The sequence below is a fragment of the Oryctolagus cuniculus genome, chromosome 13, assembly GCF_051225735.1.
Source record: "Oryctolagus cuniculus isolate XC-2025 breed Fujian yellow rabbit chromosome 13, ASM5122573v1, whole genome shotgun sequence".
Lineage (NCBI taxonomy): Eukaryota > Metazoa > Chordata > Mammalia > Lagomorpha > Leporidae > Oryctolagus > Oryctolagus cuniculus.
In genome coordinates this window covers 98,294,115-98,345,832 of record NC_142879.1, presented here as the reverse complement: position 1 = coordinate 98,345,832, position 51,718 = coordinate 98,294,115, and the positions used below count along the sequence as shown (strand labels likewise).

General features: G+C 43.1%; 1 protein-coding gene and 1 long non-coding RNA gene across 6 annotated transcripts; both read left to right on the top strand.

Annotated features, from left to right (window-relative positions):
* The first annotated feature begins 24,626 nt into the window (after positions 1–24,626).
* On the top strand, positions 24,627–49,924 carry LOC100356168 (GTP-binding protein 4). Of its 5 annotated transcripts, none has more exons than XM_070055999.2 (17): positions 24,627–24,705; positions 26,819–26,989; positions 30,678–30,781; positions 30,862–30,998; positions 32,586–32,686; positions 34,061–34,153; positions 34,911–35,102; positions 35,181–35,246; positions 37,146–37,235; positions 38,050–38,160; positions 40,837–40,914; positions 41,300–41,351; positions 41,726–41,826; positions 44,339–44,536; positions 45,995–46,060; positions 48,049–48,192; positions 49,232–49,924. In XM_070055999.2, the coding sequence occupies exons 1-17, from the start codon at positions 24,658–24,660 to the stop codon at positions 49,382–49,384; spliced, it is 1,905 nt and encodes a 634-aa protein (XP_069912100.1). In that variant the 5' UTR covers positions 24,627–24,657; the 3' UTR covers positions 49,385–49,924. The 5 variants fall into 5 exon arrangements, with proteins under 5 accessions (XP_069912100.1, XP_069912101.1, XP_089167950.1 ...); XM_070056000.2 differs by having other exon boundaries at positions 24,627–24,946; XM_089311824.1 differs by lacking the exon at positions 32,586–32,686.
* Positions 32,075–32,312, top strand: LOC149122787 (uncharacterized). The gene is made up of 2 exons (XR_016219198.1): positions 32,075–32,173; positions 32,206–32,312. It is a non-coding gene; the product is annotated as an uncharacterized LOC149122787 (long non-coding RNA).
* Positions 49,925–51,718: the final 1,794 nt, after the last annotated feature.

The window sequence follows — 51,718 nt, the reverse complement described above, 5'->3', positions numbered from 1 at the left end:
ATAAAGGCTAGCTATTGTTGTGCAAATACTTGACTCTCATATCCTGTCATTAAAGGGTTTGGGAACATGTAAGACATGTTATAACAAATGGGGAGCTAGCCATGGTGGGGTGGGGCGGGGTGGGAGAGACATGAGAGTGGAGAGCAGGAAACTGAGGATCCAGCATCAAATATCATTCTGTGACTGAGTGACTGGGGATGTGGACCTGGCCCTTTTCTTTTTCTTTTTCTTTCTTTCTTTTTTTTTTTTTTGACAGGCAGAGTGGACAGTGAGAGAGAGAGAGACAGAGAGAAAGGTCTTCCTTTGCCATTGGTTCACCCTTCAATGGCCGCTGTGGCCAGCGCACCGCGCTGATCCGATGGCAGGAGCCAGGAGCCAGGTGCTTTTCCTGGTCTCCCATGGGGTGCAGGGCCCAAGCACTTGGGCCATCCTCCACTGCACTCCCGGGCCATAGCAGAGAGCTGGCCTGGAAGAGGGGCAACCGGGACAGAATCCGGCTCCCCGACCGGGACTAGAACCAGGGGTGCCGGCGCCACAGGCTGAGGATTAGCCTATTGAGTCGCGGTGCCGGCTGGACCTGGCCCTTTTCAATCCCTCAGCCAGTTTCCTCCTTTATTCAATAGTCTTGACCACAACTACTCTATCCAGCACGTAGAAATGTCTGTACATCAGATGAAACCATTTATATAAAATATTTGACATTTAAAATGTAATAGATACAAATTATTTGTATGATTTTACAGGTTCCTAGGAGCCAAAAAAAAATAGCTAATTCATTCATTGGAAATGATCTATGGTACAGTTGTCAGCTTACGTATTTGTTTAATTCTCTCAAGCAAACTGAGTTCTTTACATCCACGTGTGGCAGCCATTCGGCATGTATGCTCTGAGAGCAAGGATAACTTTGCCCTATTTTATTTACTGGTGTCTCCCATGTTTTCAGAGCAGTGCTTGGTGCACAGTTGGAAATTAATCGTTAGTTGTTGAATTAAGTTATAATGTATTAGGTATCCTAAAGGTATATTCCCACAAATTTCACATACCTTTCTTCTCTGATACTGGGGCACGGGCCGTGCCTAGATTTTTTACATACAAAGCTCCAGATTTCGAGGACATGAGAGAAATGGTATTTCTTATATATAATAATGCAATAACTACAAGGGATCTCCATTGAGTGGCGAATAATTTGGATGCACGCAGATCACGTTTTTCAGGAGATGGACGTACCAGAGTCAGGGCAGTGTGGTGAACAGAATAGATAATGGGCACGAACTCAGTAGCTGTGGCCTGCAGTAGGAGAATTCAGGTCTGTCATTTAACCTTTCTTCAAAATGAGACCCCTGAACTCAGATTGATGGATCAGTGGTGGGATATCCGAATCACACGGAATGGTTTCTTTTATTAAAGTTCTAGGAGCTGGCGCTGTGGTGCAGTGGGTTAAGCCACCACCTGCAATGCCAGCATCCCATATCAGAACTCTGGGTTGAGTCGTAGCTGCTCTGCTTTGGACCCAGAAACCCACTAATGCACCTGCGAAAAGCAGTGGAAGACGGACCAAGCACTTGAGACCCTATCACTCACGTGGGATACCCAGATGGTGTTCCATGTCCCCGGCTTCACACTGGCCCAGTCCTAGATGTTATGGCCATCTGGGGAGTGGATCACTGGTGGAAGATCTCTCTCTCTCTCTCTCTCCCCTCCCTTCTCTGTGTCACTCTTCAGTTTCACTTTTCACATGTCCTCTTTCAGCACCCTCAGTTTCAGCCAGACAGCACAGACTCACCTGAACACAATGTAAATCCCTAAGGCAGGATTAACTGATATTTCCATTCTGTTCCCATAGCATCTGATCTCTAGGTGTTGTTAGTTCAGCAACTTTCACACAAACTCAGTCCCAGTTCTCCAAAGCTTGTACTTCTACCTCTGTCCTACAGAGAATATTTTTTTAAATATTTATTTGAAAGTCAGAGTTAGAGAGAGGAGGAGAGGCAGAGAGAGAGAGAAAGAGAGAGGTCTTCCATCTGTTGGTTCACTCCACAGATGGCCACAATGGTAGGAGCTGGGCCGATCTGAAGCCAGGAGCCAGGAGTATCTTCCAGGTCTCCCATATGGGTGCAGAGGCCCAAGGACTTGGGCCATCTTCTACTGCCTTCCCAGCCAATAGCAGAAAGCTGGATTGGAAGTAGAGCAGCTGGGACTTGAACCAGTGCTCAAAAGGGATGCCAGCACTGCAGGTGGTGGCTTTACCTGCTACGCCACAGCGCCAGCCTTGAGAGTATGTTTTATTCATTTAAAAAAGTTCCAGGGGCTGGCGCTGTGGTGTAGAGGGTAAAGCCGCTGCCTGTAAAGCCAGCATCCCATTTAGGTGCTGGTTTGAGTCCTGGCTGCTCCACTTCTGATCCAGCTCTCTGCTATGGCCTGGGAAAGCAGTAGAAGATGGCCCAAGCCCTTGGGCCCCTGCACCCATGTGGGAGACCTAGAAGAAGCTCCTGGCTCCTGGCTTTGGATCAGCCCAGCTCTGGCCGTTGCGATCACTTGGAGAGTGAACCAGCGGATGGAGGACCTCTTTCCCCTTCTCTGCCCCTGTAACTCTGCCTTGCAAATAAATAAATAAATCTTTAAAAAAAAAAAAAGTTCCATTCCAGGTACAGACTATGGAAAAGGCCAGTTACTCAAGAGAGATTTGTTGAACTGAAATGTGGAAACTGTCTGTAGAGAAGTTCTAGCAGATTTTGAAATACCTAGTGGTTCTGTTATTTTAGGGTCCTTCAGCTGACCAGGAAATAATTCTGAGCTTGTTTTCTGACCCAGAAAAGCAGGCACCACCTGCTGCCTCTTCCCGTGATGACAGGAGGGACCTCAGTCCAGAGAGTTCCTGCTCAACATGGTCTGAGTATGTTTAATGGCCCTGTGTGTAGTCCTAATACTTACAACTGCTTGAAACAATTACAGTCATCCGCAAGCTACTATTTTATAAGACAAGCCTACTAAATATTGATATAATACATGATAATTTTTATTACTGACACTTTAAAAATTCCTACAATCTTACAGGAAACATGGCTTTACTCTAGCCTGTAAAATGTCAAACTTTAGGCAGCTAAAATCACATGGAACTCCATTTTAAAGGAAAGTCTCAATTTATTTCCTATTATTTTCATAAACAGTATAGAGTATGTGCACAAACCATAGTGTATGAAAAATAATGTTTAATACTTTTCTATTAAGATATTTAAGAGTTTGGTGCAATGGAATATGATACAACATGTTTGGTCTTTACATAAACAAAGATAATTCATTGATTCATTGGAAATTTCAAAGAAAGAACTTAGATTTCAACATATCCATAATTTTCAACAGTCATCTCTATATTTAGCAATCTGAGATAGTTAAACACTGCATATTCTAAAGAATTCCCAAGGGCATGACACCATACCAGGACTGTGAAACTCTGAGGGGAATCATGGTTCTAAACTGGGTGCTGTGCTCCACCCTCAGGGTGCAGTGCAAGCTGTACATATCAAACCTGTCCCAGCTTTTGCACGCTGTTGTGATGGGACTAATAACAATATTATTTTCCCTTGCTTATTGCTTTTGTCAAAACTAGCATTATACAGTTATCAGATTACAGGACATTATCTGATTCATAATGTGCTATTTTAATGTGGCTTTTGAATTATTTCCCATTAGTTGTAGGACTCAAACACAATTTTGTCTGAAAGGGGACAAATGAGAAACTCAGCTCTTTCATTTGCACCACAGTATACTTAGTGTTTTAAGGAATCCTGTAAAGGCAGACACAGACCCTAGTACAGCTTGATGAAGAAGTAAAATAGCTTGTTATTGAACTGACTGGTTTCTGACCACCCAAATAATTCTCTACTTAGAACCGACGCTCCTGGCCGGCGCCATGGCTCACTTGGCTAATCCTCTGCCTGCAGCGCTGGCACTCCGGGTTCTAGACCTGGTCGGGGCGCCGGATTCTGTCCTGGTTGCTCCTCTTCTGGGCCAGCTCTCTGCTGTGGCCCAGGAAGGCAATGGAGGATGGCCCAAGTGCTTGGGCCCTGCACCCACATGGGAGACCAGGAGGAAGCACCTGGCTTCTGGCTTTGGATCGGCGCAGCGCACCGGCTGCAGCACACCGGCCGCAGCACACCAGCCATGGCGGCCATTTGGGGGATGAACCAACAGAAAAAGGAAGATCTTTCTCTCTGTTTCTCTCTCTCTCACTGTCAAATTCTGCCTGACCACTGACCACCTGCAGAAAACAAAGTTCCAGGAGCTCAGGGTCAGGTCTACCATGCTGAGACCTGACACCTGATAAAGCCCAAGGCCCTCGTACCCCACTCCGACCCCAAACTCCTGCCCGCTGGTGGTCACAGACTGAGCTTCTAGCTTGCCAGGAGTTACGGGAAGACCTGTGCTCTGGTAGATTGGGCTCATTTCCTCCTGTGTCACGCTGCTGGCCTTAGGTGAGGCGGGTGGGCCTCCCTGAGACTTGATGGCTTCAGGAACTGTGGGACTCAGGATGACCAGCCTGGGGCCAATCTGAATGGCCTGGGGGCCGTCTTTATCACCCTCATCCAACCTTGAGGGAGACAACAAGGACTATTTTGGAAATCAGTGAGGGGCTGGTAATAGGTGCAATGCTAGGTAGCTCCTAATGGTGTCTATGCCTAGGCAAGTTCCTGTGGACATTCTCATGAGACAAATTTGTTTTGGCATGTTTCACCACCAACCTCTCCTCATGGGCCTGCTGTATATCCCTAAGATTGTACAGGGCCTAGGGACTATGAGACCGAGTTGTGGCCCACTTAGGGCATGCCTGAGAAGCTGAGGCCTGCCTCCATCACTCCTACAGCCTTACACAGACAGCAAGACATCATAGGATTGTTTTGGAACTCAGTGAGAGGTTAATGAAACCTAGCATTGAGCAGATCTGAACAGTACCAGTACCCAGGCCTTGCTTGCAGACAGAGCCTCTGTACCTGTTTTGTGCCCAGTGGAATTCTGTGATCCTGAATCATCAGCATCTGATAGGTTTATATCAGGCAGTGAGCCCACACCAGCAGGAAGACAGACCATGACAGAGTGAGCCTTGGTCCTACCTCCTCAAGGATGCACTGCTCTTGGTGGGCTGTGGGCTCAGGATGTACTCCAGTAACATGGCATTTGTGGACAAAGGATGAGGAGTCAGAGCCTAATGCAGACCTTTTGAAGGCATTTCCCTATTCTACACTGAATCACACATCAACTGCAGATTTGAGACAAATTTGAGTTGGCACTAATTTTATAGGACTGAATCAGCAAAAACACATCAAGAGTGGATGGGGTGGGGCAAACTAGATAGCATAAGGTGCTGTCTAGTGTTAGATAGCAAAAGTATCCACAGGCTCGGAGGATAAGCTGCTCAGAATTTAGGGCAGTTAACAAAGGAAGTCAGGTTACTAAAACTAATCCTCCAATGTGCAGATGGCGTCACACATCAGTAAGAGCCAAGAACTTCCAGGGAACCACGGCCTCACCTAAAGAGCAAAATAAGGTGCCAGAAGCCAACCACCTGGAAGTTGAACCTTCTAAATGCTCAGATGAACATTTCAAAATCTGTTGCCAAGAAACTCAGTGAAACTCAAGAGTACACGGATAAATGATTCAATATTCTGACAGAGATTTGGTAGAGATATGGAAATCGTTAGACAAAAATCAAGCAGAGATCCTTCAGCTGAAAAGTACACTAAGTGAAATTAAAAATGCCATAGAAGGCATCAATAGCAGAACAGATTAAACAGAAGAAAGAGTCAGGGAGCCTGAAGACAGGCTCTTTGAAAAAGTCCAGTTGGATGAGAAAAAAGAAAAAAATCAAGAGGAATGAAGAAAACTTATGGGAAATGTGGAATAGCATGAAAAGAGCAAATGTTTGAGTTACTAGGATTCACGCGGGACTTCAGAATGTTAGAGTAGAGAACATATTCAATGAGATAATGACATAAAACTTCCCAAACCTAGATTAAATATAAAGAGAATACTCTCAAAGCTGCAAGAAAGAAAGAAGCAAATAATACATAAAAGGGTTCTAATTTCTCTGACTACAGATTTCTGAGCAGAAGCCTTACAGGCCAGGAGGGAATGGGATGAAGCTTTTATGGTGTTAAAAGGAAAAAAATTGTCAGCCAAGAATACTGCATCTGGGGGCTGATGTTGTGGCTGACGCTGCTTACAATGTCCCCATCCCATAATGGAGTGCTGGTTGGAGGCTCAGCTGCTCCATTTCCAATCCAGCTTCCTGCTAATGTGCGTAGGAAGGCAGTGGAAGATGGGTCTCTGTTACCCATATGGGAGACCAGGATGGAGTTCCTGGTTCCTGGCTTTGGCCTGGCCCAGCCCGGGCCATTGCATCCATTTAGGGAGAAATGAGGAGTCAGAGCCTAATGCAGGCCCTTCGAAGGCACATCAAGAGTGGATGGGGTGGGGCAAACTAGATAGCATAAGGTGCTGTCTAGTGTTAGAGATAGAAGATCTCTCTCTCTCTCTCTCTCTCTCTCTCGTTTCCTCTCTGTCACACTGCCCATTAAATAAGTAAATCTTTTTTTAAAATGAATGCTGTGTCTGGCAAAGCTGTCCTTCAGATATGAGAGACAGATAAAGACGTTCCCAGACAAACAAAAGCTGAGAGCATTTATCACCATCAGACCTGTCTTGCAAGAAATGCTAAAGGCAGTTCTTCAAACTGAAAGAAACTGATGCTAATAAGTAAGAACAAAATATCAGACGGTAGAAAACTCACCTTCTGTTAAGAGTAATAAAGAAACAAATTCAGAATGCCCTAATAGTATGATTTTGATGTGTAAACCATTTAAATATTTGCTGTGAAGTAAAAAAAAAAAAAACACAAAAACTAAAAACTATAATGTCTACACTAAAATGTTAAGAGACATGCAATACAGAAAGAGGTCACATGTAATGTCAAAAATTCAAAATGTGGGGGAGGACTGGAGCACAAATGTGGAGTGCTTTATTAGGATTTCTTAACTGTTTTCTGTTTGTCTCTTTTCCTGTCTTTATAACCAGTGTTGTTGTCATTTCAATACAGATTGTCCTAGCCAAAAGATTTTTGTAAGCCTCATGATAACCACAAAGAGAAACCTATAGCAGACTTGCCAAAAAGAATAAGCAAGGAATCAAAGTATACCATTAGAGAAAATCACTTAACCACAAATGAAAAATGTGAGAGAGGGAGAAAGAAAGGAAACACAATAAAAATACAAAGTAAGTATTAAAATAGTAGTGGTAAGATTCCACCTATCTTAATTACCTTAAATATCGACGGACTAAATTCCCCAATAGAAAGACATAGCATGACCAAATTGATTTAAAATGGGACTCAACTATGTGTTGCTTACAGGAAACTCACTTCACTTCTAAGGACACACATAGACTGAAAGTAAAATGATGCAACAAGATGCAAAGGGAATCCAAAAGAAAGCATAAGCAGACATACTTCTATCAGATAAGATAGATTTTAAATCAAAATCACTAATAAGAGAACACAAAAGTCATTATATAATGATACAGGATTCAACCTAGCAAGAGGAAATAATACTTGTAAATAATATGCACCCAGAAGTACAGCCTCAAATACATAAAGCAAATATTAATAGGCTATAGGAAGAGACAAATTTCAAAATAATAATAGGGAACTCTAACACCCCACTTTCATAAATGGACAGGTCAATGAGACAGAAAATTGACAAAGAAATAGCTGGATTAAATTGTACCCTACATTGATTGGACCTAACAGACATCTACAGAGCTTTACATTCAACAGCTGAGTATACACATTCTTCTAAATAGCAACATGGAACATTTTCCAGGATAGATTATATGGTAAGTCATAAAACAAGTCTCAACAAATTTAAAAAAAATAGAAATTATATCTATCTTTTTTCTGACAACATGGAATAAAAAAAGAAATCAATAACAACAGAAACTTTGGAAACTTCACAAATATATGGAAATTTAAAAAAATGCTAATCCTGGACAATCAATGGATCAAAGGAGAAATTAAGAAGGAAATTTTAAAGGTTCTTGAATGAAAATGTGAACACAGCATACCAGCGCCTGTGAAATACAGCAATAGTGGTTCAGGAGTGAAGTATATAGCAATCAAAGCCTGCATCAAAAAAACAGAAAGAACTCAAATAAACAACTTATCAATGTACTTCAAGGAACTGGAAAAAGAAAAACAAATCAAATCCAAAATTGGTAATAGGAAAGAAATACAAAACTCAGAACATAAATAAATAAATACAAAAAAAAAAAAAACCAATGAAATGACGAGCCAAATGAAAAGATGAAAAAAGTGACAAACCTTTAGCTATTCTAATCATGAAAAAAGGATTTGAATATATAAAATCAGAGATGAAAATGGAGACATTGCTACTGACACCACACAAATAAAAAAGATTGTTAGAGATGAGCGTAAACAACTATTGGCAAGAAATTTGATAACCTAGGAAAAATGGACAATTCTTAGACACATATTCCTTATCAAGACTGAGTCATTTGGGGCCTGCTCTGTGGTGTAGTGGGTAAAGCTTCTGCTCATGGTGCCGGCATCCATATGGGCCCAGGTTCGAGTCCTGGCTGCTCCACTTCCAATCCCCCTCTCTGCTAATGTACCTGGGAAAGCAGCAGGAGATGGCCCAAGTGTTGGCCCCCTGCTACCCACATGGGAGACCTGGATAAAGCTCTTGGCTGCTGGCTTTGGCCCGGCCCAGCCCTTGCCATTGCAGCCTTTTGGGAAGCGAACCGTGGATGGAAGATCTCTCTCTATTTTTCCCTCTCTCTCTATAACTCTGCCTATCAAATAAAAAAAAAAAAACTTTTTTGTTTGTTTAAAAAGCAGAGTTACAGCGAGAGAAGTGATACACAGAAAGAGAGAGAGAGAGAGGGAGGGAGGGAGAGAGAGCGAGCGAGCATAGTCTTTCATCCACTGGTTCACTCCCCAAATGGCTGCAATAGCCAGGACTGAGCCAGGCTGAAGCCAGGAGCCAGGAGCCAGGAGCCACTTACTGGTCTCCCAAATGGGTGGCAGGGGCCCAAGTACTTGGGCCATCCTCTGCTGCTTTCCCAGGCACATTATTAGGGAGCTGGACTGGAAGTGGAGCAGCTGGGACTCCAACTAGTGCCTATATGAGATGCCAGTGCTGCAGGCCACAGCTGGTTTTTTTTTTTTTTTTTTTCAAATTTTGCTACCTATTTGCTCCATATTAAAGTTTCAGCAATTGTTTCTTTAAGATTTATTTTTATTTATTTGAAAGACAGAGTTACAGAGAGAAGAAGAGACAGAGAGAGAGGTCTTCCATCTGCTGGTTCACTCCCCAGATGGCTGCAATGGCCAGAGCTGTGCCTATCCGAAGCCAGGAGCCCGGAGCTTCTTCTTCTGGGTCTCCCATGCTGGTGTAGGGGCCCAACGACGTGGGCCATCTTCTACTGCTCTCCCAGGCCATAACAGAGAGCTGGATTGGAAGAGGAGCAGCCGGGACTAGAACCGGAGCCCATATGGGATGCTGGCACTTCAGGCCAGGGCTTTAACCCACTGCGACACAGCACCAACCCCAATAAATAAATATTTTTTAAAAAATTGAGTCATTTTAGGTAAGCTATATTTTTCTAAACATTTTTTTCATTTCACTGAAGCTCTCAAATTTGAAGCTTTTTCAAATTTAATTCATTTATAATTTCTTTTTGATGTGTGCAATTTCTTTTTTTTTTTTTTTTTTTTTTTGACAGGCAGAGTGGACAGTGAGAGAGAGAGACAGAGAGAAAGGTCTTCCTTTTTGCCGTTGGTTCACCCTCCAATGGCCGCCGCGGCCAGCGCGCTGCGGCCGGCGCACCGCGCTGATCCGATGGCAGGAGCCAGGAGCCAGGCGCTTTTCCTGGTCTCCCATGGGGTGCAGGGCCCAAGCACCTGGGCCATCCTCCACTGCACTCCCTGGCCACAGCAGAGAGCTGGCCTGGAAGAGGGGCAACTGGGACAGAATCCGGCGCCCCGACCGGGACTAGAACCTGGTGTGCCGGCGCCGCTAGGTGGAGGATTAGCCTAGTGAGCCGCGGCGCCGGCCATGATGTGTGCAATTTCTTTAGCTATGCCCTTCTTCCTGTTTTAACATTGTTTTCCTTTGTATCTGAGAAATTTTCATTTCTCCTCATTTGTTAATGCAGATTTCATTTGTAGAGCAGTTTTAGCTCCATAGCAGAAAGCATAAGTTTTCATATATCCCCTTCATCCACATACGCAGTTTCCCCCACCATCAGTATCCCACACTGCAGTGCTCCATTCATTAGAACTGATGAGCCAATACTGACCCATCCATAGTTTACATGGAACTCATTCTTAGTGTTGTATATTCTATGGGCTTGACAAATGTATAATGAAATTCATCTACTTTTATAGAATTATACTTTCATTGCCCTGAAAATTCTCTTTGCTCTGCTTATTTCTCCAGAGAGAGAGAGAGAGAGAGAGAGAGAGAGAGAGAAATACTGGTGTCTTTGTTGTTTTGATGTATACTTTCCTAGTAACGTATGATGCTGAGCATATTTTTGTAAACCCTGTCATCTGTAAATCTTCGGTAAGGTATCTCTTTAGGTGTCCTGCCCAATTTTAGAGTTGTCTTCTAGTTGTTGAGTTTTAATAGCTCTTTGTATAACTACCCTTTACCAATATATCTTATGCAAATATTTCCTTCATGTGTTCTTGCCTTCCCATTTGCTTGACAGTTTCTTTTGCAGTTCACAAGTTTTTAATTTTAATAGCTTATCAATCTTTCTTTTATGGATTATTACTCTGGTGTTATATATAAAAAGTACCCCATGGGAGACCAGGATAAGTACCTGGCTCCTGCCATCAGACCAGCGCAGTGCGCCGGCTGCGGCGGCCATTGGAGGGTGAACCAACGCCAAAGGAAGACCTTTCTCTCTGTCTCTCTCTCTCACTGTCCACTCTGCCTGTCAAAAAAAATTAAAAAAAAAAAGTAATTGCCAAATCCAAGGTCATCTAGATTTTTCTTTAAGTTATCCTTTGGGAATTTTATGTTTTACATTTAGGTCTGTGACCCATTTTCAATTGGTTTTTGTGAAGCATGTAAGGTTGATGTAGATTCATTATTTTGCACATGGATTTCCAGTTGTCCTAGAACTGTTTTGTTGAGAAGACTATCCTTTCTCCACTGAATTTCCTTTTCCCCTTTGCTGAAGGTGAGATGATATTTCTGTAGGTCTATATCTGGGTTTTCTAATCTGTTCCACTTATCTATATATCATTTTTTGGCACTATAACCCTGTCTTGATTGCTATAGTCTTCGAGTCAGGTCCTGTCAGCCTTCGTTAATTCGTCTCGTTCAATAATGTTTTGTTTATTCTGGGTCTTTTGTCTCTCCATATAAATTTTAGACTCAGATTGTCAATATCACAAAACAATTTGCTGAGGAGCTGGTGGTTTGGACTGCTGCCTGTGATGCCAGCATCCCATATGAGTGCCGATCTGAGTCCCGGCTGCTCTGCTTCTGATCCAGCTTCCTGATAAGGAGCCCAGAAAAGCAGCAGAGGGTGGCCTGGGTACTTGGGCTCCTGCCACCCTTGTGAGAGACCCAGATGGAGTCCCTAGTTCCTGGCTTCAGCCTGGCCCAGCATTGGCCACTGCAGCCATTTAGAGGTGAACCAGAGGAAGGAAGATCTCTCTTATCTGTCTCTTGCTCTCCTTCTCTCTAACTCTGCCTTCCAAACAAATAAGTAAATAAAAATCTTTTTAAAAATTTGCTGGAACTTTGAGATCACATTGAATTGATCAATAAAGTTAACGGAAAATACTATTTTACGATTAATGATTCCCATGAATTCCTGACCATGAATGTGGGCTGTCTCTCCATTTACTTAGTTTTCCTTTGATTTTTTCATTAAAGTTCTGTTTTTCCTGAAATAGATCTTCTATACATTTTGCTCCATTTATACTTAAAAATTTCATTTTGAGAGTGTTAACATAATTGGTGGAAGGTCTTTAATACTAATACTGTTTTTATTTATATACTCACTTTTATTATCAGTCTTGCCCTAGGTTTGACAATTTAGTCTTTTCATGATTAATTTTTGTATTTTATTTTATTTTTTAAAGATTTATTTATTTACACAGAAAGAGAAGGAGAGGCAGAGAGAGAAAGAGGTTTTCCATCCTCTGGTTCACTCCCCAATTGGCTGTAACAGCCAGGGCTGGGCCAGTCCAAAGCCAGGAGCCAGGAGCTTCCTCTGGCTCTTCCCATGTGGATGCAGGGGCCCAAGGACTTGGACCATCTTCTACTGCTTTCCCAGGCCATAACAGAGAGCTAGATTGGAAGTGGAGCAGCTGGGACTTGAACTGCTGCCCATATAGGATGCTGGCACTGCAGGCGGCGGCTTTACCTGCTACGCCACAGCTCTAGCCCTAATTTATGTATTTTAAAGACATAATTAATTTCTACTCATTCATGTTATTCTTTTATGTTGCTGTTCTTTAAACAATTTTTAAGATAAATACTTACCTCATTAACTTTCAATCTTTTATGTAGAATTTCTCTGAGTTAAAAATCTTCTAATTTTCACTGTACTTTCTTCTTTGCTCAAAACTGTATTTATAAATGCTTTTTTAGAATTTCAAGCAGATAGATATTTCTAGTATCTTAACTGGTAAAATTTCTAGTTAACTTTTCTATGTTCAAGGAATCTGATGTGAAAAAAAGAATCTGATATGCGTGATAGAAATCTATAAGAATTTTGTTAAGATACAATTTACATTCATAAATGCTCCCCATGTATTTGAAAACAATGCATGGTCTGCAGCTCTTGGACACATTTATATATATGAGTATCTATCCATCTCCATCGAGTTAATCATGTTTTTTCAACCTATATTCTTGATTTTTTCTCATGTGCTTTAGTAGTTACTAAGAGATATGAACTTCTTTTGCAACTGTGTGATTGCTGCATCCTATATGGTGAGGTTATCAGTTCATAATAGTCTAAAATTATCTTACCTGCGAGTTAAACATTCACTGTAATTATTGATTTATATATGCCACATTATTTGTAGTTTTCTATTTCTCTTTTTTGGCATTCCTTTTAATTTTTTTTTATCAATTTGGAAGTTACACATTTTCTCTGTATAGTTTTAGTCATTACCCTAGAAATCATAACTTGGACACTTAATTTATCCAAGACTAAACTTCATTAGTAAAAATAATTAAAAAAAAATAAAATTATATACGAGTTCTGAAAGTAGGAACTTTAACTCTATTACTTTTTAAAAAAAAATGTATTTATTTATTTGAGAGGCAGAATCACAGAGAGAGAGAGAGAGAGAAAGAGAGTGAGAGAGAGAGAGAGAGAGATCTGCTGGTTCACTCCCCAAGTGGCCTTAACTGCCAGGGCTGGGCCAGGCCGAAGCCAGGAGCCAGGAGCCAGGAGCTTCTTCCAGATCTCCCACATGGGTGGCAGGGGCCCAAGCCCCTGGGCCATCTTCTGCTGCTTTCCCAGACGCATTAGTAGGGAACTGGTTCGGAGGCGAAACAGCCAGAACTTGAAGTGGCGTGCCCTTAAGGGATACAGGTGCAGGTGGCCACTTAACCTGTGTTGTGCCATGATGCCAGCCCCTCTCTGCCCCTTCTTGACTTAGAGGGTTATTGTGCTAAAATACTGTAAGATATTATGATTGCTATTTTATTCACTTTGTTCCTCACTGTGATCACTTTGCTTCTGTGTCAACTACATTCTTTAAACTGTCTTTTAGAGAGGGTCTCTTTATGGTAACACTTTCCAGTTTGCATTTTCTGACAATGTGTTTTTCTCCTGGTCTTTCAAGGATATCTAAATCTTCCTTAGTAACTTTGGGTCCATCCTCCCAACCCCCCATAATACTGAAGAAACATTCCACTGTATTCTGTCCTTTTCGAAGAGTCAGCTGGCAGGCCAACTGTTGATCTTTGTAAGATAATTTGGCTTTTTCTTTTTCTAATGAATTTCTCTTGTCTTCATTTTTTTTTGACAGGCCTGACTATGGCTTATTATTTGTCTTCTTGATAATTGTTGGTTTTCTTGATTCTGTGGATTGTCATCTTTCCTGGAAAAAGTCTTAATTGTCATCTCTTCAACTACATGGGGTCTTCATAAAAATCCTGTGCATATTTTTCATAATAAGCATTCATAGAAAATGCATATTAGGAAGAAAAACCTATGCACGGATTTAATTTTTTTCCAAAATAAACTTATACTAACTTGGTATAACATTCTGAGCAGGATCTAGTTTTAGGCACTAAGAAGTTTGAAAACAGCCCTCAGCTGAACAATAGGAATTTTGCTGAAATTAAAGCAAGAACAAATACCAGATCTATGGTAAAGGTTGGGTAAAAGAATGGTGAAATAACTGATACCTTATGAAAAGTTTATGATGACAATAACTTAATTAACTCAAAAGTTTACAAATGGATAACACATTTTCAGATGAGACAGGATGATTTTGAAAGTGAAGACCACAGTGAAAGACCACCAACACCAATTTGCAAGGAAAATATTCATCTTGTTCATGCCCTAATTTAAAAAGACCTAGCAGAAATGATAGCCAACATTATAGACATCTCAATTGATTCAGCTCGCACAAGTCTGAGTGAAAAAACTAAAGTGCAGAAAACTTTCTGCTCAATGGGTGCTGTGCTTATGTCAGTTGCAGAAAAAAAGCAGAGCTTCTAAGGGAAATTTTAAATGAGCAGGATCAAGATCTTGAAGTATTTCTTCCAGGAATTGTAGGAGATGAAACATGGCTTTAGCATTATGATCCTGAGATCCTGAGGACAAAGCACAATCAAAGCAATGGCTATTAAGATGTAGAAGTGGTCCAATCAAAGTAAAGCAGACTGGTTAAAAGTAAAATTCATAGAGCAACTGTGGGGTTCTGTTTTCATTTTCTGGTTTTTTTTTTTTTTTTGAGGGGCTGGTGGTGTGGTGCAGCAGGTGGAACCACTGTCTGCAACACTGACATCCATATAGGATAGTTTGTTCTAGTTCTAGCTGCTCTGCTTCCAATCCAGCTCCCTGCTAATGCTCTTAAAGTAGAGGAGGATGGCCCATGGATCCTGATATGTATGTGGGAGTTCTGGGTGGAGTTCTGGGCTCCTGACTTTGGCTTGGCCCAGCCCTGGTATTGCAGTCATCTGGGGAGCTAAGCAGCAGAAGCCTGATCTTTCTCTCTCTGTATCTCCCTCTCTGGGTCATCCCGCCTTTCAACTAACTAACTAACTAACTAACCAACTAACTAAATCTTTTATATAAACCCTTCAACAGGAGAGTTTGTTGTCTGTCCCTTAATATGAGTAATAGTTTAAAATTTTCCTGTTAAAGCTGGCATTTTGACATTATCTTATATGTTGTACAATACTTCGATTACTGGTTAACATGCATTTATAGAATATCTGATTTAGATATCTTTATGGTAGACATTAGTACTGCTTGTAAATAACTGGTACTTTCCCCTTTCCTTATACATCCTGTCCCCTGTGACTATTCCTGGACAATAAATTTGCAAACTGAGACAGTTGTCCAAATTCTTTCCTTTTTCCTTGGCACAGCAATGGTTAACCTTTGCGCCAGCAGTCAGGTTCCTTCAGTGACCTTGGTGAACAGAGCCCCCTGCTGATCTAGTGTCTTAATCAGCTTGGGCTGTCACCAATTCCATAGACTGGGTGGCTGAATCAACAGACTTTGTTCCCCGGGCTGCAAGTTTGAGATCAGGGTGCCAACATAGTTGGGTTCTAGAGAGGGCTTTCTTTCTGATGGCTGCCTTCTCTTTGTGCTCACGTGGCAAATCCTTGGTACATATGCAAGGGAAGAGGGAGAAGAAAGCAAGTTTCCTGGTGTCCCTTCTTACAAGGTCACTAATCCCATCGTGAGGCCCCACCCTCATGACCTAAACCTAACCACCTCCCAAAGGTTCCAGCTCCAAGTTCCATAATAACGGGAGTCAAAGCTTCAGCAGATGAATCAGAAGCTGCCGCACAAGGGCAGACATTGAGGCGTAACAGGTTAAGCCACCACCTGCGATGCCGGCATCCCACACGGGTGCCGGCTCATTTCCTGGCTGCTCCACTTGTAATTCAGCTCCCTGCTAATGCACCTGGGGAAGCAGTGGAGGAGGGCCCAAGTCCCTGCGTCCCTGCACCCACATGGGAGACCTGGGTGAAGCTCCCGAAGCTCTGGCTCCTGGCCATTGTGGCCATTTGGGGAGTGAACCAGCTGATGGACGCTCTCTCTTTCTCTCTCTTTCTCTGGTTCTCCCTCTCTCCAAAACCCTGCCTTTCAAATAACATAAATAAATATTTAAAATATAAAATAAATTAATGTTTAATTTATACAAATAAATATAAACATATAAAAGAGGATGTGCACAGAGGACACACAGCTCAGTCCACCGTGGTGGGTTTGCAGCATCAGAGAGAACTAATGTGATGATGAGATCTGGGGACTGTTTGTTACCACAACATAACTTCAGCTACCCAGACTGATATCTCTTGGTAGGTGAATAGATTTTAATTTAAAATAAATAGTGATGCCAGCGCTGAGCACAACATGACTCCATATGGAAAAGTTGGTGACAGGGCTGTTATTAAGTGTTTTCTCTGTGGAAATGGAAATCTTTAGAACATTGTGCTTTCTTGGGGCCAGCGCTGTGGTATAGTAGGTAAAGCCACCGCCGGAAGTGCCGGCATCCCATATGGGCGCCGGTTCAAGTCCTGGCTGCTCCACTTCCATTCCAGCTCTCTGCTTTGGCCTGTGAAAGCAGTGGAAGATGGCCCAAGGCCTTGGGCCCCTGCACCTCATGGGAGACCCAGAAAAAGCTCCTGGCTCCTGGCTTCAGGTCAGCGCAGCTCTGGCTGTTGCAGCGAATTGGCGAGTGAACCAACAGATGGAAGACCTCTCTCTCTGCCTCTCCTTCTCTCTGTGTAACTTTGACTTTCAAATAAATAAATATTTTTTTAAAAAAAGAATATTGTGCTTACCTCATGCTGACCTTCATAATCAATTATTAAACCTGTGACAATCACATGACATCAGCAGAATCAACTTTTTTCTGTGGTTTTGACCCTGAAGGGTAGACAGTGAAAGTAGCTGCTGAAACAGCCTTCATACGTACCACGGATTCATATGTCTGTTGCAACGTGAAGCTTGTCTTTGCTGATCTTGACTCTCTTCTGGAATAACCAGAATGCTAATCTTAAGAAATTCTGCCTATAGATATTTAGAGTCATTTGGAAATTGACCATACAAATGTCAAGTACATGGATTTCAAATCTTCTATTATCACAAGCCTTCGCTAAGAGGTTTCAAGGTTCCTCTAAACCTAAAAGTCCTTTAGAGAACTTAAAAGAAGAGAACTGTTCAATAGTGGGTTAATATAATTGGTGTTGTAATTAACACATGGAAACCAGCCTTTATCAACAGTTGCTGACATGAGCACAGGTGCCAATGATTCTACTGCCTAATGATAGGAACAGAGCATTCTCACAAAAGGAACTATGTGTATACATACATACAATGTTTTAGTGAAATGCCTTTGCAGTGGGATTATTTATGCCAGATGGACTCAAGTGCAATCCATTAACCACCTCTATCTGAACACCAATAAAGGGCAATAACTCTAAAGAGATCAAGAATAAAATCACTCTTGGAAGGCACTGCAATAGCAAAGGTGGCTTTGGGGTTCACTGGCCTTGGATTCAACCTCCAGATATGCCACTCCCAAGCTGTGTGACAGCAGACCACTTAACCTTTCCAAAACCAGCATTCTTATCTATAAAATCACACCCACCTCACTGAGCTATTGTGAGAATCAAAAATAGGAGCTGGCATATAGCAAAAGTTACCTGTTTTACGATGATGATGATGATGATGATGATGATGATGATGATTGGGTGCCAGTACTGTGGTGTAGAAGGTTAAGCCTCCACTTGCAGTGCTGGCGTCCACTATGGGTGCCGGTTTGAGTCCCAGCTGCTCTACTTCTGAGCTAGGTCCCTGCTAATGCACTGGGAAAGCAGCAGAAGATGGCCCAAGTGCTTGGGCCTCTGTACCCACGTGGGAGACCTAAAAGAAGATCCTGGCTCCTGGCTTCAGCCTGGCCCAGCCCTGGCCATTGTGGCCATTTGGAGAGTAAACCAGTGGATGGAATCATCTGGAAACTGATTATCTCTCTCTCCTTCTCTGTATTTCTACTTTTCAAGTAAATATTTTAATAAACTTATCTTTTTAAAAAAGATTTATTTATTTATCTGTTTAAAAGGCAGAGTTACAGAGAGGGAGAGGCAGAGAGTGAGAGGGGTCTTCCATTCACTGGTTTACTCCTCAGATGGCCACAATGGCCAGAGCTGTGCTGATCCAAAACTTGAAGCCAGAAGCTTCTTCTGGGTCTCCCATGTGAGTGCAAGAGCCCAAGGACTTGGGCCATCTTCTGCTGCTTTCCCAGGCCATAGCAGAGAGCTGGATCAGAAGTGGAGCAGCCGGGACTTGAATCGGTGCCCATATGGGATGCCGGCACTGCAGGCTGTGGCTTTACCCACTATGCCACAGCACTGGCCCCCATAAAGGTTATTTTAAGGATACAGATAACTAGCCAGATGAAGAGATGCACAGGATGAAGTCTGCAAGGGTCTTGAGCTAAGGAGCTTCCATGGCCAAGGATTTGTGCCTCCTGGCGTAGGGATGAGGTCTTATTTACCTTCCTACGAGTTTCCATGGGTTCCGCTCTCCAGAAGCCCTCTGAATCCTGTTCTTTTGGGCTTTTATGGAGATGTCATCGCATATGCAGGATGGAAGCATGAACAACCATGTAGCAATGTGAATGGATGAAAAGGGAATGATCTAATGCTAGAAGACTGGAACCCAGTGAGGCCTGACTGTTCAGATTCTTTTGGGTTTTGCTGTATTCATTTCTCCCAAGTATGGCACAGGATCCCTTCTGAAGTGAAGATCTTGTGACTTATTATCAGAGAATATTTTTGTGGACACCTCCAAGACAGAAATGTGGGGAAAGATTAGAATATATTTCTATTTCCTATGGTCTGGCTTGGTGAGAGAAACGAGAGCAGGAGAGAGTAGGAGAGGTAGGGAATGCTTTCTTTCTTTTTTTTTTTTAAGATTTTATTTTTTTATTTGACAGGTAGAGTTACAGACAGTAAGAGAGAGAGAGAGAGAGAGAGAGAGAGAGAGGTCTTGCTTCTGTTGGTTCACTCCCCAAATGGCCACTACGGCTGGAATTACACCAATCCGAAGCCAGGAGCCAGGTTCTTCCTCCCGGTCTCCCATGCGGGTGCAGGGGCCCAAGCACTTGGGTCATCTTCCACTCCCCTCCCGGGCCACAGCAGAGAGCTGGACTGGAAGAGGAGCAACCGGGACAGAATCCGGCACCCCAACCGGGACTAGAACCCCGGATGCCTGCGCCACAGGTGAAGGATTAGCCAAATGAGCCACGGCGCCGGCTTTCTAAGGCTTAAAGCACTTCAACGTTACAATAAAAAGCTTCCTCTTGAGTTTGCTCTGCTTCAAGCTCTCTGCTGTGGCCCAGGAGGCAGTGGAGGATGGCCCAAGTGCTTGGGCCTTGCGCCTGCATGGGAGACCAGGAGGAAGCACCTGGCTCCTGGCTTCGGATCAGTGCAGCTCCGGCCGTAGCAGCCATTTGGGGAGTGAACCAATGGAAGGAAGACCTTTCTCTCTGTCTCTCTCTCTCACTGTCTAACGCTATCTGTCAAATAAATTTTAAAAAAATTGTGTAGACTCGACCTATGCACTCCCCACCCCCACCCCCCACCACAAGCAGTTAAGGCACCACTGATTTATGCCAGGAGGCTGTAGGTCAGGCCACAGGTTGAGTCAGAAGCAACACTGATAGACAGAGCTTGTCTGCAGGGGTGCACTAACGCTTGTTCCACAGGCTCCTCAGCTGCATTTCTCACTTTCACGTGAAGTGCGCTGGCTAAGCAGTTGCTTTTCTGGGTGCAGGCTCATTTGAGGAAAGTCTGCCTCACAGGATCTGGGCCTGCACTCTCCATCTGAGGCCCTTGATTCTCTCTTAACTCCAAGAGATCAGAATCCAAGCGTTCCAGGTCCAAGGCACCTGGCCCGGAGTAGGACCTTGCTGCCAGGAAGCTCCAGGCCACACAGTTTGGAGTGCGGACACATTTCGGGGGTGCGGACTGTATGCTCATTCAGTAGGACTGCCTTAGTAGCACAGAAGCCATAGATTCCCAGTGTTACAGCCTCAGTTGCACCAGTAACCTACTCAAGCCAGCTTTCACTCAGCCAAGTCCTGTGGTTATTATGAATGCTCAGGGCAACACTGACTCCTGCCAGGAATGGCAAAACAATGAAACACAGTCCCCGCCCTCAAAGAGTCAGCTATATCTTTGTAAGTAAGATTCACACAGGGAAACATCGAGATCTTACACGGCCGCATGTGATTCATGCGCCATGAGTCAGCCAGAACGCAGTTCCTGTGGTGATCTAGGGAAGTGACCTATGGCCAAGCTGCAGCACTCCTAATACCTGCTCAGACCAGATGTTTACCTATGGCTAATCCCCACACAAAGGCTCCTTTTAGGCACAAAGTTTGGTCACATTTCCCTGGCACACAGTCCACGGCAAGATGTACTTTTCATGGATCAGAATTACAGCAACAAGAAAATAAAACAGGCAATTAACCCCACAAAATCAAGAGATCGAGGAACAAGGCTTTTTCCCAGTAAGCGTTCTGCAGTTGAGAGTTTTGCAGAATGCCCCCAAGAGTGTCCTTCACCGTAGCCAAGGCTTATTGCCATTGTGTCACAGGTGCGCACTCTTGGGGTCGGATGGGGAAGTGTCTCAGTAACTGGCTCCTTCCACAGCGTGGTCCAGAGCTGGCCATTTGCCTTCTGGGGTTTTCCAATTCGCTTCAAAAAAAAAAAAAAAAAAAAAAAAAAAAAAGTTCTCAACAGCTTGGCTTCCCCAGAAGAACAGCAACGTGTCCGTGGAGAAGCTTCCCTTCAGGGGTCTTCGACACACACCTGCCCCCAGGAAGCCACACTCAGCCAGGCAAATGACAAGCAGAACAGGGAAGACGATTGATGCTTATCAACACGCAGGTGCTGTGTGACGCTTGGCACCTCATTGTTGGTATTAACAACTGTAGGCTAATGATGGGTCACAATGTTTGTCCATTCACAGATATGCCTTTGTGGTTAGACAATTTAAAAACAGCTCCTGGCAAGTGGTTTTGTTCTCCCACATCCTGCTTTCCAATTTCACACTCACAGATACACAAGAGAAGATATTTTGTCTCCTGTTTGACTGCTAGTTCTTATCCCTTGAAAGGCTAGTGAATAACTCAAGTTCTGCCTGACCAAGCTCTCCAAAGGATGACTCCATTGCCACATAAGGAAGCTAAGAATCCTTGATAAGGAATTTGGCTTGGAATACACTTGATGGCAATGCTTAGATCATTACCTTGGACTGACCCAAATAAGTTTCAGAACAAAATTTTAGTGATGGTCATTACTCTTTACATCAATGCCTCTTACTTCATGCCTTGTGCTTTTCCATGCATATCTTACTTAGCTGCAGTCCTTTAGGGGTGGGCATTATTTCTACCGTTTTGCAAAAAGAGGAAACTTGGGATCAAAGGAGTTAAGTCACTTGTGCCAGTTGGAGTGTACACTTCGGATCGCCAGTTGTTCACCACAGCTCAGGTTGTTTGAAAAGGTTACTGGCTGGCTTAGGGAAATGTGACTTCAAGTTCTTGGAAAAACAGTGAAAATATCAAGACCAGGCCGGCACTGTGTCATAGCAGGTCAAGTTGCTGCCAGCAATACTGGCATCCCATATGGGTGCTGGTTCAAGTCCTGGCTGCTCCACTTCCAATCCAGCTCCCTGCCGATGTACCTGGGAAGGCAGAGGAAGATAGTCCAAGTCTTTGGGCCCCTGCACCCATGTGGGAGACCCAGAGGAAGCTCCTGGCTCCTGGGTTCTGATCAGCCCAGCTCTGGCCATGGTGGTCATTTGGGGAGTGAACCAGTGGATAAAAGATCTCTCTCTGTCTCTCTCTCTCTCTGCTACCACCTCTCTGTAACACTTCCTTTCAAATAGATAAATAATTCTTAAAAAAAAATCAAGACCTGTCAGTTTTTCATTGATAGGATTTATGAAATCTTCTCAGATTTATTCTCTAATATGAATGTTAATATGCTTTGTCTTTCAAAGTTGCCATTTTCCCCCCCTTTAACAAGTAGTTCCTCTTGTATTCTATATGAACAGACTTCAACTGTATTGGAGAAAATAAATTACAATATTGACATTTTTTTTTTTTGACAGGCAGAGTGGACAGTGAGAGAGAGAGAGACAGAGAGAAAGGTCTTCCTTTGCCGTTGGTTCACCCTCCAATGGCCGCCGCGGCCGGCGCGCTGCGGCTGGCGCACCGCGCTGATCCGATGGCAGGAGCCAGGAGCCAGGTGCTTTTCCTGGTCTCCCATGGGGTGCAGGGCCCAAGCACCTGGGCCATCCTCCACTGCACTCCCGGGCCACAGCAGAGAGCTGGCCTGGAAGAGGGGCAACCGGGACAGAATCCGGCGCCCCGACCGGGACTAGAACCCGGTGTGCCGGCGCCGCTAGGCGGAGGATTAGCCTAGTGAGCCGCGGCGCCGGCCAAATTACAATATTGACATTTTACATTACTGTGTAAAAAACATTCTCCCTCTGTAAATTGTTCATAAAAATCATTGTATTGGGGGCCGGTGCCGTGGCTCACTTGGCTAATCCTCCGCCTGCGGTGCTGGAATCCCATACGGGCACCGGATTCTGTCCCGGTTGCTCCTCTTCCAGTCCAGCTCTCTGCTGTGGCCCGGGAAGGCAGTGGAGGATGGCCCAAGTGCTTGGGCACCTGCACCCTCATGGGAGACCAGAAGAGGCATCTGGCTCCTGGCTTCGGATCGGCGTACCTCCGGCCGTAGCAGCCATTTGGAGGGTGAACCAACGGAAGGAAGACCTTTCTGTCTGTCTCTCTCTCTCACTGTAACTCTACCTGTCAAATAAATAAATAAATATTTTTAAAAATTATTGTATTTATCAGGTAGCTGAAAAAGCACTGGGTTTCAGCTGTTTGCTACTTAAAGTTGTATATTCTTGGGGAAGAAGCAAGAATTCTAATCTTCATCAGAATATTGTTGGAAAAATTTTTGAAAAGCTAAAAAGTAAAGCACTTTGTAAATTTTAAGATGCTATGCAAATGTAGCATATTTTCAATTACCAATAAATGATAATTATATGTTATATATTGTCATACATATACATAATATATATTATACTAAGATGTAACTATATTACAAGTGTAAGATAATTATTGCATGGAGTTAGGAGCTAAAGAAAAGATGATTGTCCACCTGCTGCAAAGGATTGATCAGACTTATCTAAATGCTGGATCAGAAGACAAAGATATGGCTATAGGAAAGTGAGAGAAAGTGGGAGAGGTAGAGGGAACACCTGGGAAGCTGAAAAAATGTGAGAATGTAGATAATTTGTGAATTTCAGAAATGGTGGCTAGAACTGTCCTGTGGTTGAGCTAATGATTACAGCTAGAGACTCCTAATTATCCAGCAGATTTCCTGCAGAAGTGCTAAAAAGACATAGGCGGCAGGCTCATTTAACTCCTGATGACTCACAGATGGGCATTATAGTTAGTATGACGGATGAGAAAATCATGATTTAAAATAATTTTCAGTCATGGAATGCTGGTATTTGTGAGACATTTTTATATAAGAATGACAGAAACTTGTTAAAAGGACCTGAGGAGTAAGAGGGACACCCAAGATGATTAAGAAGCCAAACAGCTAAAAGAGCTAAAAGCAAGTTGCTGGAGTCAGGACACCCAGGTTTAAGCCCCAACTCTGCTGCCTATTAGCAGGGAAAGGAACGGGCTAGTTACTACCTCTGCTGTGCGTCAATTTCATGAAGTTAATTAAATGAGATAATAGTGGTTATCAGCTTTGCACAGTGCGTGAGCCATATGGTCAGCCCTACAGAAGGTTTAACGTGGATGCGGCCCTCGGTTCCTCGGAAGTGAAGGATGTGACAGGGATAGGAGGGAGTGGTCATATCAGCAACAGAAGTCACTGCGGTAAGTGTCCAGCTGCTCCACCCTCCGCGCAGAGGCGATGGGCGAAGCTGCCATTCAGAAACCGGGACTTGAGGGGGAAGAACGAAGGCTGCGCCCAAGGAGAGACAGCCGGGGCCAAGGTCCACCACCAGAGGACTGTCCCCTTCTCTGCCCAAGGCGGGGAGTAAGCAGCCCTTCCTTCACCCGGGAGGGATTTAACTTCTACAGCCTCCAGCCCCCGAACCCCGCGGACCTCCTCCCGCGTCCCCTGGTCCCTCACGCCCTCGTGCCTGCGGCAGCGGACCTCCGGGCCGGATGGCGGCGCTGTGCGACCCAGAGGGCACTAGCGGGGAAGCAGGCCACGCCCGACGGAGCGCCGGAAGTGACGCGCAGCTCGCGCCCGATGGCGGAAGTTCCGCCGCCGCAGCACGCCGTGCTGTCTCCTCGTGCAGTCCATTGCCGGCATGGCGCACTACAACTTTAAGAAGATCACCGTGGTGCCGTCCGCCAAGGTAGGCGGCTCTGGAAAGACCTCCTTACCTATCGTCCTTTTCCTTAGCCGAGTCCTCCAGGAGGGTTTGGGCTGTAGCCGTGGGGCTAAGAAAGGGGGTCGCTTCTTGGAATCGCGAGCCCCCCATCCCCATCGCTGCAGGACTCTGACACCACCGCCAGACCAGGCCACATGTCCGAGTCCAGAGCTCCCCACCCCCCGCCCGCTCCAGCCAGGGAGATCGGGGTGGTTCTCCAGAATAGGTTTGTCTGAGAGGGCCACCGGCGGTGAGGCGGTGGGTGAGTGGGTGGGGGCGACTCTGAGGGGCGGGGGCGGAAGCTCATCGCTGGGGGTGAGTTGAGGCCACTGCCCTCAGCTAACTCCCTTATTGTCGTGGTTTAACACTTTTGTCATTCTCTTCGTAGCATTTGGGAAACGTAGGGTTTTTTTTTTTCCCCTCTCCCCTAAGGCATAGCTGGGTAAACCAAATTTGTATAACGTCTACCAATGTAGCAAGAATAAATCGAGTGTTAGTATTAGGTCTTTTAGGAAGTGCGGTTTTTAATGTAGTGGCTGTGCCCTGTGAATTGGAATTATTTACACGAAAGCGCTCCTCAGGAAACGCGTATCTCCATTGTGGAGAGCTTTAACATACATTAAAATACTGCTACTTTGTCGTCGTGAGTGGAGTTTGTCTTTTTAGAAAACAAGTTTATTTATGTCTGAAAGGTGGGTGAAGGTGATCCTTTGGTGATTGGGAAAAAAGTCACATCAGGAAAGTATGGGTACAGTGCCTTCTAAAAGGAAGTCAGTAGTGTTTTGGACCATACTGGAAATGTGAAAGCTGTTATAAAAGAGGAATCTAGAGTCATCCTTTTGTATCGCTGGGTTCCACACCGTGGATTGAACCAATTTCAGATTGAAAATATTTGGGGAAAAACTTTTTCCAGGGAATTCAGGCAAAGTTTTTTTATATTCTCCAAGAGTCACCTTAGATACTCTTACGAAATGACAAACAGTGCATTTTAGTTTCACTTATTTTGTTTGCTTTCAAAATCAAAGAAATGCATATTGCAATTGAAGAGTCATTTATCTTTTTTTTCTGATTTATATTTGAGTTGTCTGACAAGTTTCCAAGATTCAAGATATTTGGAAGATAAGATAGTATAAAGAAAGTGTGGGGTTTATATCAGTAGCCATTTGTTAAATGGCTTAGAGACCAGAAACTATATGATGGGTCCAAACAGTTAATGGAAATGTGTATTTTGAAAATCTTTATGTAGATTTCAAGGGTTTTTTGCACCAAAATAAACTTCTCTCTTCAAAAGTTTAAGTATGTACTTACTTGAAAGTCAGAGACATTGAGAAAGGGACAGAGATCTTCCATTTGCTATTTCACTCCTTAAAAGCCAGGCTAGGCCACAGCAGGAGCCGGGGACTCAGTCTGGGTCTCCCACGTAGGTGGTGGTCTGAATCCGGAAGCCATCATCTGCTGTCTCTCCAAGTCCGCATTGGCAGGAAGAGCTAGAACAAGAACCCAGGCACTCCAGTATGGGATGTGGGTGTCCCGGCTGTACAAGCTCCCATCCCAAAACTTAATCTTTTAATTCTATTTTCCTCTGAAACTTTTTAAAGTTCCTTTATAGAAATTGGAACAGAGGGGCTGGCATTGTGGCATAGTGGGTAAAGCTGCCACCTGCGATACTGAAATCCCATATGGTCACTGGCTGCTCTGCTTCTGATCCAGCTCTCTGCTAATGTGCCTGGGAAAGCAGTAGAAAATGGCCCAAGTGTTTGGGTCTCTGCACCCATGTGGGAGATCCGGAAGAAGTTCCTGGCTCCTGGCTTTGGCTTGGCCCAGCCCTGGCCGTTGTGGCCATTTGGGGAGTAAACCAGCGAATAGAAGATCTGTCTCTTCCTCTCTCTTTGAGTAGCTCTGCCTTTCAAATAAATAAAATAAATCTTTAAAATGATTGAACAGAGTTATATTTGAAGGGTTTAGTTATAATATGTAAGTTCTTGTAGTTTGAGATACAGTGTACTGTTGACTCAGTAGTATAAGAATGTTTCCCAAAAGTGGATGAAAAACGTATTTGGTGTAATTGTGTCTCAGTTACTTCCTTCTTTAATTGCAGGACTTTATTGACCTGACGTTATCAAAGACTCAACGAAAGACTCCAACAGTTATTCACAAGCATTACCAAATTCATCGCATTCGACATTTTTACATGAGAAAAGTCAAATTTACTCAACAAAATTATCATGACAGGCTCTCCCAGATTCTCACGGATTTCCCCAAGTTGGATGTAAGTGACTGTTGGGGACTCACATGGTTACGTAAATGTGGCTCTTACTTGGTGTTTCACCTGTTGGGGTACTAGCTTGACGGAAAGGGAATCTAAGTCAGAGTTGCCAGAGTTTGCTCAGTAAGTTAGTGGTGAAACTGGGAAACTTGCGTGTATCTGTCCTTTCCCTCAACCAAGCTCCATTTTAGGTGGCCCAGTGCTATCTTCTCAGGTTTTCCTTGTAACCTCTGGGCTTTGCAGCGGGGTGGGGAGCATCGGGTCCATACAAGGCCAGCGAAATCATGTGGTCTGGCCCTGCCAAGGCAACCACAGGTGTGACTGGAAGTTCTGGAACTCTATAGCAGGCTGGTGTTTTAAGTCGATAATTTTGTGTGGCCCAGGAATGATGTTATACACATCCAGTGGCCCTTGGCAGAGGAAAGGTTCCCACCCCTCCTTCACAGGACCAACCCAAGCTGTATGGAAGTGGCAGGTCATGAACTTGTATGCTCCGGGTCTTCTGATTTGCTGACTTGGCGAGGTTTCATCCCACCCTTCCTTTCTCTGAGGTTTGGTTTTCCTCTGGGCTGTCGAGGGTCAGTGGCCTGAGGCCCCACCGCTGTTAATGGTCTTGTTGGCTTCATCAGCTGATGGTAAGATAGTTCTCTTCATTGATTGTATGGAGAGCTGTGATTTCTGCATTAGGCTGTAAAAACTGATCTCTTTGCTCTGTTTATGAAATTGGTTTTTAAAGTAAGAAGTAAAAATTCCTACTAGAGGATAGGCATTTTTATTTTATCATCTTTAGGACTTAATATAGGTGCCCAGTAGGTTCTCTTTTTTTTTTTTTGAAAGATTTATTTATGTCTTTGAAAGGCAGCATTACGGAGAAGCAGAGCGAGAGAGGGAGAGAGAGGTCTTCTATCCGTTGGTTCACTCTCCAGGTGGCTGCAACAGCCAGAGCTGTGCCGACCCGAAGCCAGGAGCTAGAGCTTCTTCCGTTCTCCCCATGTGAGTGCAGGGATCCAAGCACTTGGGCCATCCTCTGCTTTCCCAGGCCATAGCAGAAAACTGGATCAGAAGTGGAGCAGCCGGGACTCGAACCGGTGCCCATATGAGATGCCAGTGCTGCAGGCCAGGACTTTAACCTGCTGTACCACAGCACCAGCCCCCAGTAGGTTCTTGTAAAATGAATGGACCAGCTGTACTTTGGAAATTTGTATTTATTAAATAAAAGTTAAAAAAAATGAATGGACCATTTTTTGAGAAAGGTTAAGTACTAGGGAGTATCTGGGCCTGAAAAGAAAGATTTAAGAATAAGGTTATTCTAAACTGATTCTAGGAAATGCTTCACTCAGGCAAACAACCTGTTTTGATCTAATTAGTAGTGAATTTTTCATTGTAAGAAGTTTTATCTTTTTTTGTTCTTAATATTATTTTATTTGTTTGAAAAGCAGAGTGATAGAAAAGAGATCTTCTGTTCACTGGTTCACTCCTCAAATGCTTGCAGCAGCTAGAGCCAGGACAGGCCAAATCCAGGAGATAAGAACTCCATGTAGGTTTCCCACATGGTGGCAGGAACCCAAATAGTTGGGCCACCATCTCTTCCCTCCCAGCATTATGAGGAAGCTGCACTGGAAATGGAGGTGAGACTTGACCCCCCGCACTCTGATTAGGATGTGGACATCCTAAGCTGCAGCCTAACTCACTGCAGCACAAGACTGGCCCTGGTAATTTTTTATATGTTAGAGGTGGAACATTCTGTTATCAATCTAACCACCTACCCTGAAATTGCTGTCAGATAAATAACACTTTTTTTTTTTTTTTTAAGATTTATTTTATTTATTTGAGTCACAGAGAGAGGTAGAGACAGAGAGAGGCCTTCTCTCCACTGGTTCACTCCCCAGATGGCTGCAACGGCCAGAGCTGCGCCGATCCGAAGCCAGGAGCCTCCTCCAGGTCTCTCACATGGATGCAGGGACCCAAGGACTTGGGCCATCTTCCACTGCTATCCCAGGTCATAACAGAGCTGGATTGGAAGAGGAGCAGCCAGGACTAGAATCGGTGCCCATAGGGGATGCCGGCGCTTCAGACCAGGGCGTTAACTCGCTGTGCCACAGTGCTGGCCCCAACACTTCTTTTTAGTTAGTTAAACTGAAGCATTCGTTGAATGCTTGTTGTGCGTCTGACGCTATTCTGAGCACTGGAATGCAGCAGCAGGAATAAAAGTTCCTATCATCATTCTAGTGAGGGGGAAAGGTAATAAACATGAAAATACGTAATGTGTGAGATGAAAGAAATGAAGCAAGTAAGGGGAGTAAGGAGTATCTGTGCAGGGAGATAAAGCAGTATCCTAAAGGCGTGAAGGAGTGAGCTGTAGGAGCAAAGATACGGCAAATGCAAAAGCTCTAGGCCGGAGACCAAGGAGGTAGGATAGGATGTTAGAGGGAGAATGCTAGGAGATGGGGTCAGAAGTATTGGGAAGGCAGGGTGACTTTGAATTGTTGAGGTTTTTGACTTAGCTTTTAGGGGATGCCTGGCTTGTGGGAGGCTAATTCAGGTACAACCCAATAGCCATGTGATTGAAAGATGCTGATAAATTAGAGAACCGTAATACTGGTGAGGGTGTGACGTGGTTGGCTTCAGAATCGTTCAGAGGAAGCGCTAACAGGCTAGGCCACTGACTAGTTGTGTGGTTGAGAGAAGGAATGGAGATGTTCTGGGCCTTGGCACCTTGTATAGTGGGGTTGCTGTTCCCCAAGACGCGAGAGGCTAAGAGGAGCAGGTTTGAAGAGGAGGGGAAGTCAAGGGTGAAATCTGTACGTAGTGATTGTGAGAGATGTCCGAGACATCTGAGTAGAAACAGTGAGTAACCCAGAGTCCATGAGTAGGCTGGCCCACAGATATAAAAAACAGAATTGTGAAAACGTAAATGGTATTTGTAAATCTGTGTGAGATCACCTAGTGGTGAACACAAGAGTGCTGTGGGGATATGAATGTGTAGTTGGACTGTGATGACAAGCCAGCATAGGAGTTGGAGAGCTGGCCACTGGAGAGGAAGCCCATTGAATGAGATGCTTCAAGAAGGACGAGTGGCCCAACACCCAGCACTGCCAAGAGGTCTAGTAAGATAAGATTTGAGATTTAGCAGTTTGGAAGTCATTGCTATTTTGATCTAGTAGCAGGCATGCTGGAGAGTGGGTTCCAGAGAGGGAAGAAAGAATAAAAAGTGCGCTTTGCTGGCATTTGCCAAGAGTGGAGCAAAAAAATGGAGCAGGAGTTGGAAGGAGTTTGAGATTAAAAATCCAAAAGATTTGAGAAATAACAGCATGTTTGTAGATTGATGGGAAAGGTCAGGTGGAAGAAAGAATTTCTAGAACTAAGTTCCTAAGCCATAGAAAAAGCAGGATCTGGTGCATATGGAGGGCTGGCCTCGTCTAGGTCCCTGGTGGCTCTGTCACTATAACAAGAATCCCATTAGGGCAGGGAGAAGTGACTTGCCACCTGCCTCCCTATTGATGGCTTCTGTTTTCTCAGAGGACTAAATTGACAGGATCCTTGTCCTGGTCCAGGTCCTTGGCCAGGAAAAGATACTGCAGGTTTGAGGCCAGAGGAAGAGAGGGTTGTTCTCCCAAGTGTTACTTGCATACAGGGATAAGAAACTATTGGACTACGGTGACCACTGCATGTTTTTGTTTGTTTGTTACAGGACATCCATCCATTTTATGCTGATTTGATGAATATTCTCTATGACAAGGATCATTACAAGTTGGCTCTGGGACAAATAAATATTGCCAAAAACTTAGTGGACAAGTAAAGTGTTTTCTTACTATTGTGTTTTTTAAGTTGTTTTTAAAAGTGGAACAAAATATTCATATATGTATTTTCTTCAGTGTTGCTAAAGATTACGTGCGGCTTATGAAATACGGCGATTCTCTCTACCGATGTAAGCAGCTGAAGCGTGCTGCACTTGGCCGAATGTGCACCATTATCAAGAGACAGAGGCAGAGTTTGGAATATCTGGAGCAAGGTACTTACTGCCCGTGAGGAGAAAGATCTTTTACAGCATTTTGTTAAAATAATTGATCTATGTTGAGGGCATATTCCGGAGGTGGCTTTATTTTAGAGCTGAAAAGCTCAAATTATTTTTTCTAGCCAAACCTGTATGAGATTCTAATAGGTGATATGCTGTTGGAAAAGTGCCTAGCATAAATCATATTGAAATATTGAAAAATATATAAAAATAAAATGTCATAGTTTTAGCTATTGGAAAAACTTTAATAGAACAATTTTGAAATTAAGGTAGCAGGGTTTTGTTGAAATAGTTGCCTGCTTTCTTACATGCATGTGTGTGTGTGTGTATATATATATATATATTTTTTTTTTTTTTTTTTTGACAGGCAGAGTGGACAGTGAGAGAGACAGAGAGGAAGGTCTTCCTTTTGCCGTTGGTTCACCCTCCAATGGCCGCCGCGGCTGGCACACCGCGGTGATCCGAAGCCAGGAGCCAGCTGCTTCTCCTGGTCTCCCATGGGGTGCAGGGCCCAAGCACTTGCGCCATCCTCCACTGCACTCCCTGGCCATAGCAGAGAGCTGGCCTGGAAGGGGGGCAACCGGGACAGAATCCGGCGCCCCGACCAGGGCTAGAACCCGGTGTGCCGGCGCCGCTAGGTGGAGGATTAGCCTATTGAGCCGCGGCGCCAGCTGCATGTATATATTTTGAAAGATTTATTTTCTTGAAAGGTAGAGTTACAGAGAGAGAGCTTCCATCTGCTAGTCCAGTCCCTGAACAGCCGCAATGGCCGGGATTAGGCCAAGCCACAGCCTGGAGCCAGGAACTTCTTCCTGGTCTCTCATCTGGATGCAGGGACCCAAGCACTTGGACTATCTGCTGCTGCTTTCCCAGGCCCATTAGCAGCGAGGTGGATTGGAAGTGGAACAGCTAGAACTCAAATCTGCATCCATATGGGATGCCGGTGCTGCAGGTGGTAGCTTAGCCTGCTGTGTCACAGCACAGCCCCAACATGCACGTATTTTTATATCACAAACTATTTGGACTTGTTTTATCTCCCCTGTATCTTACAAGTGATTTATGATAGTTGAATGCTTACAAGTGATTTATGCTTTTAAAATGCTATCGTACATATCTGATCTTCACGATCGCCCAGTGAGTACCACTCTGAAGCTGTTTGTATTACAGATGAGGTAGTTCTGAAGCTGTTTGTATTACAGATGAGGTAGTTAAATGGAAATTGCCCATGTAGTAGCCAGAAAATTATAGCACGCGTGCTTCAAAAGACACTGCTTTCCAAATGTCTCAATAAGAACCATCCGGATGCTTCTCAGACGTGTCTTTTTGATCTGTCTCTGATCTTTTGCATCCAAATGCCCAGTTGGTAAGGCCTAGGTATATTATTGGTACAGCCACACTTGGGAAATGCTATTATTTATACTGTATTATATCATTACTCTGTGCAATGAATTGCTTTTTCATCAACTCATACTTTCTCTGCACTTGCATTATATAACCATGAGCTTGCAGTACAGATAAGTTGAAGAGAATATCAAGCAAATCAGACACTTTGATTTCTTAGTTTTTTCATTTTAAACTTCACAGTGCGCCAGCATTTATCCCGTTTGCCAACCATTGATCCAAATACACGGACTCTGCTTTTATGTGGGTACCCAAATGTTGGGAAATCCAGCTTCATCAATAAGGTTGGTCTGGTTTTGATTATAAAAAGATGATCTGATGGAAGCCAAGAGCCAGGAACTCAGTACGGGTCTCCCAGATGGGTGACAGGGACCCAACTACTTGAGCTGTCACCTGCTGCATCTGAAGGTGTGTTACAGGAAGCTGGAATGAAGAGCAGAGCCAGCTCTCAAACTCATGTACTTTGATATGGAATGCGGGCAACCCAACGGTCCAGGCAAAATACCTGCTCCTTAAGCTAATTCTTAGTGATTTGTCATTTTAGTTGCTGTGTCAAATTTTACAAAACTACATTATCCTTTGTAGTGATAAGTTGCTGAGTGTGATTCAAGGGTAGCATTCAAGTAACTCAGTAATTTTGTGCTTTGGGACAATTTAGCTGAATTGAGGGATCTGAAAGGAATTGAAACAGCATTTAAAATGTCAGATGACAACCAGCAGCAGTGTGTATGCCAAAGCAATTGTTAATTATGTTAATTATGGCTTCCTTGGTGCTAAGAACACTTTGCTGGGCAGATACTGTGTCATAGCTGCATCCCATATTGGAGTGCTTGGGGCGAGTCCCACTTCCATTTCCAGTGTAGCGTCTTGCTGAGGCAGCAGGTGGTGCCTCAAGTACTTGGATCCCTTTCATCCACGTGGGAGACCCAGATGGGAGTTCTAGTTCCTGGCTTCAGCCTGGCCCAGCCACAGCTGTTGTAGGTATTTGGGGGAGTGAACCAGCAAATGGAAGATCTTTCTCTTTCCCTCTTAATCTCTTACATGCACTCTCACTGTCTTACTGTCTCTCATTCAACCTTTCAAATAAACAAACATTTACAAAGAATGCTCTTGCTTTGAGGCAAATTTATAGGTTTTATTTTGTGTACAGGTTTCCACGACATCTTGATAAAGCCGTGCAGGGGCCTACTTGATATTTTGAAACATGCTCTGACCATTCCACAGCCGGCTGGTGCTCTGGGTGGCTGTGTGGCTTTTTACATGGAAAACAAAATGAAAACTTCAGTTCCAAGACTTTACGAACCACATATCAAGAGTTTGCAGACATGGGACATTTCCATCAGTACAGAGGCCTCTGTCGGGCTCTGTTGAGACACTGGAGGCCGTAGATGGAGGGTGAGAGGGGATGATGGCTGTCTCCTCCTCCCTGATTCCTGAGTCAGGGCCCTGTGGTGTGAGGGAAGAGAAACCAGGCCATTTATTAAACTGGGTAACTCCTGTCTTGTGCGTTTTCATTATGTGAGGTCTCTTGTGTTTTTTTTTTTTTTTTCCTACCCAAAATTACTCTTGATGTGTTGGTAACATGCTTATGTTGTTTGACAGGAAGTGAGGTTAGAATCCCTGTGACTGACAGTTTTGACTGATTGCTTTACTTGAAGGTAACCAGAGCAGATGTGGATGTTCAGCCCTATGCATTTACAACAAAGTCTCTATTTGTTGGGCACATGGATTATAAGTATCTACGTTGGCAGGTGAGAGTCTTATCTTTAAATGTAGGATAAACATCTTGGGTGTTTTGTTAATTAATTTTGATTTTAATGATTTCTGAAGCACTGTAATATTTATTTTTTCTGGTATATTTGGAATAGTATAGAGTCAACCCTGAGGAGGTGAGGAAAAGAGAATCTCTGAGGTGACCAAGAACTTGAAATTTTTCTTTCACCATAAAGAAAACTTGTCTGAGTTTTAAAGAGACATGAGGGCAGTTAGCAGTTCTCTGATACAATTTCAGAGGAAGTAGCAGGCCTTCAGTTTCGGCTTCTGCGCCTTATGCTAAGAGTTGTACTTCTAAAGAAATTAAATTCTCCTTTAATCATTTCTGACTCTGTTGTTGCAAATGGCATATACTGTCTAAAACCATGAAACAATCTGTTTGAACAGTCTGATTTTATAAATGATGAAGAGAGTAACTCCTAAGACTTAGGAGGTTTGGGGGTTATTTTAGTTTTTATGTTTTATGATGATGCTAGTGAGAACAGGAGTCATTTCTCTCAAGGTCATTGGCTAGCTTTTCAGTGAGCTCTGCAGGGTTTTTCTACCCTTGACTGCTTATTTAATGTTTAAAAATATATGCTTTTCTCTCACTTTTATTTTCTCATCAGTTTTGGAGTTCTACATTTTTATTTACTAGTTTCGTAAGGTCTGGTTTCAGTATGCAGAATGACTGCTGGGGCCTGCTGGACAAGAGGTTAATAAGTGTGCTCTGGAATAATGGAGTTTGCTCGTTAGGTTGTAGACACTCCAGGGATTTTGGATCACCCTTTGGAGGATCGGAACACCATCGAGATGCAGGCCATCACAGCCTTGGCTCACCTCCGTGCTGCGGTTCTGTATGTGATGGATTTGTCTGAGCAGTGTGGACATGGTTTGAAGGAGCAAGTAGAACTCTTCCTGAATATAAGACCTCTCTTTATCAACAAGGTAAGTCTGACAACTAATAGTTTAGTTTATTTTGTATAGTATGAAAGTAGTGATTCATTATTTTTTTTCCATTGGTAGCCTCTTATAGTTGTTGCCAACAAATGTGATGTGAAGAGAATAGCTGAACTTTCTGAAGATGATCAGGTAAATCATCTTAATGTTTGGAATGTGTCTTACTTACGTATTCTGAATGCTACCTCAGCCAAAGTTTAGAAGGAGGAATTTTAACAGTACTAGGTCAGTTTTTATTGTGCAGTTGAGATAATATCCTCAAAGGTTCAGTGACATGAACACAGACATCCTAATCCCTGCCCTGTGGAAAATGTGATCCCTTAGATGGAAGCCAAGTGCCTTAGGTGTCCTTTATCTCTTCCTGACCTCAGAATATCAGGTAATACTACAGCAGCGTTTTCCAGCGTAAGTTCCTAGTTAGGAAAGGTGTTCATTGGTGTTATTTAGTAAAAGAGGTTCTGTGGTTAAATGCATTTGGAAATGAGTGACTGAGCACAGGAGAATGAAGATCTGTAAGCATTTGTCCTGTGGGCTCTCAGGAACCATGAGTGTTTTTGAAGAGGTCATGCAGGACTTACGTGAACTGTGAGTGTGGTGTCTGTTAGCATTCCCCAAGAGGCAGGAAACATTGTTAATGTATAATTTAAAAAACCGGTTTGACTCTTTCATCAAAGGTGTCATTGAGGATAAATGCTTTGAGAAGCATGTACTCAGATTGTAGGCCCCGACCAGCAGCGTCAGCCTCACCGTTGCCTGGTACTTGGTCAGAAATGCAGGTTTCTTGAGCACACCAGATTGCCGAATCAGAAACCCTGGAGTGGGGCGCAGTCTCAGTCGAGCAGGCCCTCTAAGTGACTGCTCACTGGAATGGTAGACTGCATCTGCTGTGTCTTTTGGGATGTGCTGGCTTGACTTCCTGTTCCTGATGTAGGAACAGCATATTCTTTCTCAGTGTCTCTTGTTCTGTTTGGAGACTTACTACTAAGTAAGGATTAGCTTTTCTTAAACAGCCACAGCTGGTCTTCTCAGGTTACTACAGTAAATTCTTTAAGTTACTGATTATGTAAACACTAATGTCAGAGTTAATTTGTCTGCAAAAGCCCCCATATGTCTGTTAAGTAACCTCAGTTTTCTAGTCTAAAAAGACATTGCTGGGTGGAGAAGGGGGAGAGTGGACAGCAGCAAGAAGGTTTAAGAAGCGAATGCAGTACTCAGATGCCCAGGCTTTGGAGTCAGACATGCTCAGGTCCCAGCTTCACGCTTGCTGGTTGTGTGATAAGGAAGTGAGGTCACCTGTCTGACCCTCGGTTTATCCTGGGAGGTAATGCCTACAGTCATCGGTTGTTGGACAAATTGAAAGGAATCGGAAAGCCAAGTACATATTGGAATACTATTACACTATTTCCATTTGGTTAACACTTTCATAGCCTTCCCTTTATTGATGCTTTCAACATGACACTCCTCATCAAATGGTGATAACACATGATGGTTTTTGCCATGTGCACAGGTAGGCTCAGGGACCATTTTACAATTCAGGGCCATGCAGAATTGGTGTTCAGTCCTTGATCACTGCTTTGGACCTTATGGTAAGGGAAATAAATCTTGTTTGTGAAATACTTTATTATGATGGATTTGTCACTTTCCTCCAAAAGATGGTCACACTTGCAGTTAGATGTAGATGTGACACTTAGTAGAGGGCATACAGTCGAGTCTCTTAGATCTTAGTAATTTAAATTTCTAGATTTGTGAATGTTTTCAAGATTTTTCTAAGGGATTCTCTTGGGCTATGAAGGCTAGTTTTTTTCTTGTTCTTTTTCTAATTAGAAGTAGCACTGCTAATGCTTCTTGGTCTTACCTAAGTTCCTATTTTGGAGGATGAAGTCTTACTGAATGTTCTGGAGAGTTTTGAATTACTTGGTCTGTTCTTCAAAAGTTTTAAAAACAAACCACAAGTGTTGAGAATTCATTTGTAAAACTGTGACTTTTTCCATTGGAAACTAGAAATCAATAGTACATCTCTTGTTTTTCCAGAAAATATTTGTAGATTTGCAAGCTGAAGGATTCCCTGTGATAGAGACGAGCACTCTGACTGAGGAAGGTGTCATTAAAGTTAAAACAGAGGTTAGTGCTTTCTTACATCTGGTATCAGTCTTTTCACTGTCTTTGTCTTGTTTTTGAAAAGTCAGTCATGGGGGGTGGAATTAGTTTTTTTCTAGGTGTTGTTAATACTCAAAGTATACATAGTGGTAAGCAGTGGTGCACTACAGAACAAGGTGGATCCAAAACCCTTAGTAATCTAGTGCCCTGCTTATCCAGATGAATGGTTGAATAATACTTTATAGTTCCTGCTATAGGAAATTTTTAATTAAAATGACTGCTATGACTTTTGACTGTATTTTCATAGCAGTTTTACTGAAATGATCCTGTTTGGTAGTATAAGGGGAAAAGTAGTGTGAAAAGCAGGAACAGCTGGAGGCTGCAGGCTCCTGTTGGATTTTATGTAGTATCCTACTTCATCCTGTCCCTCTTAACTTGAAATAAAAGGGCAATTTTGATGCTGTGGCTTTAATTACAGATTGGCTGCTCAAGTTAGAATTCTGAGAGATCATTGCATCTAGGTAATGAAGGACAGTTGGAGGACACCACCAGTCTGGACAGGGGGTCACTTCTGGTGGGAACAAGGCCCAGCATAGAGCTTAGGAGGGCTGCTTCAAGATTCTGTCTCAGATTGGCCCTAGGGTCAGAAAGGGGAACAGTCTCTTTCTTGGAGAGTGTGGTTTGCTGTGATGTTAAAAACCTATTGAGGGAAAAGGTGTAGGAAGTTCCAAACCATACCAGACAGTCAATGGGAGTCTGATTCCTGATTCTTCTCTGAAATGTGCAGGAGGCTGCGGTGTATCTTTGTAACTCTGTGTCTTGTTTTTACTTTTATTAGGCTTGTGATAGGCTTTTGGCTCATCGAGTTGAAATCAAAATGAAGGGAAATAAAGTGAATGAGGTGTTGAACAGATTACATTTAGCTGTACCAAACAAGAGAGATGATAAGGTAAGATGGCCTTTACAGAGAGCCTTTGAGATACATTTATTGCATTGCTGGTAAAAGTCAGTAGATGCTACTGTCTGCATGGTTTTTTCCAGGGTTACAGAGCCAGCTACACATACAGACAAATGGATTTCATAAATGGGCTTCCATTTCTCATACATAATGAAGTTATGCCTGTGTATGGCAAAGAGTAAAAGGTTGAGGAAGAGAATGAAGTTTGCCTCTCACTCTACCAGAGGCAGATATTGTTAATCCAGTCTTGTTTTTCCTTTGAGAAATGTTTGTGATACAGAAGCATTTTTTGAACGTAGATGGAAGCATTATACTTATTGTACTTTTTTTTTTTTGTGGTTTATTTATTTATTTGAAAGTCAGAGGGGTGGGGGGTAGATCTTCCATCTACTGCTTTACTCCCCAGATGGCCATAACTGCCAAGGCTAAACCAGGCCAAAACCAGGAGCCAGGTTCTATTTCTAGCCCAGTGGTTAAGATGCCTCCATGCCATTTCTGAGTGCCTAAGCTCAATACTTGCCTCTGGGTCCTGACTCCAGTTTTCTGCTAATGCAGATTCTGGAAGACAGCAGTTATGGCTCAAGTGATTGGTAGAAAACTGCTTGGGCTCCACTGTTTCCATTCTTGCCACCCACATGGAAGACCTGGACTGATCTCCTAGCTCCCAGCTTCACCCCTTGTCCAACACTGGCACAAACTAGTGGATGGGCACATGCTCTATGTCTAAAATAAACTGGAGTAGAGTGAGAGAACCAACATATAAAGGAGGGCAGGCAAACGGCCCACTGGTTAATATGCCTGCGTCTAGTATTGAAGCAGCTGGGTTTCATGCCTGGCTTTGCTTCTGGCTTTGCTTCCATGTCTCCCACGTGCCCAAACTTTTGGCCTTTTTCCAGGCCATTAGCCGAGAGCTGGTCAGAAGTGGAACAGCCACGACTTGAACTGGCACCCGTACAGGATGCCGGGATTGCAGGCAGCAGCTTTACCTGCTGCGCCACAACACTAGCCCTGTGTAATCCTCTGAAAATGTTTTGTTTTCGTCTACTACAAACAGTGATGCAGCTCACATTTTTATACATACGGTAGTGTTTTATTGCAAATGAATCTAAATTTCAAGGTGTGGCATTGAAAATTTTACTGCCTAACAAATAAGTCTTTGTACTTTATACCAATGGAAGGAAGACCTTTCTCTCCGTCTCTCTCTCTCACTGTCTAACTCTGCCTGTCAAATTAAAAAAAAAAAAATGCCTTTGCCTGTCTTTTGAATAGTCTTTGCTGTGTCTTGAATTTACTTTGTTCTGAGAGGGTATTTATCTAGTTCTATTTTCAAGTGACATTGATTTATTTTAGAAATGATTATAGAATATCTTCATTGAATTCTTCTATATACAAGGGTTTATATATGGATTACTCATTTGTTGATCTGATGTTCTTCTCTTTTTTTCTTTTTCCACGATTTTTCTGGGTAATTTTGATGTTTAGATTTTCAGAAAGAACTTTAGAGTTGGTCTTTGGAGCCTCCTGGCATCTACCCAAACTGGTCCCAAAACCCATTCTTCCAGAGTGATCTGTTGAGGATTTTTGTTTAATTTTCAATTAAAAAAAATTTTTTTTTAAAATTTTTTATTTTTTTGACAGGCAGAGTGGACAGTGAGAGAGAAAGACAGAGAGAAAGGTCTTCCTTTGCCCTTGGTTCACTCTCCAATGGTCGCCGCGGCCGGAGCGCTGCAGCCGGCACACCGTGCTGATCCGAAGGCAGGAGCCAGGTGCTTCTCCTGGTTTCCCATGGGGTGCAGGGCCCAAGCACTTGGGCCATCCTCCACTGCACTCCCTGGCCACAGCAGAGAGCTGGCCTGGAAGAGGGGCAACCGGGACAGAATCCGGCACCCCGACTGGGACTAGAACCTGGGGTGCTGGCGCCGCAAGGCGGAGGATTAGCCTTTTGAGCCGCGGCGCCGGCCAGGATTTTTGTTTTGTTGTGGTTTTTGTTTATTTGAGAGAGAGAGCTCCCATCTGCTGGTTCACTCCCCAGATGCCTGCAGCAACTAAGGCTAGGTCAGGCCGGGCCAAAGCCAAGAGCTAGGGACCAATCCAGTCTCCTTTGTGTGTGGCGGAATCCCAGTTGCTGGAGTCAGAAGCAAAGCCAGGCATGAAACCCAGCTGCTTCAATACTAGACGCAGGCATATTAACCAGTGGGCCGTTTGCCTGCCCTCCTTTTTATGTTGGTTCTCTCACTCTACTCCAGTTTATTTTAGACACAGAGCATGTGCCCATCCACTAGTTTGTGCCAATGTTGGACAAGGGGTGAAGCTGGGAGCTAGGAGATCAGTCCAGGTCTTCCATGTGGGTGGCAAGAATGGAAACTGTGGAGCCCAAGCAGTTTTCTACCAATCACTTGAGCCATAACTGCTGTCTTCCAGAATCTGCATTAGCAGAAAACTGGAGTCAGGACCCAGAGGCAAGTATTGAGCTTAGGCACTCAGAAATGGCATGGAGGCATCTTAACCACTGGGCTAGAAATAGAAAGTTTCCCCCAATCTGTTGGTTTCTAATTCATCTGGGTATGATTTCCCTATAGATGGAGAGTTTTCTTTTTGTTTTTGTTGAAGTTTTTCTTGTATTCAGTGAGTCATTTTTCATAAATATTCCTAATAATATCTTCTCAGGAGAGGCCCCCTTTCATCCCAGAAGGAGTGGTGGCACGCAAGAGGAGAATGGAAATTGTGGAGCCCAAGAAGAAGAGGGTATACTACCATAACTTTCACCTGCTTTCCTATGGAGAGGGGCCGGAAAGGCTGTATTTGCAGAGGTGGTGGAGGTTTGGGGCATTAAGCACAAGCTGGAGGACTGAAGTACCCCGCCTGTTAGACTCTGGGGCACAGCTGGGAATCCTCAACAAAGATCCTTACTGTTGTATATTCTTTTAATTGATGGGAGATGGCCATAAACAGAATACTAAGATATAGTTCACTAAATAGTCAGAAACTCTCTCTCCCTTCAGAAATACAAGAGGAATAGTGAATAGCATAGATACTGAAAGGTTTTTTTCATAATGACAAGGAGGAGGGCAAACCATTTCTAGACCCAACAGGTAAAATAAAACTGATGATAATTTTTTTCCATTAACAGGAGCGAGATCTTGAGCTGGAGATGGGAGATGATTATATTTTGGATCTTCAAAGTAAGAGCCAGAGTATTATAGCTGTAAATTGCCAAATACATGTGAACTTTTTCAAATAAGTGAGGAAGAACTTGAATGAGTAAAAGTCTTCTGGCATATTTATTAATTTTTAATTTCTTGAAGATTGAAAGTTGGATACGGATAGGGCTGTCTGAATTTCTTCCTTCAGTTAATTTCCTGTTTTGGATGAAGGGATATTTTTATGATTTTAGAGCATATGAGTGTTCAGTGAGGTTGATCGCATTACTATTGTGTAGTGTAGAGCACAAGTGTTTTTTTATCTCTGTAGAGGGACATTGACTTATACCTCATTTTGGACGTATAGTACTTGAAAATACCAAAAACTATCAATATAAATTTGTTTTTAACTTTAGAGTACTGGGATTTAATGAATTCATCTGAAAAATACGATAAGATACCAGAGATCTGGGAAGGCCATAATATAGCGGATTACATTGATCCTGCCATCATGAAGGTCTGTGCCACTTTTTTATTTTTTGGGGGAGGGGATGTTTAATTAATTTTATATAGAAAGCTTTTACTTAATAAATATAAATTTCATAAGTATAACTTTTGGATTATAGCTGTTCTTCCCCCCATACCCGCCCTCCCACCCCCAAACCATCCAACCTCCTACTCCCTCTCCATCCCATTCTTCATTAAGATTCATTTTCAATTATCTTTATACACAGAAGATCTGCTCTATACTAAGTAAAGATTTCAACAGTTTGCACCCACACAGAAACACAAAGTATAAAGTACTGTTTGAAGACTAGTTTTACCGTTAATTCTCATAGTACAACCTTAAGGACAGAGGTGCTACGTGGGGAGCAAGTGCACAGTGACTTCTGCTGTTGATTTAACAATTATGTGTTACTTTTTGAATTGCAGATTTTTTTCCTTTTTAAGCTGACTATGGGAGCACAGCTTTTGGCTCACCTGTATCTATTCCCTTCATTCTCTTCCTGCACACACCTCTGTGTTTCCTCCCTCTCCAGTTTCTCGTCCATCCACACTCTCTGCCTTGTGTAATCACACACACCCCACCTCCACTGACTTTCTGCCTCCTCTGCCTTGCTGGTCCTGGAGACATCTCCAGCTTTCAGACTGGAGTTTAGACACAGCTGGCATTGGTGTGGTGCTCTGCGTTGCTGTATTATATACCAACAGCTGTTTCAGGCTTTGTTCTCAGACCTTCTGCCCACATTCCCTCTGCCAGTGTGAGTAGCTGGCCTTGTGTTATCAAGATAATGAAGCCCACAGTTGTGAAATCTCTGGGCTCCTAATTTTCTGTCCTTGTACCCATACCAACAGTGGGGAACCTTTTTTCTGCCAAGAGCCATCTAGGTGTTTATAACATCATTCATGGGCCATACAGAATTAGCATCTTAAAAATTAGCCTGCTATGTATAGATTTACTGAATTTTGAGTTCCACCTGCATTTGTCTTGGCAGGACCAGAGTAAATGATTTCATGGGCCTTATACTAAGCCTTATACAGACAGGGCAGATGTTCCTCATCCCTGCTGATTCTATCTGTCCTTGGATCTGCGCCTCTTTAGAGCTTTGCTTTGTTACTGGCATCTCTGTCCTGGCTCAATCCAGTTCCCCTCTCTTTTTCTTAATATAAATAGCTCTCATCTTTCTTAAAAAACAAAAATCTTAGATTCTATGTCCTCCCTTACTCGTTAACCCTTTTTCTCTCCTCAGTTGAGCTCTTTGAAAAAGTACTTGATAGCGGCTGGCACTGTGATGTAATGGGTTAGGCTGCCATCTGCAGCACTGACATCCCATATGGACGCCAGTTCCACTTCAATCTAGCTCTCTGCTAATGTGCCTGGGAAAGCAGCTTAAAATGGCCCAAGTGCTTGGGACCCTGCACCCACATGGGAGAGCCGGAGGAAGCTCTTGGCTTCTGGCTTCAGTCTGGCCTAGCTCTGCTGTTGTGGCTGTTTGGGGAGAGAACCAGCAGATTGAAGATCGCTCACTCTCCTTCTGTGTCTCTCCCTCTCTCTAACTCTGCCTTTCAAATAAAATAAACTAAATTTTTGGAAAAGAAAAATTACTTGAATAACATTATCTGTTAGCTGTTGTCATTTCCTGATACTTGCCACTCATTTTCCCAAGTGTCCTCCTTAATTTATGTTTTCAGTCTCATTGTGTCTGTGACCTCTTCATGCCCTACTTCTAGAACTCATTTCTGCTCTGAAAATTAAGCTGTTGGTAGCATCGTGATTTATTTGGGTACCCAAGGAGTACACTTACACGTCAGCACCTTTACTCTCACAGTTCTCATGATTTCCCTACTGCAGTGTTCCTTGTCCTCCAGTCATCTGGTTTTCATCATCATTGCCTTTGTCATAGCTGGCCTCCCTGCTTTGCTGGGTTTTTTACCTTTCCGTTCTGTAGTCCACTCTTTCATGTCAGAAATCAGGTGATTTCCTCTTTCTGAAACTCTTCAGCTGTTCCTTATGCATTCAGTTTGCTTATCATGATGCCCGGTGGCCCACCAGGGGCCTGGCAGATCTGCCTGTTGGACTCCTGGCTAGGTTGACTTGCTAGAATATGATATGCATGCATATTTTTAAGATTTTGTTTTTGTCTTATTAACGTTGTAGAAAGTGAGATTGTATTCTGGATGATATTAGAATAGATAACCAGGATACTGTATGAATTCAGGCTCTCTCAGACCTGAACTTGTTTCATATTGTCTATTTGCTGGTCTGTACTGTGGGGAATAAGGAGACCTCCCCACCTTGGAGTTTAACTGTTTTAACGAGGAAAAGTAGCAACTGAAGAGTTAACCAGCCTGCTGTCAGTTCATGTGCACGTGGTCTCCTTTTGCTTCCCAACCATTTCGTGTGAGATAAGCTCTGCATGTGTGGGTATATGGGGACTTGACCATAGGATTACCGTGTCCTCAGACAGTTTCCATGCACATGGTGTCACACCTACTGTACACACTTTTCTTCAATTATATCTTTAAAGAAATTGGAAGAATTAGAGAAAGAAGAAGAGCTAAGAACAGCTGCTGGGGAGTATGACAGTGATTCTGAAAGTGAAGACGAGGAAATGGTGGAAATCCGACAGCTGGCAAAACAAATTAGAGAAAAAAAGAAACTGAAAATCCTTCAATCCAAAGAAAAAAATACACAGGGACCCAGGATGCCTCGAACAGCTAAGAAGGCAAGTTTTTTTTTTTTTTTTTTTTATGTCTTTCCTAAAGATATGCATGACTTACTGCGTATGTTGGACTCTTGCAAAATCATTGCTAATTACGGCTTTTCAACCCATTTATGGCTGTCGGATTGCACGTTCTTTGTTTTGGTGGTGTAAATTGACTTAGAAGAGTCTTGATTGTTTATCTGCTGATTCTTGTGCCCTTTCTTGGTGATAATCAGCTTGAAGTTTTCCTCTGTAGATTCAATCATTGTATAGTTTTATGAATTACTATTGGGATTTATAAGTTGTAGAAATTTAAAGTCATTAATTAACATTTTCTTATTTAATTTCTGTATTATTCAAGACTTGTCTTTTCTAATTTACAGACACTTAACGCAGTCTAATTTAAACCCAAAAGAAAATTTATTGGCTTTTGTGACTGGTTAAGATGGGGAGAATTACACAGTAGCGTGAATGGATCAGATGTCAGGATTCTTAACACTTTTTCGGTTTTGTTTTTGTTTCTTGTCCATGCTTTGGTCAGGGAGGTAGGGTTCTGTGATAGCCCCCCGTACCACATGAAGTTCCCCCAAAGAAATCAGATAATGTGCAGGACAGTTAAAATGTAATGGAAAGAAAGGAAAATGACTTGACATTATAGATACCTCTGAGTGGGTGTTGTTTGAAAATAGTGTTTTCATATGATAGCAGATGACTGGTTATTGAGAGACAAGGACAGTCTTCTGCTTTTCCTAGTGATGTGGAGGGGTCTCCAGAAGGAAACATGTTGCCACAGTGAGTTTGTCTTAGGGTCCATCACTAACTTCAGCTTTTGTGGCTCATCTATGTGATAGAAACAGTCACTTTCTTACTCTGTGTGGGTTGCTTGGTTTCTCCCAAGAAGGACATAAAGCATACAAGATCTCACACATAACAGTTTCTTAGTTAAGTGTTGGTTTTCGCTGAGCTGCCCAAAACCATCACAGCGGCAAGTATTAGCCACAACAATTAAGATATTACTTGGGATGCTTGCAGCCTGTATTGGAATGCCTGAGTTCAAGTCATGGCTCTCCTTCCAGTTGCAACTTCATGCTTTGCCCACCCTTGGAGGCAATAGGTGATGGCTCAAGTACTTGGTCCCTGGCACCCATGTGGTCAGGCCTGGAGTTTTAGGCTCCTCGCTTTGGCTTGGCCCACCCCTGGACATTGCAGGCATTTGTAGATTGAACCAATGAGTGGGAGATAATTTCTCTTTGTCTCTGCCTTTCAAATATGTATATTTATATTTATATATATAACTTAATTAATTAATTAAAAAAATCAGTCAGTAAGTAAAAGGCAAAGTGAGTCCAAGGGGAAAAAATATAACTTGTAAAAGAAGTATGTCACAAAAAGTGTATTTTCCCTTGGAAAAAATATTTTTCAACTTTTCAGTGAACTGATTTTGCTTAAAGCCAATTTTATTTTAAAATTTCTTTTCAGGTTCAGAAGACAGATTTGGAGAATGAGATGCGTAGTCTTGGTGTTGACATGGATAATAAAGACAATGTAAGTGTTGGGGGCTGGTCTAGTATTTATATGGCTGAATGCAAACTTGTTAAAGAAAAACCAGGGGCTTGGAAACCTGTGAGAATATGAAGTTGATTTAAAAGAAAAGAAATCAGGATTCCCAGTGTTTCCATTGCTATTTATTGACATAGTGTCTGTCTCGAAGTGATGGATTGATTGATAAGTGTCTCTCTCACACTGCCATAGTTCCCTTAGGAATGCTTTGTTTGGTGTGATTAGCTTAGCATCCGTTCTACTGATGCAGGATGGTGTTTTCAAAACTTTACTCTTATTCAGCATTTGAGAAGAATTTAGAAAACCTTTGCACTCTCCGTCATCCTTAACTAAAACTCGTCCCTGGAAGTGGGCCAGGTGTCCTTGCCTGTCAGAGTTCTGGATTAGTTATGTCAGTTGTGTAAGGTGACCCCAGTGCATTTGCTTTTTTTTTTTTGTATTATTTTGAGTGAAGGTCAAAAAGTTCATGAAAACTGTGTATTCTGAAAATGTATGGATTTCAAATTTTTTTGCACCAAAATAAACTTATCTATTAATTCCATTTTTCCCACAAAGTTTTTGAAGGCTTATAGATATACTTTATCTTTCATTTTCATGTTAGTAGGAAATTTGGAAAATATTGAAAACTAGAAAGAAAAAATCATTTGTGGTTATATCACATAAAAATGAAGTAGGTTGAAATATGGTAGATTGCTTTTTATACAGTTAAATGAGAGAGCTTGTCTTCTGTTTCTTAAAAATATATTCAAGATCACATTCCACATTTTCATCTGTGTCTTGTAAATATTTTTTCGTTAAATTTCTCCCGTTTCTTAATGAAGTAAAGCTTAATTTCTTTTACTTTTTGGATTGTTTACAGGTTAAATTCATTTATTTACTGTTGCCTTAAAGAATTTAAGGTTATCTGTAAAAGAATTCACATCAGGGAAAAGTATATATGGGAAAAAGATGTCAAAGGGAAAGAAATAGATAAATTTTTGTTGTCCTATACAGAACTCCTTACTTGGACTATAGTGACTGAGGTCTGCCTGGTGCTTTAATTAGCTTCAGTGCAGTTATATGAAGTGTTAGTCTCTCTGTGTGAGTAACTTAGACTAAATAGTTCAAAACTGTCTTCTGGGGTGCTCAGAGATGAGAAGGTATTTCAGGTATCTACTAGAATTTTATTCTGCTGTTGTAATGATTTATGCTAGAAGCAAATCAAAGAACTTTTTAGTGCTCTGGATTGTTTTCTCAAAACAGATTCCCAGACTGGAATTGCCAAACTCAGGACAGCATTGTGTAAAGTTCTTTTCTGGAAGAGGTAGAATAATTGGTTTCAGTCAGCAGTGTATGAGGGGACTCATTTGTTTTGTATATGCTTGTGTTGTTTTACTGTACTGACATAAGATCTGACATTTGATTGAAGTGCTAGGCTTAATGCCTGCTTACATTTTGGGGAAGTTGTGTTTTCCCTAATTTACAGACAGGGTGGCCAGTGGTAGCAACGTTAAGGGACTTGTTTGAATTCTTATAGGCAGCGCAAGGCAGAGCTGTGACTTGTCCAGGTTCTGATGGCAGAATCTGTCCTCTTAGACGTGCAGTCTGGATATATTTTCTTAACTTAAAGTTTGAACTTCTGGGCAGTTTTCACTTTATGTTCAGGTATTAGATATTAGTGTTCTGAAATTAGATTATGATGCTAACCTAATAATCATTTTTGAATGGGGATGTCTAAGTACATTTTTTTAAATGGAGTTAAATCAGCTTTGTAAAATAAGAGCAGCTTGTGTTAAGTGAAAAAAGATATTTGAGTGGTAATTAATGTGGGATTCCATGTGTATATCTTAAGGATTTTAGCTGATTGTGGTTCTGATGACGTTGTAGACCCTCCTGACTGTCCTCTTCCCTTGTTGGAGTCGATCTGTTTGTCACTGAATCTGTAAGCAGGGCTGCGATCCTGACCGCCGAAGTTTGCTTTCCATGCTTTTCAGGCCCACTACGCAGTCCAGGCAAGGAGATCTCGGAGTGTCACCAGGAAAAGAAAGCGGGAAGAATCTGTTGCACCGTCTTCTGTAGTCCGGAGTCGGAGTTGCTCTCGAACTCCACGTGATGTTTCTGGTCTCCGGGATGTCAAGGTCAGCCTCTGATGTAGTAATAGCCTCAGTGTTTATTCTGGCAAGTCTCAGGGTAAACACCAGTAGTTATGGCTCAGAGAAGCAGGAGCTGTGGGTAGGAGGCTAGCTGAATGCTGCATGTCCCAGTTTCTTGGCGTCCTTGAGAGCTTGGGTCAGGTACAGTTGGATGCCTCTGGACAGAGGTCCTTGGTGGACTGGTGCCTAATCTTTCCTTTTTCAGAGGTTGGGCAGAAGCATGATCTCATACTGCACCAGCAGTCTGACTTTAGATCCCAGTTGTTCAGGGAGAATAATAGGAAATTGCCCCTGCTGTTAGCACCAGGTAGCCCCAGTAAGCAGAATAAGGCCTGAGAAGCCCATATGATGAAACAGCCCAGAGGTAGCTATTTTGGTTGACTCACCATGTGATCCCACTTACCTTCATGTTATTGTGGGAATTTCTTCTCCCAATCAATAGCTTAGATTACTCTCAATATCATTTATAGCATATTTTGGCAAAACGCTTTGGATATAAACAGTTTGCTTCCCTAAACTGTTATCTCATTAAAACAAAAATTTCTAATTTCAGTATTTTGAAGATTCAGATATAAAAATCTGTCAGTAGTCTAGTAAGTATTTTATAGAAGCCTGGCTTTTTCATTCTACAATACCGTTTCCATCTGAAAAATCTGGGTTTTAATATTGGCATTGCTGTTAGTAAAGCAGATGTACATAGTGCATTCTTATAAGGCCTGAGTCTCAGTGCCTCAGTTTGTGTGAAAGGGAGTTAGAACAGATGTGCTCTGACTGTCAAGATTGAAAATGTCCCTCCTAGCTATAAAACTCGTCTGAGGTGAGATTGTCATCCTGTAAATATGCATAGAGTTCCTGCTGATACTGTGCTGGGCCTGAGGAAAAATAATGAATGAGACTTACCAGGGTCTGTTGACAACAACAGATCTCGGCCATTAAGACAGACTATTGCCTGGTGATGAAAATACAGAGTGGAAGATTGATTTTCAGTGAATAGAACACACTGTTATTTTCTCCTCCTTTGTAGATGGTGAAGAAGGCCAAGACTATGATGAAGAATGCTCAGAAGAAGATGAATCGCTTGGGGAAGAAAGGGGAGTCAGATCGGCATGTGTTTGATATGAAGCCCAAGCACTTACTCTCTGGAAAGAGGAAAGCTGGCAAAAAGGACAGGAGATAGGCTTCAGTTGACATGGTTTGGCTAGACTGTTTGTTGCTGTCTTTTTCTTGGTTGCGTATGGTGTGGGTTCATAAAATTGGAGTCATCTATAAACAAACAAAAATAATTGAAGCATTCTTTGCTAAACATTGTGGTTAAACCCTGCATAATAAGTGCTGGAAATTTTTGTCTGCAAAATGCAAACATTTGGAGTAAACGGTCTTTCTGCATTAAATAGAGGATTGGCTGCTTCAGATTTCAGAACTAGAAAAATTTGGTATGACTTTGATGTTTTGATGGAGAAAAACCTTATTTTTTCTAAGAGGAAACTTCGATTTCTCACACGGGAATACTCCTTTTTTTATGAAGAAAGCATCTCCATTTATGGATATGGACAGAGGGCTACCTGCTCTGCAGACTTGGAGCAAGCACATGTGTGAGCGAGTCAGAACCCTGATGCTGAAAATACTCCTTTAAATTATTTTCCAGACTTCTTGTACAATGTATTGTTGTAATCTCTCTTCCAACTATTTTATCCAAAATAAATCTCCAGGAGAAATAGTTTTGAGTTATTTAATACTTTTTGGTATAATTATAGATCAGGGAGTGATTACGCAAGTGCAGCACGAACGCGGCCTCGCTGCAAAAAGCCGGAATGACCGTCATGAAGTGAAAAGATCCCACCTTAACCTCCCGCCGCCGGAGTGCCAGCCTCAGGGGTGGCTGTTGTTTTCCACTTGGTGACCATCTTCTAGATCTTTCTTTCTTACGTTTACATACATAGATGAGCCTATAGAGAAATGCCAAGCGTTTCACGTACTTGTTTGTGGGGTGTGTGTATTTAAGTCTACAGGTGGAACCAAATTGTAGGTATTATTGCATATCTTGCTATTTATTTATTTTTATATGAAAGGCAGACAGAGAGAGAGAGAGAGCTCTTCTATCCATGGTTCACTCCCCAAATGCCTGCAACAGCTGGGGCTGGGCCAGGCTAAAGCTGGAGCCAGGAGCTCCATCCTGGTCTCCCGTGAGGGTGCAGGGGCCCAAGCATTTGGGCCATCTCCTGCTGCCTTCCCAGGCACATTAGCAGGGAGCTGGATCAGTGCTCCAACACGCACGCCCCCGTCACAAGCGGTGGATTAACCCGCTGCGCCACAACACAGGCCCCCGTGTGCAATCTCTCAGGCATCATCAGCAACACAATTTTTGAAAACCCTGTCCTTCCCTTTGAATCGGCATGGACAAATTATTTCTCCAAGGCAGATGCTCAGACACAAGACGCTGGGCTGAGGGGACGTGCACTTGCGGTTTTTATTTACATACCGCCTGTCACACGCCCCCTGAGGTCCAGACCGCTACCTGCAGCAGACAGAGGTGTGCTTGTGATGGGAGGCCCTAGGATACCGGACACCAAGCCAAAGGCTTGTTTTTGGTTTCGTTTTCAAAAATTAATTTACTTGAAAGGCCAGCGTACAGAGAGAGGGAGAGACAGATAAAGAGTTTCCGTCCGCTGGTTCACTCCCAAATGGCAACCATTCTGGTTGGTCTCCCATGTGGGTGACAGTGGCCGAAGCACTTGAGCCATCACCTGCTGCTTTCCCCAGGTGCCTGAGCAGGAAGCTGGATGGGAAGTGGACCAGCCAGGGCTCACATGGGGCGTTGGTGTCACAGGAAGCTTTACCCGATGCGCCTCAACAGCAGCCCCAAAGATCAATGTTTTTAAAGAAAGGAACCTTGATTTACAAGTGACAAGAAGAGTGCTGCTTCCAGAATTCGGAACAATAGCTTTGGGGTCTCCTGTTTTGCTATATAGGGGGCGTGAGTGTGCAAGACACACAGGGTACCTGTGTGGAAAACAGACTTCCAAGTATGAGTTCCTTTTTGTGCCAAAAAAAAAAAAAAAAAAATTGCAGATGCAAAAAATATTTTTTCATGGCATGTGAGAAAATATATATTACCAGGGCTGGTGCCATGGCCTAGCTGGTAAAGCCACCGTCTGCAGTGCCGGTAGCCTGTATGGGAGCCAGTTGGAGTCCCGGCTGCTCCACTTCCAATCCAGCTCTCTGCTATGGCCTGGGAAAGCAGTAGAAGATGGCTCAAGTCCTTGGGCCCCTGCACCTGTGTGGGAGACCTGGAAGAAACTTCTGGCTTCTGGCTTTAGATCGGTGCAGCTCTGGCTGTTGCAGCCATCTGGGGAATGAACCAGCAAATGGAAGATCCCCCCCCCCCCCCCCCCCGCCTCTCCTATAACTCTTTCAAATAAATAAATCTTTAAACAAAAAGGAAAATACATATTCCTAAAAAAACCTATGCATAAATTATTTGCACCAAGATAAACTCCTGCTTTGAATTCCA

Excerpts from the sequence above, each read along its gene's own strand:
- LOC100356168 (XM_070055999.2), top strand. The coding sequence starts at position 24,658 with ATGGCGCACTACAACTTTAAGAAGATCACCGTGGTGCCGTCCGCCAAG. Across the intron at positions 30,999-32,585 it reads TTTGGAATATCTGGAGCAAG|TGCGCCAGCATTTATCCCGT; the intron begins GTACTTACTGCC and ends TAAACTTCACAG. Across the intron at positions 41,352-41,725 it reads TTATATTTTGGATCTTCAAA|AGTACTGGGATTTAATGAAT; the intron begins GTAAGAGCCAGA and ends TTTTAACTTTAG.